Source organism: Artemia sp. Qi Xiang Cuo, chromosome 9, assembly GCF_049724085.1.
Source record: "Artemia sp. Qi Xiang Cuo chromosome 9, ASM4972408v1, whole genome shotgun sequence".
NCBI lineage: Eukaryota > Metazoa > Arthropoda > Branchiopoda > Anostraca > Artemiidae > Artemia > Artemia sp. Qi Xiang Cuo.
This window is the reverse complement of record NC_142802.1, coordinates 75648666-75717056: the sequence shown is the minus strand read 5'-3', so window position 1 is coordinate 75717056 and position 68391 is coordinate 75648666. Positions and strand designations below refer to the sequence as shown.

General features: G+C 32.8%; 2 protein-coding genes and 1 long non-coding RNA gene across 6 annotated transcripts in view; 2 read left to right on the top strand and 1 right to left on the bottom strand.

Moving 5' to 3' along the window:
* The first annotated feature begins 11318 nt into the window (after positions 1–11318).
* LOC148949029 (adenylate kinase isoenzyme 1-like) lies at positions 11319–28489 on the top strand. Its single transcript, XM_089095091.1, has 3 exons — positions 11319–11351; positions 24103–24288; positions 28097–28489. The coding sequence occupies exons 1-3, from the start codon at positions 11319–11321 to the stop codon at positions 28169–28171; spliced, it is 294 nt and encodes a 97-aa protein (XP_088951217.1). The 3' UTR covers positions 28172–28489.
* Positions 28490–29943: 1454 nt separating this feature from the next.
* LOC148949028 (uncharacterized) lies at positions 29944–45166 on the bottom strand. The gene is made up of 2 exons (XR_016142252.1): positions 44915–45166; positions 29944–29981 (listed from the first exon to the last, which is right to left on the bottom strand). It is a non-coding gene; the product is annotated as an uncharacterized LOC148949028 (long non-coding RNA).
* Positions 45167–49140: 3974 nt separating this feature from the next.
* Positions 49141–68391, top strand: part of gb (solute carrier family 7 member genderblind) — a 197498-nt gene continuing 178247 nt past the window's right edge. For 3 of the 4 annotated variants that reach the window (XM_089094183.1, XM_089094184.1, XM_089094181.1), the window contains exons 1-3: positions 49141–49236; positions 61172–61426; positions 66265–66487. In XM_089094183.1, coding sequence (XP_088950309.1) covers positions 61234–61426; positions 66265–66487 — 416 coding nt within the window. In that variant the 5' untranslated portion in view covers positions 49141–49236; positions 61172–61233. Of the gene's footprint in view, positions 49237–56164; positions 56241–61171; positions 61427–66264; positions 66488–68391 lie in introns of those variants that run through there. The other variant, XM_089094182.1, reaches the window with a different exon arrangement.

The following is a 68391-nucleotide window of genomic DNA, read 5'->3' as shown; positions in this document are numbered from 1 at the left end:
ATTCAGCGTGTTCCTTTGTTATTGGCATCTCTGTGCTAACGCATTTCAAATTAATAGGAAACCTTCTCGCGCGCTAAAACAATTCATCGCTAAGATGTTTCTTGCCTAATTGTTTCCATAGCCTTTGGTTATTAATATCTTTTGGAGTTCGACCAAAAGAGTTGTTTCCGAGACAAAGACATTAATGACTTGGATCTATTCCTGGAGAAATGTTTCTAGGCGGAAATTTTTAAAGTCTGATAGATGGTGTCATTGATTGATTGATCTGTCAAGAAAGGGAAATTAATTTGTTGTTTCTAAGGGGAATTATTGATTCACGATAGGTGAATTGAGGTCGACAGCACAGGTGTTCCAAATTCCGGGTTTTTGTTGTTGTAAGTGCACGCTCTCAGCGAATGTCAAGGTCGATGTTGTTGTTGTGAAATTTAGGTCATTGACCCTATTAATCACGTGTTCTCCCTAATGAGTCCATGCCCATATTTGGTGCCCCTTCTGTATTCTATGCCCATATATGGACAATAAACCACGTGGTTCGTACCGGTGTTGTACGTGCACGCTCTCGGTGACTGTCAAGGTCGATGTTGTTGTTGTTGACACACTTTGATTATGCAAATCAATTTCTCGGAAATTCACTTCCCCCTCGAGTCCTAGATCAATAACATTGTTCCCGTTAGAATTCAATGCGCATGTGCAACCTTCGTCCCGGAGTTATACATAGAAACAACAAATAAATCGATCTTGGAAAAAGAGGTCATTGACCCCATTACGTAATCTTTCTCCCTAATGACTCTATGCCCATATAAGGAGTTCGTTCCGTATTCTATGCCCATATTTGGTGTTCGTTCCGGAGTAACACCCCCCATTCTACTAATGATCTAGTGTCACTCCTACGAGGTAGATGTCTGAAAATCCTGTTTGAATTTGGGCAGCTTGGAGTTATGAATAAAGAGCAGGGAGGTTTTAGAAAAGGTTATAGTACTACGGATAAAGTGTTTATTTTAAGTGGATTAGTTGAAAAGGATCAGGAAAAAATAAGTTATTTTGTTTCTCTAAGGTTTGACTCTTTCTCACAACTCTACTTAAAAAAAAAACTTTAGCGTAAAGAGCGGGGCGTTGAGGAGGGGACAGCCCCATTCATATACGGAATAATTTCTGTTCATTTTAAGTTTTAATTTCGGTCCTTACTTGCAGTTAAAAAAAACTTGTTTTTTTTAATTTAATCTATATAAGGCTGTATTTCGATCATTACTGTTGTATTGTGTTTTTGTCTGGGTCAACTTCACTAAAGTTTAGCCACATATGAGCCTTTTGAGAAGTCTACAAAAGCTTGCCTGCCTAGTGATCACTTCAGCGTACTATGGAACTGCCACGGCGTTCATGGAGCTATGTGTAGGACCTTAAACCAAGGGGGAATTTAACAAAGAAAGAGGAAGTTAAAAGTGCTGTCAGACTGGAAATTGATCACCAATGGACTCAAAGAAATAATAGTTTTGAGAGAGAAAACGAAAAGCCATGTGGGCGCTTGCAACACTATTGTTTTAACGCAAAATTTACTCATTGTTTACACTTAATATTTTTCAGCGACGATGGAATTGTCCAGAGGGAATTTTACTGGGGGGGGGGGGCATTTTTCGTGAGTGCAACTTTCCACGGATTATTTTTCATTGAGGGGAGGCAATTCTTCATGAACGGGGAGTCTGATTTTCCGGTATTTTTTGAAAAACGATCAGAAACTAAATAAAAAACAAGTTTTTTAAACTGAAATTAAGGAGCACACATTAATACTCAAAACGAATAGAAATTATTCCTTATGCCTTAGCTGCCTGGAAAACGCTTCCTTTTAAAATAATTGGTTGTTAATAGCGAAAAAAAAAATGCAGAACACATTTTTAGTTTTCCCAATCGTCTGTAAAATTTACGTTGTGCAAAATGATGGCTTTCGAGGACAGCAATGGACTATCTTTAAGGAAAGTTTTATTTGCAATGGGTTTCCCTCACATGGCCAGCGAACCGCGATTCCCATCTTGTCATCCTCCTAACATGAATGACCATAGTTGCAATTTTTAACACTTTCTGATCAGAAGAGTGAAAAATTATAGTTGATTCTCACTACCACCTATTGTTTGCATCCTTGAGTTAGGCATGTGTTTAATTTTAAGGATGACAGACTTCCTCACTGACCGCAAAAACCTCGAAAGTGTCTACAAACTTTGAAAACAAGACTTGGTAATTGAACGAAAATAATTTTGGTCAGTTATGGTTTTCCTGTTACCACTGAAACTCTTTCGTAATTCCTCTATCCATCCGGCGGGGAGTTTCTCATACAAATGATAGCTTATGATTGTTGAAATTGGATATTTAGCCCGAAATTGGTCGATTGTTTTTCAAGTTTTAATTCGTAATTAGATATAAAGATTTCCAAATATAAATTTACGTCCTACCCAAGGGGATGCCTACTTTTTTAATGTTTCTTGACGCTTGACGGAGGATGCCACACATGGTACAGAGTGTGCAATCATTGTGTGGCGTGAAGAGCCATGGTATGTTGGAAGTTTGATGATTGCATATTATAAGTATATATGAGTACTTATATATACTTATACATGCTTTCATATATACTTATACTGTGGCCGATTGGAACTAGTGATTCTTCAAGATGTACATCAAGTGGCGGAAATCGGGTAGCCGCACTTTAGGCAAAACTTAACAGAGTTGGCATTAGTAGCTTAATGTATAGATGTGGGTGTAGCTCCGTGGATGGGGACTTCTTATCTTTGATTTTTTAAATCCTCTTAGCGCTAATTATTGGCAAATAGAGCCTCATATATACTGAAAATATAAATGATCATGACACAATTTTAAAACGCATTCCTTTGGAGACCAAAAACGTAATTTTGAGCAGTTTTGGTCTTAGTGCCACTGAAAACAAATCTTTGTGATCCCTTTCAATGGTGTAATCTCGGGAGGTGGTGGGCCTGTGACCCCCTAGTTTTTTAAAGACATTATTTTGGGAGTATTTTCGCTGAAAATTGTTTTTTTCCGTATTTTCATTGAAAAAACGGAAAAATCAACAGTTTTGCCCCTCCCCTGGATATTGAAAAATAAATCTGCCACCCCCCCCCTAATTTTTCGGGAATTGATCCCTTTATCAATCTGAGAGGATTTTTTCTAATGTAAATGATAGATTTTTAACTATTGGAATGCGATCTTTAGAAATAAGTTGTTTGATTCTAATTTATTTTATTTATTTTTAATGTCGTAGTTAGTTATTAAGATTTCTAAAAGTAAATTTTTGTGCTTCTGACTGTTTTTGAAAAAATTCAACAGCAACATTATTATACCCGAGCCCCTTTATGGTTACACTTATGGATAAAAGTTGCACATAACAACAGTACCAATAACAAATCCAGTTCGTAATTTGTTGAGCTGAGCAATGTTCAATTTTCGAGCGTAAGCTTTACGATTAACCAGTCAAAATGAAGAAATAAGGCATGTTGTTTTGCAATTAGGGAAGATGAAAGCTTGAAACAGCAGTTTTTTTCTGTCCGTATAATAACTCTAGGGTTACCATTACAGGGAAATTTATGGGGGGGGGGCAATTTTTAAAAATGAAGATAAAAGAGTATTGAAAAATCTATAGTATTTGGAAAACAATACAAAAGATAATTTCCTTATTTTTTCTCTGGCTTTTCAATCCAATTTCTTGTTATTTCATTTTTTATTTCTATAGTATAATTGTGATGTCAAAATTAAGGACAAACGCATTGGCCATCATTCATAAATCTTAACTTTTCTTCATCAACTGGTAGGCCTATGGTGTGAATCGGGCATTTGAAGATTGGTATGCTTTTGTGGGAGGTAACAACCTCGTTGTACAAGGGCGTCGGCAGAAAATATTCCAGGGGAGGGGGCAGACGCCAAAATAGCAGTGGTGGTTGGGTGAAAGTTTAGGTGGTTAAGGGCACCAAACTACGACTTTACCCCGAAGAGGACGCATTTTCAATCAATTTAAAATCCTGAGAAGCTTATTGATTTAAAAGTATCAATAACTAGATTTTAGGCTTCCTCGCCATGAAATTTGTATGGGGTGGCAAATACTGCTAGGAACTTAGTTTTCAGCAATTTTTAATGGTAATATTTTTCTTTTTCTATTTATATGAAGTACTTCAATGTATCTAAAAATATGTAATGTATTTATCCATAAGAAAATCCTATTGTAGAGGTTGTGATGGCTTCAGTTATGTAGAAGATCAAGAATCTCACAGAATTTCCATCCATACAATAAAAAACGGAATTTTGATGCCAATAGACATATCAAAGGAATTGGCTGATAATGCTGATTCCTAATATATAAGTTTCATTAAGTTTAGTCTTACCCATCAAAAGCTACGAGCCTGAGAAAATTTGTTTGATTTTCGGATAACGGGGTAAAGACCCCCTTGAAGTCATATAATTTTAATCAAAATCACACCATCAGATTCAAGGTAACAAAGAACCCTGGTCTAGATGTTTCAAGCTCATATCTGCAAAAATGTGGAATTTTGAAATTTTTACCAAAAGAAAAATTACGGATGCGTGACCAAAAAAATTGAAGGGCAACTAGGCCCCCTCCCACGTCACTTTTTTCCCAAAACCGTTCGATCAAAATTTTGAGATAGTTTCTTTCTTCAGCGCAGTTGAAAGGCCCAACAACTATGTCTTTGGAGGTAAAATGACCCCGTGCAGCCCCTGGGGAAAGGTTTTAAAGTTATGAAAATCACCCTTTGTTTTATTTGTTATTGGGAAGTATGAATACATTTTTCGGGTAGGGAGGGGAGGACGAATTTTCTAGTGGGAGAATTTTAAATGGAGAGGATGGTTTCCTGTGAGTAAAAATTTTCAGATGAAATTTTATACGGGGGGAATTTCGGAGAATTCCTACACAAAATTCGTTTAGATGTCTTGCTTCCTCTTTATAGACTTTATCTTACATGCGGAGATGCTGAGAATAATTGTCCGGGATAAACTTTCGTCGTGGCCGAACTGCCCAAATAGCTATTTCATGGGGAGGGGGATTTTTCCGTGGAGGTGGAGCCAGGTATCCTGTTGTTATTTAAAGCGCGATCGGAAATTTAAAAAAACAAGTTTTTTCAACTGAAAGTAAGGAGCAACATTAAAACTTAAAACGAACAGATATTATTACGTATATGAGGGGGGTTGCCCCCTCTTCAACATCTCGCTATTTGCGCTTAATTTTAAATTTTATCCCAATTCTTTAAAAATGATTCCTAAAACACAAGGGTCTTTTAATGAGAACAATAACCTAACTTTTTTTTAAGTGCCGAAAAACTGTAGCTTGACGAGCGAGGTGTTGAGGAGGGGGAAATCCCCCTCATATATGTAATAATTTCTGTTTGTTTTAAGTTTTAATGTTGCTCCTTACTTTCAGTTGAAAAACTTGTTTTATTTGCTTCATTTAATGAAGCTTTGAGACGAAGAATTTCATAAAAGCAATTGAAGAAGTATGTCGAATAAAGTAAAAGTATTCAAAAGTGAAAAAAAAGTAAGTAGCTAAAAAACACACAAAACAATAGTCTATTAAAAAAATTAGGATATAAAATCTTAGCATTAAGTTACAAATAGATAAATACAATCACTCCTAGAAGCAAAAAAAAATTGAGAATAAAACACAATAAACGTATTCGTTCAGGGGGAGAATACAGAATTTCTTAGCATTCCGTTCAGGGGAAACATTTCTGATTATAGTGGCTTCATATATCAGCTCATGCAATGAGCTGGGTGTTCTTGCAATGCAAGCACAAGTTGATGGCGTATTCTTGCCAAAATTGCCCCTTCTTAGGTTGTTTTCCTTGTGGTTTTTATAATTATACGAATTTTCTTGTGTTCTAATAGCTGCACTAATTACAAATAAACAAATACATATTTAAGATCACCATAAAAATCTGATTCTTTGACTGAATGTTATCAATAGTCAGGCTTTTATACTTCAGTTATTGAAAAGGGTCGTTATTTACTTACCACTCTTTACTATGAAGAATTAGTTTTTTTGTTTTGTTTTGCTCCAACCAAATCACATAGAATTTTTTTTTTGTGGAAACTGGTTAGAGATTACTCAGTCACAAATTAGAACTTATATTTTCCTTATTATGGGTCAAAAACTATTGGCATGTAGCCAACAATGGGGCAACGAACATATTTCCATGGTTTTTCCCTATTCTGCTCTCTTTCCTTTGGTTTCCTTATAACTACTTTATAGTCCCAAATTTCCAGGGGACCATGGCCCCCGGCCCCCCCCCCCCTTGCCGGCGCCCATGTCGTTGTAGGTAACAAACCTTCATGTTGCCACTGAAAACTCTTCCTGTCAATTTTTGTTTCAATTCTTAGGAGAAATTTCACAATAAAATTGTCTTGTGAACAGCGTCTAGTTTCTGAAATCGGATATTTTGGAAAAACCTGGTGAAACATTTTCCTCTTTTGAATTCTAATTATTCGCATATATGTCCAATAAAAGATTGTGGTTAGTTTGGAAAGAATTATGCAGTTTCCATACGATGGGTATGGAAGTTGCAGTTACAAATCATATCAGGAAAGGCCCAAATTGGCGAAAATTGATTTTAAATATCATGAAAAGGGAACAAACACATTTAAAATTAAGCTCTAGCTAAGAAAATTAAGCTTCATTTAAAAGTGTTCAGTCCTCCAAAACTTTAAGAGAAATAGGCAAAGCTTTAAAATTTAAAAACGAAAGTGGAGGGGGTATTTGCACGAATTACTATGTCTCGATGCATACAAGATCTTGCTTCATGTAATTAGCAAGTGTCTGTAACTACTGGCCAGTCATTAATTTATAAACATTTAAGGTATCATATAAAACGGATGCCTGAAGCCACTATTCCTGAGGAGCACCTTTACAATCAGAATTAGTAGGTTCCCGATTCTCACAAGAGAATATTGTTTTTTTTTTTAATTGCTGAAGACAAGCGTCTATTTCTTATTATAGTATGTGCAAACAGTCAGCAGATTCACAGGCAGCGCGATCGCGCTGCCTAAGTAAAGAATGATGTTGGCACAATGTATTATTTTTTGTTTTCCACATCCGGGCACTTCTTATCGAAGGAGTTGTCGTAGAAACTTCGAAAAGGGCTCATCCAATTGGAAATTGGAGTGGCTAGTGCCCTTTTTAATATTCGAAAGTGATTGGAGGGCAGCTAGCCCCCCCCCCCCCTACCTCCATCATTCCCCCAAACACATCCAATCAAAATTTTGAGATAGCCATTTTGTTCAGAGTAGTCTATTTCCAGATAGAAAATATGTTTTAGAGGAGGACACTCCCCCACAGCCCTCGGGGCAAGGGTTTTAAGTTATGCCCTGAGACTAGAAAAGAGCTCATTATATTGGAAATTGGAGTGGCTTGTGTCCTTTTTAATAGTCGAAAGTGATTGGAAGGCAACTAACACCCCTTCCACGTCCACCATTTCCCGAAACACATCCAATCAAAATTTTGAGATAGCCATTTTGTTAAGCATAGATGATTTCCAGATAGAAATCATGTTTTTGAGGAGGACACTCCCCCACAGCCTTCAGGGCAAGGGTTGTAAGTTATGCCCTGGGGGCATATAAGGTTTTTACAGAAGGTGTTGTCGTAGAAACTTAAAAAAGGCTCGTTCGATTGGAAGTTCAAAGAGCTAGTGCCCTTTTTAATAGTCGAAAGTGATTGGAGGGCAACTAGACCCCCCCCTCACGCCCATCATTCCCTGAAACACATCAAATCAAAATTTTGAGATAGCATTTTGTTCAGTGTAGTTGATTTCCAGGTAGAAAATATTTTTTTGAGGAGGGCACTCCCCCACAACCCTCAGGGCAAGGGTTTTAAGTTATGCCCTGAGGGTATATAAGAAGGATGTTGGCACAATGTATTATTTTTTTTTTCCTTTAGAGCAGTGCACTTCGTATCGAAGAAGTTGTCGTAGAAATTTGGAAAAAGGCACATTAAATTAGAAATTGGAAGGGCTTTTGCCCTTTTTAACAGTCGAAAGTGATTGGAAGGCAACTAACACCCGTTCCACGCCCACCATTTACCCAAAAACATCCAATCCATATTTTGAGATAGCCATTTTTTTTCAGCGTAGTTGATTCCCAGCTAGAAATTAGGTTTTTGAGGAGGACACTCCCCCACAGCCATCAGGGCAAGGTTGTAAGTTATACCCTGGGGGCATATAAGGTTTTTATAGAAGGCGTTGTCGTAGAAACTTCAAAAATAGCTCATTCGATTGGAAATTGATATGACTAGTGCCTTTTTTAATAGTCGAAAGTGATTGGAGGGTAACTAACCCCCCTCTCACGCCCACCTTTTCCCCAAACACATCTAATCAAAAATTTGAGATAGCCATTTTATTCAAAGTAGTTTTAAGTTCTATAAATTAGGTTTTTGAGGATGACAACCCCCTCGCAGCCCTCAGGGCAAGGGTTGTAAGTTATGCCCTGGGGGTATATAAGGTTTTTGTAGAACGCGTTGTCGTTGAAACTTCAAAAAGGGCTCATTCAATTAGAAATTGAAATAGCTAGTGCCCTTTTTAATTGTCGAAAGTAATTGGAAGGCAACTAACTCTCTTTCCACGCCCACCATTTCCACAAAAACATACACTAAAATTTTTTAGATATCCATTTAGTCCAACGCGGTTCAAAGTTCAGGAAATTGTACCTTTAAGTAGAACAATCCCTTCACAGTCTTCAGGTCAAGCATTATAAATTATACCCGAGGGGCAAACAAGTTTTTATTGAAAGCTTTGCCGTAAGAATTTGAAAAAAGGGCTCATTTAATTACAAATTCAAAGGGCTAGTGCCATTTTTAATAGTCGAAAGTGATTTGAGGGCAACTAACTCTCTCGCCCTCCTTTTATGTCGTCTCTCTCGCCCACCTATTCCCCAAACACATCCAATCAAAATTTTTAGATAGCCATTTTGTTCCGCCTTGTTGATTTCCAGATAGAAATTAAGTTTTTGAGGAGGACACTCCCCCCACAGCCCTCAGGGCGAAGGTTGTGAGTTATTCCCTGGGGGTATATAAGGTTTTTATAGAAAGTGTTGTCTTAGAAACTTCAAAAAGGGCTCATTCGATTGGAAATTGAAATGGCTAGTGTCATTTTTAATATTCTAAAGTGATTGGAAGGCAACTAACACCCTTTCAACGCCTACCATTTCCCCAAACATATTCAATCAAAATTTTGAGTTAGCTATTTTGTTCCACGCAGTTTAAAGCAGCTTCACTTACCTTGGTAGTATTATTAGTAAAGATGGTTGGAGCAGTGAAGATGTCAAAAGTAGAATAGCCAAGGCCGTTGGTGTTTTTTTCACAGTTAAAAAAAGTTTGGAAGAATAGGAAGACAGGTCTGCAATCCAAGATTACAATATTAGAAGCTACAGTGATGACAGTGGTCAAATAGGGCTCTGAAGCATGGGCGCTCCGAAAAGCGGATGAAGATTTGCTAGATGTTTTCCAGAGAAATGGATGACTGACCGTATTTCAAGCAATAGGCTATACGAAAAATCTGGTTCAATACCGCTCTCTAAGGCTATAACGAAGGAGAGGTTGAGGTGGCTAGGGCACGTTGTGCGGATGAAGGATGACAGATTGCCGAAGATTGTTCTTTTCGGCCAACCGTCTAGGGCTGAACGAAAAGCAGGACGTCCTCGTCTGGGGTGGGAGGACGTCATAAAGAATGATTTAAAGGAAATGGGAGCTTCGTGGACGGGCGTAAAGAAGGAGGCTTTGAATAGATTGGGATGGATGAGGAGTGTGCGTAGCTGTGTTGGCCTCAGGCGGCTTGGTGGTCCAGTGAGTTGTTAGTAGTAGTAGTAGTAGTAAATTATACATTTGAGCAGGAAACACCCCCCAGAATCTTCAGGGCAACGGTTATAAGTTATGCCCTGGGGGCATATAAGGTTTGTTATTGAAATCTTTGTCGTAGAAACTTGGAAAAAGACTCATTCGATTGGAAATTTTAAAGGGCTAGTGCCCTTTTTAATAGTCGAAAGTGATTTGAGGGCAACTAACCCCCCTCTCACGCCCACCGTTTCCCCAAACACAGCCAATCAAAATTTTTAGATAGCCATTTTATTCAACGTTGTTGAAAGTTTTGGAAATTCGGTCTTTAAGGATGACAATCCTCCCCCACAACCCTCAGGGCAAGGGTTGTAAGTTATGCCCTGGGAGCTTGTAAGGTTTTTAAAGAAAGCGATGTTGTAAAAACATCAAAAAGGACTCTTTCAATTGAGAATTGAAAGGGCTAGTGCCCTTTTAATAGTCAAAAGTGATTGAAGGGCAACTAAACCCCCTGTCACACCCACTATTTCCCCAAACACATCTAATCAAAATTTGGAGATAGACATTTTGTTCAGAGTAGTCGAAAGGTTTGGAAATTGGGTATTTTAGGATTATAACCCCCTCAGAGCCCTCAGTGCAAGGGCTATAAGATATCCCTTGGGGGCATTCAATATTTTTGTAGAAAATTGTTTCAGAAGTTTCTATAAGGGCTCATTTGATTGGAAACTGAAATAACCCTTTCTAATTGTCAAAAGTGAGTGGAGTGTAATTGACCCCCCTCTCACGCCCACGATTCCCCCAAACACATTCAATCAAAGTTTAAAGATAGCCATTTTGTTCAACGTAGTTGAAAGTTCTGGAAATTATGTATTTAAGGATGACAAACCCCCCAGAGTCCCCAGGGCATAGGTTGTAAGTTAAGATTAAAACAAAATGCACTGTGTTAATGCTAACTCTCAATATGGTATCTCAGCAGGCCAAATTATAAAGTCTTAAAAAAAAGAAAAATTTAAACTATTATTTTTTTTCCCTAAAAAAACTATGTCAATATAAAACGAACAGAAATTAATTAAAAAAAGCTTTTTCCACAAAATAAGTTTTTCAAAGAAAAGTAAAGAACTCCATTAAACCAAAAATGAGTAAAAATAAAATCAAATAATCTACCAAGCGTGAAACTACCACAAATCAGCATCGATAAATAAATGAAACCCAAAACAAACAGAAATTGCAATAAATAACAGAGTCAAACTCAGCAGAAATTAACATGAGTAGGGCTCAAAACCCCTATTCCTTCCCAAGGCCAGAAAATAATGCTTTACTGAAAAAAAAAACAAATGGAATGTGCATTGTCAGTTTAAAATACATATACTGATCTTTTTTAATCAAAATGTTAATGTTATTTGATTTATTAAAGTTATAAAAGTAAAAACATTAAAAAGTAAAAAGTAAAGTAATTTAAAGTAAAAGGCCAAATCTTCACTCATATCAGTTCACCATGTTTTTTGGTAAACCGTTACCACCTCTTACGGTATAAAACAGTAAAAAATTACAGTAAAGTTTTTATGATTCAAACCATACTATTAGCCATTGCAAGTGTGTTACCCCCAGATATTAGCTATTTCAATTTTTTCTTGAGTCAAAGTTAGCTATTCTTATATTACTATCAGCTTGAAAACTTCCTTAGGCAAGTGTCTGCCTCTTGCCATTGAATTGAATCTTTTGATATGCTTAGAGTGCCTAGGACAGTGAAAATGCAACCTGATTGTTCGTACTGGTCGAGTCGAAACTTACACACCAATTTATTTCCTTAAAAATTCAGATAAATCGGAAATTCAATTTTTAATGAGGAGACTTCCATAATCAGTTCGCAATTTTGATAGTAGAGGGTGCCAAATAAAAAAAAACGAAGAACGCTGGTAAAAAAAAATCAACAAAAACAAGCTAAAAACGTATGGTCCTAAAACGTTTAAAAAGGTGTAACTTTTTTTTGAAGATGCAGTTATCTTTGCAGACACCACTGTATATTTTTAAAACTTCGGAAAAATCAGATATTCAATTTTTAATGATGAGACCTCCATAATTAGTTTTGCAATTTTGATGTAGAGGGCAAAAAAAAAACAAAAAAAAACGAATAACGCTGGTAAAAAAAATCAGCAAAAACAAGCTTATATATAGCCCTAAAACGCTTAAGAAGGTGTAACTTTTCTTTGAAGATGCAGATATCTTTGCAGACACCACTATATATCTTTAAAAATTGGAAAAATCAGAAATTCAAATTTTAATGATGAGACCTCATATCGGTTTTGCAATTTTGACGTAGAGGACACCAAATAAAAAAAAACGAAGAACAAGAAACGGAAGATCACTGGTAAAAAAAAGAAAAAAAAATCAGCAAAAACAAGCTAAAAACGTATGGCCCTAAAACGCTTAAGAAGTTGTAACTTTTATTTGAAGATGCAGTTGTCTCTGCAGACACCAACTGCATATATCTTTAAAAACTCGGCAAAACAGAAATTCAATTTTTAATGATGAGACCTCCTTAATCAGTTTTGCAATTTTGATGTAGGGGCACCAAATAAAAAAAAAACAATAACGCTGGTAAAAAAAATCAACAAAAACAAGCAAAAAGCGTATGGCCCTAAAACGCTTAAGAAGGTGTAATTTTTTTTTTGAAGATGCAGTTATCTTTGCAGACACCACTATATATCTTTAAAAATCGGAAAAATCAGAAATTCAATTTTTAATGATGAGAACTCCATAATCAGTTTTGCAATTTTGATGTAGAGGGCACTAAATAAAAAAAAAGAAGAACGCTGAAAAAAAAAATCAGCAGAAATAAGCTAAAAACGTATGGTGCTAAAACGCTTAAGAAGGTGTAACTTTTCTTTGAAGATGCAGTTGTCTTTGCAGACACCGCTATATATCTGTAAAATTCAGAAAAATCAGATATAAAATTTTTAATGATGAGAACTCCATAATCAGTTTTGCAATTTTGATAGTAGAGGGTGCCAAATTAAAGAAAAACAAAAAGCAAGTTGGTAAAAAAATCAGTAAAAATAAGCAAAAAAACGTATGGCCCCTAAAAACGTATGGCCCTAAAGCCGCAGTTGTCTTTGCAGACACCACTGTATATCTTTAAAATTCGGAAAAATCAGATATTCAATTTTTAATGATGAGACCTCCATAATCAGTTTTGCAATTTTGATAGTAGAGGGTGCCAAATTAAAGAAAAACAAAAACAAAAAACGTTGGTAAAAAAAATCAGTAAAAATAAGCTAAAAATGTATGGCCCTAAAACGCTTAAGAAAGTGTAACTTTTCTTTGAAGATGCAGTTGTCTTTGCTTACACCACTGTATATCTTTAAAAACTCGGAAAAATCAGATATTCAATTTTTAATGATGAGACCTCCATAATCAGTTTTTCAATTTTGATAGTAGAGGATGCCAAATTAAAGAAAAACAAAACAAAGACCGTTGGGAAAAAATCAGTAAAATAAGCTAAAAACGTATGGGTGCCCAATTAAAGAAAAAACAAAGAACGTTGGTAAAAAAAAATCAGTAAATATAAGCTAAAAACGAATGGCCCTAAAACGCTTAAGAAGGTGTAACTTTTCTTTGAAGATGCAGTTGTCTTTGCTGACACCACTGTATATCTTTAAAAACTCGGAAAAATCAGAAATTCAATTTTTAATGATGAGAACTCCATAATTAGTTTTGCAATTTTGATGTAGAGGGCACCAAAAAAAAAAGAAGAACGCATAAAAAAAAAATCAGCAGAAACAAGTTAAAAACGTATGGTGCTAAAACGCTTAAGAAGGTGTAACTTTTCTTTGAAGATGCAGTTGTCTTTGCAGACACCGCTATATATCTTTAAAATTCAGAAAAATCAAATATAAAATTTTTAATGATGAGAGCTCCATAATCAGTTTTAGAATTTTGATAGTAGAGGGTGCCAAATAAAGAAAAACAAAAACCAAGCTGGTAAAAAAAATCAGTAAAAATAAGCAAAAAAACGTATGGCCCCTAAAAACATATGGCCCTAAAGCTGCAGTTGTCTTTGCAGACACCACTGTATATCTTTAAAGTTCGGAAAAATCAGATATTCAATTTTTAATGATGAGACCTCCATAATCAGTTTTGCAATTTTGATAGTAGAGGGTGCCAAATTAAAGAAAAAAAACGTTGGTAAAAAAAAAATCAATAAAAATAAGCTAAAAATGTATGGCCCTAAAACGCTTAAGAAAGTGTAACTTTTATTTGAAGATGCAGTTGTCTTTGCTGACACCACTGTATATCTTTAAAAACTCGGAAAAATCAGATATTCAATTTTTATTGATGAGACCTCCATAATCAGTTTTTCAATTTTGATAGTAGAGGGTGCCAAATTAAAGAAAAACAAAACAAAGAACGTTGGGAAAAAATCTTTAAAATAAGCTAAAAACGTATGGGTGCCCAATTAAAGAAAAAACAAAGAACGTTGGTTAAAAAAAATCAGTAAATATAAGTTAAAAACGTATGGTCCTAAAACGCTTAAGAAGGTGTAACTTTTCTTTGAAGAGGCAGTTGTCTTCGCAGACATTACTATATAACTTTAAAAATTTTGAAAAATCAGATATTCAATTTTTAATGATGAGACCTCCATAATCGTTTTTGAAATTTCGATAGTAGAGGGTGCCAAATTAAAGAAAAAACAAAAAACTTTGGTAAAAAAAATATAAGTAAAAATAAGCTAAAAATGTATGGCCCTAAAACGCTTAAGAAAGTGTAACTTTTCTTTGAAGAGGCAGTTGTCTTCGCAGACATTACTATATAACTGTAAAATTTTGATAAATCAGATATTCAATTTTTAATGATGAGACCTCCATAATCCGTTTTGCAATTTTGATAGTGGAGGGTGACAAATTAAAGAAAAACAAAACAAAGAACGTTGGGAAAAAATCAGTAAAATAAGCTAAAAACGTATGGGTGCCCAATTAAAGAAAAAACAAAGAACGTTGGTTAAAAAAAATCAGTAAATATAAGCTAAAAAAGTATGGTCCTAAAACGCTTAAGAAGGTGTAACTTTTCTTTGAAGAGGCAGTTGTCTTCGCAGACATTACTATATAACTTTAAAAATTTTGAAAAATCAGATATTCAATTTTTAATGATGAGACCTCCATAATCAGTTTTGCAATTTTGATAGTAGAGGGTGCCAAATTAAAGAAAAACAAAAAAAAGAACGTTGGGAAAAAATCAGTAAAATAAGCTAAAAACGTATGGGTGCCCAATTAAAGAAAAAACAAAGAACGTTGGTTAAAAAAAATCAGTAAATATAAGCTAAAAACGTATGGTCCTAAAATGCTTAAGAAGGTGTAACTTTTCTTTGAAGAGGCAGTTGTCTTCGCAGACATTACTATATAACTTTAAAAATTTTGAAAAATCAGATATTCAATTTTTAATGATGAGACCTCCATAATCAGTTTTGCAATTTTGATAGTAGAGGGTGCCAAATTAAAGAAAAACAAAAAAAAGAACGTTGGGAAAAAATCAGTCAAATAAGCTAAAAACGTATGGGTGCCCAATTAAAGAAAAAACAAAGAACATTGGTTAAACAAAATCAGTAAATATAAGCTAAAAACATATGGTCCTAAAACGCTTAATAAGGTGTAACTTTTTTTTGAAGAGGCAGTTGTCTTCGCAGACATTACTATATAACTTTAAAAATTTTGAAAAATCAGATATTCAATTTTTAATGTAGAGACCTCCATAATCAGTTTTTCAATTTTGATAGTAGAGGGTGCCAAATTAAAGAAAAACAAAACAAAGAACGTTGGAAAAAAATCAGTAAAATAAGCTATAAATAAAAGTTCAAATAGGGATAAAATCCTTTTAATAGACAGTGATGATAGAAATTCACAAAAATACCAGATATTTCGGTCACATATACAGTGACCGTCATCAGTAGTAAAACTAAAATAAAACAATTTAAAACAAAAGTTTATATACTAAATCAAATAACACTACATATTGTTTGAATCTCTAATTCTTTTCCAAGCAAAGGCGGAAGCTATTCTCTTTGACCTTCTTGGATTCGGTTCATTAGCGTTCAATGATATAACATTTGGACAAAGGTCAACTACATTGGGTAAATTGAACTTTACTCTCTCAGATTTTAATAAATTATCATAGATAGAGTCCAGCCCATATTCACCTGTATCACGATTCAAAGCAATATTCTTGAATAAGATTTTCTTTATTTCAAGAATTTCACGAAAATTTTGCTTTAAACCCCGATCCCTAGAAATCAAAGAGACATTCTCGAACAAAATAAAATGGTCTGGAAAATTAAAAATATGTTCTGAAAGGGCTGAAGTGAAATCTTCAGACTTAGAAACTTGCTTTAAAGCCGAAGAAATAGAATCTTTGTGTTGTAATAATCTCATTTCCAAACTCTGGTTAGTACGTCCCACATATGAGCTTCCACAAGTACATGGGATCTGATAAACCCCACTTTGTTGCCCCAATGATTTTGATCCTTCCCAGAATTTAGAAAACTACCCAAAGTATTATTACTCTTTAAAGCTACCCTTAGACCATTGCTTTGTGAAATTCTTTTAAGTTTTTCACTTAACCCGGGTACATATGGTAAGGAACTAAAAACATCCTTCTCCCAAGTTGTCTCAAAGACTTCCTTAGAAATCTCTAGAAACTTTTTTCTTCTTTTTGAAAAAGTCTGGTTAATTAACCATTCTGGATACATGTTACTTATTAGTAATTTTCTTAGAAAATACAACTCCTCCTCAAAAAATTTTGGAGAGCAAATACTAAAGATCCGATCAGTTAAAGAAATAATCAAACCAATTTTTACTTGGCGAGCATGACCGGAACTATAAGACAAAAATCTATTGTTATTTGTCGGTTTTCTGTATATTTTAAAATCCAGACTATTTTGATTTTTCAAAAGAAGAACATCAAGGAAAGGAAGTTTCCCATCCTCTTCCAATTCAACGGTAAACTTTAAATTGTTTGGGAGGGGATTTAAAGTTTACCGTTGAATTGGAAGAGAATGGGAAACTTCCTTTCCTTGATGTTCTTCTTTTGAAAAATCAAAATAGTCTGGATTTTAAAATTTACAGAAAACCGACAAATAACAATAGATTTTTGTCTTATAGTTCCGGTCACGCTCGCCAAGTAAAAATTGGTTTGATCATTTCTTTAACTGATCGGATCTTTAGTATTTGCTCTCCAAAATTTCTTGAGGAGGAGTTGTCTTTTCTAAGAAAAATACTAATAAGTAACATGTATCCAGAATGGTTAATTAACCAGACTTTTTCAAAAAGAGGAAAAAAGTTTCTAGAGATTTCTAAGGAAGTCTTTGAGACAACTTGGGAGAATGATGTTTTTAGTTCCTTACCATATGTACCCGGGCTAAGTGAAAAACTTAAAAGAATTTTACAAAGCAATGGTCTAAGGGTAGCTTTAAAGAGTAATAATACTTTGGGTAGTTTTCTAAATTCTGGGAAGGATCTACCTTCATTGGGGCAACAAAGTGGGGTTTATCAGATCCCATGTACTTGTGGAAGCTCATATGTGGGACGTACTAACCAGAGTTTGGAAATGAGATTATTACAACACAAAGATTCTATTTCTTCGGCTTTAAAGCAAGTTTCTAAGTCTGAAGATTTCACTTCAGCCCTTTCTGAACATATTTTTAATTGTCCAGACCATTTTATTTTGTTCGAGAATGTCTCTTTGATTTCTAGGGATCGGGGTTTAAAGCAAAATTTTCGTGAAATTCTTGAAATAAAGAAAATCTTATTCAAGAATATTGCTTTGAATCGTGATACAGGTGAATATGGGCTGGACTCTATCTATGATAATTTATTAAAATCTGAGAGAGTAAAGTTCAATTCACCCAATGTAGTTGACCTTTGTCCAAATGTTATATCATTGAACGCTAATGAACCGAATCCAAGAAGGTCAAAGAGAATAGCTTCCGCCTTTGCTTTGAAAAGAATTAGAGATTCAAATAATATGTAGTGTTATTTGATTTAGTATATAAACTTTTGTTTTAAATTGTTTTATTTTAGTTTTACTACTGATGACGGTCACTGTATATGTGACCAAAATATCTGGTATTTTTGTGAATTTCTATCATCACTGTCTATTAAAAGGATTTTATCCCTATTTGAACTTTTATTTATCGTCATGGAAAGGCAGTGTGGTCTCCGAAATTATCTACGTAAAATAAGCTAAAAACGTATGGGTGCCCAATTAAAGAAAAAACAAAGAACGTTGGTTAAAAAAAATTAGTAAATATAAGCTAAAAACGTATGGTCCTAAAACGCTTAAGAAGGTGTAACTTTTCCTTGAAGAGGCGGTTTTCTTCGCAGACATTACTATATAGCTTTAAAAATTTTGAAAAATCAGATATTCAATTTTTAATGATGAGACCTCCATAATCGTTTTTGCAATTTCGATAGTAGAGGGTGCCAAATTAAAGAAAAAACAAAAAACATTGGTAAAAACAAAAATCAGTAAAAATAAGCTAAAAATGTATGGCCCTAAATTGCTTAAGAAAGTATAACTTTTCTTTGAAGAGGCAGTTGTCTTCGCAGACATTACTATATAACTGTAAAATTTTGAAAAATCAGATATTCAATTTTTAATGATGAGACCTCCATAATCCGTTTTGCAATTTTGATAGTGGAGGGTGACAAATTAAAGAAAAACAAAACAAAGAACGTTGGGAAAAAATCAGTAAAATAAGCTAAAAACGTATGGGTGCCCAATTAAAGAAAAAACAAAGAACGTTGGTTAAAAAAAATCAGTAAATATAAGCTAAAAACGTATGGTCCTAAAACGCTTAAGAAGGTGTAACTTTTCTTTGAAGAGGCAGTTGTCTTCGCAGACATTACTATATAACTTTAAAAATTTAGAAAAATCAGATATTCAATTTTTAATGATGAGACCTCCATAATCGTTTTTGCAATTTCGATAGTAGAGGGTGCCAAATTAAAGAAAAAACAAAAAACGTTGGTAAAAACAAAAATCAGTAAAAATAAGCTAAAAATGTATGGCCCTAAAACGCTTAAGAAAGTATATCTTTTCTTTAAAGAGGCAGTTGTCTTCGCAGACATTACTATATAACTTTAAAAATTTTGAAAAATCAGATATTCAATTTTTAATGATGAGACCTCCATAATCAGTTTTGCAATTTTGATAGTAGAGGGTGCCAAATTAAAGAAAAACAAAACAAAGAACGTTGGGAAAAAATCTTTAAAATAAGCTAAAAACGTATGGGTGCCCAATTAAAGAAAAAACAAAGAACGTTGGTTAAAAAAACTCAGTAAATATAAGTTAAAAACGTATGGTCCTAAAACGCTTAAGAAGGTGTAACTTTTCTTTGAAGAGGCAGTTGTCTTCGCAGACATTACTATATAACTTTAAAAATTTTGAAAAATCAGATATTCAATTTTTAATGATGAGACCTCCATAATCGTTTTTGCAATTTCGATAGTAGAGGGTGCCAAATTAAAGAAAAAACAAAAAACTTTGGTAAAAAAATATAAGTAAAAATAAGCTAAAAATGTATGGCCCTAAAACGCTTAAGAAAGTGTAACTTTTCTTTGAAGAGGCAGTTGTCTTCGCAGACATTACTATATAACTGTAAAATTTTGATAAATCAGATATTCAATTTTTAATGATGAGACCTCCATAATCCGTTTTGCAATTTTGATAGTGGAGGGTGACAAATTAAAGAAAAAAAAACAAAGAACGTTGGGAAAAAATCAGTAAAATAAGCTAAAAACGTATGGGTGCCCAATTAAAGAAAAAACAAAGAACGTTGGTTAAAAAAAATCAGTAAATATAAGCTAAAAACGTATGGTCCTAAAATGCTTAAGAAGGTGTAACTTTTCTTTGAAGAGGCAGTTGTCTTCGCAGACATTACTATATAACTTTAAAAATTTTGAAAAATCAGATATTCAATTTTTAATGATGAGACCTCCATAATCAGTTTTGCAATTTTGATAGTAGAGGGTGCCAAATTAAAGAAAAACAAAAAAAAGAACGTTGGGAAAAAATCAGTAAAATAAGCTAAAAACGTATGGGTGCCCAATTAAAGAAAAAACAAAGAACGTTGGTTAAAAAAAATCAGTAAATATAAGCTAAAAACGTATGGTCCTAAAATGCTTAAGAAGGTGTAACTTTTCTTTGAAGAGGCAGTTGTCTTCGCAGACATTACTATATAACTTTAAAAATTTTGAAAAATCAGATATTCAATTTTTAATGATGAGACCTCCATAATCAGTTTTGCAATTTTGATAGTAGAGGGTGCCAAATTAAAGAAAAACAAAACAAAGAACGTTGGGAAAAAATCAGTAAAATAAGCTAAAAACGTATGGGTGCCCAATTAAAGAAAAAACAAAGAACATTGGTTAAACAAAATCAGTAAATATAAGCTAAAAACATATGGTCCTAAAACGCTTAAGAAGGTGTAACTTTTTTTTGAAGAGGCAGTTGTCTTCGCAGACATTACTATATAACTTTAAAAATTTTGAAAAATCAGATATTCAATTTTTAATGATGAGACCTCCATAATCAGTTTTTCAATTTTGATAGTAGAGGGTGCCAAATTAAAGAAAAACAAAACAAAGAACGTTGGAAAAAAATCAGTAAAATAAGCTAAAAACGTATGGGTGCCCAATTAAAGAAAAAACAAAGAACGTTGGTTAAAAAAAATTAGTAAATATAAGCTAAAAACGTATGGTCCTAAAACGCTTAAGAAGGTGTAACTTTTCCTTGAAGAGGCGGTTTTCTTCGCAGACATTACTATATAGCTTTAAAAACTTTGAAAAATCAGATATTCAATTTTTAATGATGAGACCTCCATAATCGTTTTTGCAATTTCGATAGTAGAGGGTGCCAAATTAAAGAAAAAACAAAAAACGTTGGTAAAAACAAAAATCAGTAAAAATAAGCTAAAAATGTATGGCCCTAAAACACTTAAGAAAGTATAACTTTTCTTTAAAGAGGCAGTTGTCTTCGCAGACATTACTATATAACTTTAAAAATTTTGAAGAATCAGATATTCAATTTTTAATGATGAGACCACCATAATCAGTTTTTCAATTTTGATAGTAGAGGGTGCCAAATTAAAGAAAAAATAAAGAACGTTGGTTAAAAAAAATCAGTAAATATAAGCTAAAAACGTATGGTCCTAAAACGCTTAAGAAGGTGTAACTTTTCTTTGAAGAGGCAGTTGTCTTCGCAGACAATACTATATAATTTTAAAAATTTTGAAAAATCAGATATTCAATTTTTAATGATGAGACCTCCATAATCGTTTTTGCAATTTCGATAGTAGAGGGTGCCAAATTAAAGAAAAAACAAAAACGTTGTAAAAAAAAAATCAGTAAAAATAGGCTAAAAATATGGCCCTAAAACGATTAAGAAAGTGTAACTTTTCTTTGAAGAGGCAGTTGTCTTCGCAGACATTACTATATAACTTTAAAATTTTGAAAAATCAGATATTCAATTTTTAATGATGAGACCTCCATAATCCGTTTTGCAATTTTGATAGTAGAGGGTGCCAAATTAAAGAAAAACAAAACAAAGAACGTTGGGAAAAAATCAGTAAAATAAGCTAAAAACGTATGGGTACCCAATTAAAGAAAAAACAAAGAACGTTGGTTAAAAAAAATCAGTAAATATAAGCTAAAAACGTATGGTCCTAAAACGCTTAAGAAGGTGTAACTTTTCTTTGAAGAGGCAGTTGTCTTCGCAGACATTACTATATAATTTTAAAAATTTTGAAAAATCAGATATTCAATTTTTAATGATGAGACCTCCATAATCAGTTTTGCAATTTTGATAGTAGAGGGTGCCAAATTAAAGAAAAACAAAACAAAGAACGTTGGGAAAAAAATCAAGTAAAATAAGCTAAAAACGTATGGGTGCCCAATTAAAGAAAAAACAAAGAAAGTTGGTTAAATAAAATCAGTAAATATAAGCTAAAAACGTATGGTCCTAAAACGCTTAAGAAGGTGTAACTTTTCTTTGAAGAGGCAATTGTCTTCGCAGACATTACTATATAACTTTAAAAATTTTGAAAAATCAGATATTCAATTTTTAATGATGAGACCTCCATAATCGTTTTTGCAATTTCGATAGTAGAGGGTGCCAAATTAAAGAATAAACAATGAACGTTGGTAAAAAAAAATCAGTAAATATAAGCTAAAAACGTATGGCCTTAAAACGCTCAAGAAGGTATAACTGTTCTTTGAAGAGGCAGTTGTCTTTGCAGACACCACTATAAATCTATAAAAATTTGGAAAAATCGGAAATTCAATTTCTAATGAAGAGACCTCCACAATCAGTTTGGCAATTTTGAAAGCAGATGGTGCCAAATTAAAAAAAAGAAACGAAGAACGTCGGTGAAAAATCAGCAAAAAAATAAGCTTAAAACATATGGCCCCAAATGTTCTTTGGAATTTTGTGGGTGAAAAGTGTTGTCGAGTTAAACTAATTATGCTTGTTTATTTATTCTCACGGTTCAACGTTGCAACGCTGCAAAATTTCGTTAAATTGTAAAAATTATTATAAATTATTGTGTGATTGATCCAAATTTCAAACGCAAGGTAGTAAAACTGGGAAATCTCAATATTTTAGTATTTTTCAAAGCTAACGTTACAAATCTACTAATTTCTTTAAAAATTACGAAAAAAGCTAGCAACTTCACCAAAACTTATCTTTTTTACTACAATCATTAGTACAATTCAGAAATCCACTTTAAGGGGATGTGGTACCTAAAACTTATTGCTCGATTTTACTGATTTTTCTAAACCAACGTTCTTTGTTTTTTCTTTAATTTGGCTCCCATACGTTACACCTTCTTAAGCGTTACACCTTCTTAAGAAATTAAAGAAAAACAAAGAAAAGTTACACCTTCTTAAGCGTTTTAGGGCCATACGTTTTTAGCTTATATTTACTGATTTTTTTAACCAACGTTCTTTGTTTTTTCTTTAATTTGGCACCCATACGTTTTTAGCTTATTTTACTGATTTTTTTCGTTCTTTGTTTTGTTTTTCTTTAATTTGGCACCCTCTACTATCAAAATTGAAAAACTTATTATGGAGGTCTCATCATTAAAAGTTGAATATCTGATTTTTCCGAGTTTTTAAAGATATACAGTGGTGTCAGCAAAGACAACTGCATCTTCAAAGAAAAGTTACACTTTCTTAAGCGTTTTAGGGCCATACGTTTTTAGCTTATATTTACTGATTTTTTTAACCAACGTTCTTTGTTTTTTCTTTAATTTGGCACCCATACGTTTTTAGCTTATTTTACTGATTTTTTTCCCAACGTTCTTTGTTTTGTTTTTCTTTAATTTGGCACCCTCTACTATCAAAATTGAAAAACTTATTATGGAGGTCTCATCATTAAAAGTTGAATATCTGATTTTTCCGAGTTTTTAAAGATATACAGTGGTGTCAGCAAAGACAACTGCATCTTCAAAGAAAAGTTACACTATCTTAAGCGTTTTAGGGCCATACATTTTTAGCTTATTTTTACTGATTTTTTCTTTTTTTACCAACGTTTTTTGTTTTTGTTTTTCTTTTCTGTTGCCAGGAATTTTTTGTCGGGGTTGATTTTTTCCACATCGATATATTCTTTGCCGAAGTAAACAACGAAGATTCCTAGGCCGAGGTCACAAAACTTCAGCCGCATCAGAACTAGATAAAATAATTATGGTTCCTCTTTAAATTGACGCTGTTTTTAATATTAAGGATAATACGTTAAGCTTTATTAAGCCTTTATTTCTCTTTTTTGGGTTCGGCGAGGACAATCTTTCTAAGATATAGAATATGTTTGAAAAAATTTGCGGGAGGGGGGAGGGGTTGAAGTAGCCGAGAACTATGAATACATAAACAATTATCTTAAAAAGAAATTTCTCGAAAATTTGGAAGGAAACCTTACCAGGGTTTTAACCTAAACTAAATAGAAAAAGCTCAATGATAAGGACCGCAAGAAACGTCGATACACTACACAGTAAAAACATATATAAGTATAAATTCACGAATTTTTAGTATTTTTTTATACGTGCAGTATATAAAAACTAATGCCGGAATACATTTTCTTTGAAGCAATGCGTGTGGTTTCATCTACTCCTCGACTTGCCTAGAAATGGCTAGAAATCGCCATATTACGTGGTTATATAACTGCGGGTGCCATATAACTGCTAAATAATATTTTCCTAATGTTTTGACTCCAATAAATCTATATTAATTTTTTTTCAGATTGCCCCATGTTCAACTATCATATACTTTGAAGCTTCAGACGAGACAATGACCAAACGGCTGCTTGGAAGATCCTTGTCTTCAGGCAGAGTTGATGACAATGAGGGAACAATCAAGAAACGTCTTGCTACGTTTCACACTCATAGTAAACCAGTCATTGATTATTACGGTGCGAAAGTAAAAACTGTAAGTTTTTTTTTTATATTTAGAAACATATCTGAGATAAATCCATGGTTGGGGTACAATCACCCATATTTTTTCTTTGGTGTTTACTGTTTTTCATATCAGAATTCCCGTGAAACAAGACATTATCCCTTGAATCTAAAGTTATTATAATACACAATGTAATTTATACAAAAAGTCTTAACGATTTTTGAGCCGAACACTTAATATTTTATAAAATTTTGCCACATAAGAATTAACTGTCTCTGGCTCCGTGAAGCTGCCCACCGAAAAATTTAATTATTTAATATTAGTTTAATTAATTTAATAAGTATAAATATTCCAATATTCCTGGAATAATAAATTGAAGGTTCTACTAAACATACCTATAGTCGGAAAAATTTAACCACAGCCTTGAATGAAATATTACAACATGACGAAATAATATCATTCATTCTACTAGAAACAAAAGAATGATGCATCAATAATTACAAAGTGCATGCACACAGGGACAGTGGTTTTTTTCTCCAATTTTTCAAATACTTTTCCCTTAAAAAAAGTCGTGATTCAAAATGCACTTTCTGTGCCTTTGAATACTGCTACTGTCTTACCACCCATATTGCACGTTTGGTCAGATATAATTTTCCATGCCCACCATTTTCTCCACCCACCATTTTGATTTGAATGACACCTCGTCGAAAGAGGAAGTTTTTGACCCATAAACACATATTTCTTGACTTCCCCTTTCCCACGAAAAGTGAAGTCCGGTCAATTTGTCTAATTTTTGAGGAAGTAGGTATTTTTCAAACATATTTTAATTTTGGGAGATGCCCCCTTGCCCCGTGCCTATGGAAGTAAACATAAAAATGTTGTGATTACATGCTTGTTGCGTTGCGTGCTCCAAAATCGTAAATTTCTCCGTATTTCTGGGCACCTCTTGTTCAAATTATCTCCCCAAAAAAAAAACATCCAGCCTACCTGCCTGAGGCTGGGTTTCGTTTTTGGTTATTCATTCTCCCTGCTCTTCCGCTTCCAACCAATGATCATTAAACCAACCACTTGTATGAAACAAAACTAAACCCTCCCTTGTGTGAATTTGATTGAAATTCACAATTCAATTGAAGATGACAGTTTGATTTGAAGACACACCAGTTTGATTTGAAGACAGTTTGATTGATGACGATTGATTTAAATCCACTAACTGCTTGGCATATCGTCTTGAATACGCTGCCTTAGTGATCTTGTGATCTTGTGATCTTAGTGATCTTGAGAATTCCATTCGTTTAGTGCCTTAAAAAGAATTATTTTCTTTTAAATGTGTAGGTGAATTGTGTTTAAAGTACATTTTCATAAAATGGGATGGACGTCAATTATATCAATGTAAACAAGTCATGTTATTACAATATTTTTAGCTCACTAATAATTTGACCAATAAATAATAAAGTGCTTGTAGTTTGATTCATATTGCCTACAATTTATTTGTAGGCAATACGCCTTAGTTGCCTGATTCTCGACTAATTTTGGCGAGTACGTCCATGATAATAATGCACAATTGGTTACATGACTTGGCATAATATGACCTACTGAGCACAAATTTATATCTAGTTTTCATTTACCCCCTCAGTCTTTCCAATGTATTAAATGTTCAAAATATGTCTTAAAATCTTTTAAATACAACATTTTTGATGAAAAAAGCTGCAAGTTTAACCCAGGAAAGAAGTACATTAAAACTCTTACAAAGTATATCAGTACCAAGACCACAATAAATCGAAAGCTTTTTTTATATATGTCGTACACTCATTAACCCCAACCTCAGAATATGGTTTCTAAAATCTAACATTTTATTTGTAACTGTTGTGTTTGCTAATAGTTTTTTTTTCCATAAAACACAAAAAAAGAGTTGTAGAAATTCTGGACGATTTTTATCCTTTATCAAACCGCTTTTAGCATAAAAGGGAAGAATTTTCTTATCCTAGCAAGTTTTTCTATTTTTAGGCATTTATATCAAAGGGCAATTAGGTAAATTCTATTTTTAACACTTGGAGGCTCCCTATCCCCGAGCAGTTCAAGAGGATAGATATTCTTTGTAGGAGCGACTATATCGGACCAGGGGTCATAGAAAATAGACATGGCTCATTCTAACGAGTCTTTTCATTTTAGAGTTTTTTTAAGCTAAATACATAATTGCTCTTTAACCTGCTCGTCTTTACCTTTTTGTGCCGCAGGGTGGCAATTTTGGTCCGAATAGGGTAAAAATGCTGAAAATTCCAAAATTATGTGATTGTCTTCAGGTTCTAGGCTTCAATACGCCTTGTAATAAGAACTGACCAGTCTCCAGAGGCCTAATCCTAAGGGGCGGTAATTTTCCTTTCTGTATTATACAAACACAATTGTTCTAAAGCGCAATGTAGCCGTTAATTTCAGCCGTTAATTTATGTTGCCTTTAATTTTATGAAAACAGAGATAAATTAAATGATAAACAGGTTTTTCAGGTCAAAGTGAAAAGCCAAACTAAAATTTAAATCGAACAGAAACTGCTTAATTCTTTGAGGGTTGCCATTCCTCACCTCAATCTTCAAACTCGCTTTAGTGGCTTTAGTGGCTTTTAAATCTTGCTTTTGTGGACGTATATTAATATTTGATGAATACAGACAGTTAATAACCACAAGTATTATATTTATCTATTACATTTCAAAGCATATAAAAAAGGCAAAAAATCTATGAAACAAATACACATAAATGATCAAATTCATTCTTGAAGTATAGTGATGAAAAGAAGTTATTCCTAAACGTCAATAATGTGATTCAGGGTATGAGAACTTCCTAATAATTTGAATAATTTCTGTTTGTTTCAAATTTTAACGTTGCTTTTTCCTTGCAGATCCAATTCTTGTCTCCTTTCTAAGGTTCAAACTGGATCTTTTATTTAACTGAAAGTAAACTCAGGCCAAACATCACACTCAATAAAACCGAAGACTTTCGATAGATTTAACATCGTCGCTTTCGTGTTTGGCAACAAAGCTTGCATTTCTTGACTTGGACGAGGGTTTACCATACCGCTGACTTTCTTTTTAAGTTTTTTCTTTTGAAATTATGGCTAGTCAATTCCTTGTTTTTAGGGTCTGTAGAAAGCCACCATAAGAGAAAAATTTCATTAGGATCCTGCTGCCACTGATTCTTTAAGTCAGTGTAGCATCAGGGTATTTTTTATGCTTCTGAGCGCTTGGTTATGGTTGCGGTGATCACTGCAATCTAGTAAAGAAAGAAGTTCAGCTTATATTGGTTAACGGCAAATTTTGTTTAGCAAGTGCCACGAACTGTGCCACAAACAGTTAGATCTATGGAGTTTAGTTCAGGTAATGTTCCCAAGATCTAATGCTGAATCAACAATAACTAGTGCTTGAAGTATAGTCCGAAAAATAAAGAACGTTCTGTAGTAGTGAGTGTAGTGAGGCAGTGAGGTAATGAGTGCGGTAGTAAATTCATCCACCATTAGCTTGAATGTGAAGAAAATAGTAAATTGAATCTTGACGGGTTCAGCACGAAAGAAGAAAAAAAAAGAAAAAGCAAAGAAAATCAGGAGTTATGGTAAAAGAAGAAAGAAAATAAAATGGACCAGTTTTCTAACATAGCCTATGAAACCAAAAGTTATTCACAAAAAGAAGCTATTGTCTATATCCAAATGAATGAAATAAAACATTAATTTGATTTTGTTTCTTTGTCACTATTTTTTATCTAAGTTTCTGTGGTTTATGGGTTCTTTTAATAATTAAAATATTTATGAGATTTTTTCCCATGCTGGTTTTTTTATTTTAGTTTTATGATTTTTCAGATTGATGCAGAGAGAGATCGTGAAGTCGTTTTTGCTGATGTAACAGCATTCTTAGACGCTATGCTGACTGTCTAAATAATAATTTACGTCCTCCTCGGATATTCAACAGGAATGCAAACAATAATTTATTTGTTTGAAAGCTTTTTATAGACTATAAATACTTAAAGAAGAAAACAAATTACATCGCAAAAAAATGTTATACAGAAAATACAGTTTATTGAAATAGATGGCACTGTTAATTTAAATTTTTTTGTCAAAAGTGTTATGGTTTCATTTGTTGTTGCCTGGTGTCGGCTGAGTAAATAAAAAGTGTTTTCAAGAAAACGACACTGAAATTCACTCATATTGTGAGATATTCTATTGTCATTTTTTTGATAAATACATAGCCTTTGGACCTTAGTTCAGGTTTACTATAGTCTATTATTTTCAATAATTCTACGAAGATGGGTAAAAAGAGATGAGAAGGGCATCGGAGAGCTCTTTGTCTAGGTGAAAAAAACTTTAACAATAGAACTGCAATCTAAATTAAAGCCTAGAAAGGTTTGCTCAAGTACCCGACTCCAAGCCTTCTACCCTCCAGGAAGTTAACTTCAATGAAATTTGAAACTACTAGTGCTAGACGGATGGTGCTTTGGATATTAATTCCAAGTTAAGGCATGGAAAATTTTTTTATGTTCTTACTATCTACTTCCTTTCTTCTTCTTCTTTGATTTATTTCTTTTTTTCTTCTTCCTTTCTACTTCCTTTTCTACTTCCTTTCTTCTTCTTCTTTGATTTATTGGCAGCACAAATTAGTAACATGTGAATGCATAAATGATTCTTGACATCAATTCCAAGTGATTACAATAGCTTGAACAATACCTTACAATAGCTTGGTACAGGATCTTGAAGAATCTGTGAATCTATTTATTAGGACTCCATACTTTTTTTGTTTTCCGGTTAGAAGAAGATTACAATTTTACCGTGCCTATAGTTAAGGAATCACTCATTTTTATCAACACTTCTCCTAATTCTATTTTCTTTAGGCCCTATTCTGTCGTTTTACGTACTCAATGTGCGCCAATAGTACAGTCACAGACAATTCCTAACTTTCATTGAAATTGGTCCTAATTTGGCGCAAAAAAGTCAAGGTTGGCTCAGAGTATGCAGCAGCTTAAATCTTCAGGACTTTCAGTCAGAGTAAGGCAGAATAAATCAAATAATAAACGAAGGAAAATGAAGAGAATAATAAAAAAAAATGTAAGATAGGTAGGTCGTTATTCTACAACATGTAGACCGGTACTTTGGCTTGGTTTTCACAAAATATCTAAAGCTTTACAATTAGGGAAGGGTTGGGGTTATCATTTTAGAAGGACCTCACGTTACCAAGCCTTAAATTGGACCGTAAATTCAGCTTTTAAAGCTTTATTCGCCTAAATTAACAGCTTTCTAAGTAAGAAAAAATTCAGATTTCCTCGTCTTTCATCTGATAATGAAAGTGTCGGTCATTATCAGATGATTACGTTGATGAGACATAGGTTAATTTTATCCTTTTTATAAGTCCATACCAGAACTGGTCTTTTTTATTTTTGATCCCACTGTAATATACGTTGTCTCTACCTAAATAAGCTCCACCTTAAAGTTGCTTAGCTCTCATAATAAAAGACACATGGATATGGGAATGAATGTCTTCAGCACTTATGGCATTTGTATTTATGGCATTAACACTTTTACAACCTAACAAAAATTATTCCTGATAATGCATAGCTGAAAATGTTACGTTTTATTCCAATTTTCGTAATCATTCAAGGTTGTTTTTATTAGTTTTGCAATATCTTCCACCAGTCATAAACGTTGAGCTCTAGATATCAGACAGAAATTCCGGAATCCAAACCAAATGTGTCATCTGCCAAATATAGAAAAATAGGGGTAGTCTTACAAACGAAAGTGAACTTAGGCCTGGAAAAAAAATACTAATTTTCTATTGGAAATACCAATTCACAAAATTTCAGAGGTAAAAAAAAACCTAAGATGAGTTGAGATACGAGATCAAGTTAACGCAAAGGACACTCTGTTAGATCTAACCCAGGGTTGCCACCCTGACCTGGAAGAATTTACTAGATTGGAGAGGAAAAATTTACTAGATTGCATCTGTTTTTACTAAATGCTCCCAAAAAATTTTTGCATTATCAAGCATCAATTTTTACTGTAGTAGGATAATCAATACGATTTTCACAATCTTTTTTCCTTTTTTCTTTTGTTTCATAATATGATTGAAAAATTCCGGAAACCTACAAGTTCAAAAACCCTTTTTTTTACATTTGTACTTACTTTTAATTTCTCTCAGCAGGCTCCTTTTTCCTCAATAAATATTTTCAAACAGAGGAGATTCACCTAATCACCTTGGGTGGTTGGCTTTTGTTTTCATTCCAATAGATTCCCAATCATCACAAATCCAAGTGTCAGTATAGCTTCATTTTTAGTTGGTAAGATATGATACACAGAAAGCTGATTTTGTCAACCTTTAGACGCCGGAAGTGAAGTGTCTGTTTATGAAAATAGGTGACTGCTTGTCTGTCTCTGAGACAGACAAGCAAAACTGTAAAACAGACAAGCAAAATTGTAACACAAAAAACCAAAAATTGTAAATTGTCATGTATTTGCATTGTTTTTTTCTCCTCAAATTGCTGAAAATAAAAAAAAAGTTTTTTTCACTATGAGTCGTTATTTTTTACAAGTTTTTACTAGAATTCGGATAATTTACTACATATTCTAAATTTACTAGATTTTTGTTTGTTAGATCTAGTAGAATCTTAATGATAGGGGCAACCCTGATCTAGCCCTAAGTCTTTCTCAGGATGTTGCGCGAGTAGTCAGCGTGATTAAAGTCAAATAGTCGGGATGAATAATTCGGAGACGAGTTAAGTTTCTCTTTAAGGAGAGTTAAGGGATATTTTCTTAGAACAAATCTCAAGACTTCAAAAATAGAATCTAGACCTTCTAGGTAGAGCAAGCTTAGGTTTGAGCTTGTCTATCATTGAATCTTGAACACATTTCCACCACTATGAACAATGAAACCACTGATTCTTCATTTTAATATCTGCCTAGTTTTATTGAAATATTGGCGTTCCTTTCTTCTGCAACTTCTGGTGTAAAGCAACAGGTGACTTAATCCGCAATGAAGCAGACTTCTTACTATACTAGACTCCGGCAAAAACGAATCGAAACTGTATGTATGCTGGAGGAGTGGCTCCCAGCCCCTGGATTTGGGAAATAACTGATACCTATGTAAGAAAGGCTAGAGATTTGAAAGAGTAAATATCTCCTGTTAATTGTATTAATCTGTATTTTACAAATATTTTCCGTGTAGTGTTTTAGGAAAAAAAAATTCTTGTTTAATTCAAGAATGATCATTTATAGTCAATTTTTAATCTATTGCTCTTTAATTTTACAATTCTGGGAAAGGTTTCCAGCACAACTGCCTAATAAATAACCTTCAAGTGTTTCCACACGTAGCTTACGGTGTTACAATGAGTAGCTTCAACAGTAAATATTTAAATTTTAAAATGTAAAACTATAATTTTGAGTTAAGAAGCACCCTTAGAATACAGTAGAGCAAGCTACAATTGTAACTGGATTAGCTCAAAATGCCTCATGACAGAGTCTTACTTCGGGAGTTTGCAATGTGGCTAAAATGGAAGAGCTTATGTATCTATTCGTTGCCTAGAGTAGAACTATTTTGCTCTTGTTTGCCAATTTATGAGGTTCGGCTCTAATATAGCTGAGCTAGCAATCCAGTTTGCTTGGAAATTCTGCTGTAAAAGTACCCAAGTTAAAGGATGACTGAAACTCTAAATGGCTGCCAACTTTGATTCGCTCTGGGCTGCAAGAGGAGGCCGGGAGGATGTTCCGGGTAAAATGCACTTATTAAAACTTGTATATGTGCAGCTACTGCCCCGTTTTAAACTCACTTGCCACCTGCGCTGAGTTTCCAGCCACTAATCCACCAAGAGTTCAAAATCTATTCCAAATTTTTCAATTTTTGACCTCAAAGGAAAGGCATTCTTTTTAGATTTTTAGGCAACCATCAAATCCAGCATTCACAGAAGCATGTCGCAGAGGTTTGAAGCCCCTATCTACAAAAACGTGATTTTTATAAATTTTTACGAGAAGAATGATCACTGATACGTATTTATTCATTTATTATGTTATTATTGTTCTTCTTAGGGGTCTAACCAATGGTCTTATGATTTTGGGATGAGAATCATTGGAATGGAAATTGAAAGTTCTAGTGCCTTTCTTTAAGTTGCAAAAAAAGATTATGCCAATGCAAAGTGGGGTTTCCTACCATTTTTTGGTGCAAACAACAATTCCAGGAACGCAAAAAGTCATCGAGCGAAAATTTAGAGACAATAAATCAATTTCAGACCTTCGAGACATGTATATTCTGCTTTCAAGTTTCAGAGGCAGTATTGCCACGCGGTAGAGCACTCATCTTTAAGGATACACGCATTCCATACAGAATAGACAGTTAATATATACACTTCTTTTAAAGTAGAGTAGAATATTTTTATTTGTAACACATCTACTCTACTCTACTCAACTCTAAAATTAATAAGAAAAAGAGTGTTTTTGACAAAGACTATCTTCCAAATTATATAACGGAGATATTTGAAATTGCTGCAGTTAAACAGACAACTCCTATTACGTATGAATTATCCGATAAATTGGTGAGCTTATTATTGGTGCTTTTTAAGAAAAAGAGTATCAAGAGTTATTGTATAATAATAATTTTTGATTGAGGAACAGGGAAAAGCTAAGACAAAAGGTTAGACAGAAAGCATTAATACAAGAAGGATTTCATGAATATGCTGAAGAGTTAAGTGCTCCAGTTGTTGAAAAATTAAAAGAAAATGATAATAATTTGACACGACTATTTGGAAGACTAGATACAAAGTTAAAAGCACTTTACCAGCACCATCACACAACTTCAAGGTTTTGAACCATCACAGCTTCAAGGTATTCAACCACTAGAATTGCCAGAAATAAAGACTCCTGGTAAATCACCAAAAGTATCTGATATTACTAAGAAATTAAACACTGAAATTTTGAAACAAATTAATGAAGACGATAAAGAATATAATCCTACTGAACCAACATGCTTTGAATTACCTAAGTTTTACCTAGAACATCGTGAATTACTTCAAGACACTCTAAAGAAATTAGGTGACTTAAATAAAAAGTTGGTCCTAAAAAGGACATGGAATATCTGGATATAATGAAAAGGTTGATTTTGTTAAAGAGTAATGGTCCAGATTGATTCATGTTGCTACAACACTTAAAATGGATATAGGAATACCACGAGGAGGAACTGCATTGTTTTTAATTGCAAAGAATATGATTGAATGATCATACAGTCTAATAAGTACCACAAGAAGGAACTGGATTGTTTTAATTGCAAATAATATGATTCAACGATTATACAGTCTAATAAGAACCACAAGGAGTAACTGGATTGTTTTAATTGCAAATAATATGATTTAATGATAATATATTCTAATACTTACCAAAAGAATGAAATGGATTGTTTTAATTGCACAGATAATGATTGAACGATCATACGTTCAAATAATAACCACAAGAATTACATTTATTGTCTTAATTGTACGTATCATGATTTAAAGATTATACATTCTAATTAGTACAACAATTGAACACCAAAAGTAGATACTGGAGTGTTTTTAATTGAATAAACAATGATTTAACGATAATACAGTATAATAATAACCACAAGATAATACAACAAGGAGGACCTGGATTATTATTAATTGCACAGAAAATGATTGAACGATTATACAGTCTAATAAGAACCACAAGGGAGTACCAAAAGAAGTAACTGTATTGTTTTTAATTGTAAATAATATGATTTAACTATTATACAGTATAATAAGAACCACAAGGAAATACCAAACGGAGGACCAGGTTTGTTTTTAATTGAAAAGTTTAATTTTTAAAGATTATGTATTATAGGTAGAACCACAAGGAAATAACAAAAGGATTTACGTGATTGTTTTAATTGCAAAGAAAATTATTTAACGATTATACATTATATTTCGTAAACAAAGAGGATACCACAAGTAGGACAATTAGGGTTTTTAATTGAACAGAAAAATATTGAAAGATTATGCAGTCTAATAAGAACCACAAGGAAATAACACAAGGAGAAACTGTATTGTTTTTAATTGCATATAATATGATTGAACGATTATACAGTCTAATAAGAACCACAAGGGAATACCACAAGGATGAACTGGATTGTTTTTAATTGCAAATAAACTGATTGAAAGATAATACAGTCAAATAAGTACCAAACAACTTAAGCTTTGGGTTTTAATTGTAAGATATTAGATTGAAATATTATGTATAATAGGTCTTAAATTACTAGATTACACAACTTAGGTCCAGTATAGTTTTAATTGAACATAAAATTACTGAAAGATTATACATTCTAATAATTACCACAAGTAAATAACACACGAAGTAACATTATTGTCTTAATTGCAAATATTATGATTGAACGATTATATAGTCTAGTTAGTACCATAATAAAATAACACAATGAGGACCTGGATTGTTTTAAACTTAAAAGAATATGATTTAATGATCATATAGTCTAATAAGTACCACAAGGTAATAAAACAAGGAGGAACTGGATTGTTTTAATTGCAAAGAAAATGATTGAATGATCATACAGTCAAATAAGTACCAAAAGGAAATAACACAATGATGAAATGGTTTTTTTTTTATTTCAAATAAAATTATTGAACGATCATATAGTCTAAGAAGTAAAACACGAATGTACTTTTTTGTTTTAATTGAAATTAAAAGTAAATAATTATCATGCAGTAAAATAATAACCACATGAAGTAAAAGGAGGGTCTTAATTGAAAAGATTATGATTGAACGATCATGTAGTCAAGTTAGTAACACAAGAAACAACCACACGGAGGAACTGGAGTGTTTTAATTGAAAATAATATGATTGAACGATTATTCAGTCTAGTAAGAACCACAAGTAAACACCACACGGATGAACTGGATTGTTTTTAATTGCAAATAAAATGATTGAACGATTATGTAGTCTAATAAGAACCACAAGGGAATACCACAAGGAGAACGTGGACTGTTTTAATTGAACATAATAGGATTGAACGATTATATAGTCAAGTAAGAACCAAAAGTAAATAACACAAGGAGGAACTGGATTGTTTTTAATGAAAAAGGATATGACTAAACGATTTTACAGTCTAATTAGTACCAAACAGAGGAACTGGATTGTTTTAACTGTAAATAATATGATTGAACGATTATACAGTCTAAGAAGAACCACAAGGAAATAACACAAGAATTAACTTTATTGTTTTAATTGAAAATATAAGTATTTAATTCTCATACGGTCAATTAATAAACACCAGGATTAACTGGATCGTCTTAATTGCACAGATTATTATTGAACGGTCATGTAGTCAAGTTAGTACCACAAGAGAACACCACACGGAGGACCAGGATTGTTTTAATTGAAAATAAAATGATTGAACGATCATACAGTCTAATACGAACCACAAGTAAATACCACAAGAAGTAACAGTATTTTCTTATTTTAAAATTTTTTTATTTAACTATTATATATTATAGTTATTACAATAAGAAAATAACACAAGGAGGAACTTGATTGTTTTTAACTGCATAGAAAATGATTTAATGATCATACAGTCTAATAAGAACCACAAGGGAATACCACAAGGAGGAACTGGATTGTTTTTAATTGCAAAGAAAATGATTGAACGATTATGCAGTAAAATTAGAACCACAAGGTAATACCACAAGGAGGAAATGGATTGTCTTAATTGCAAAGAATATTATTTAAAGATCATAAAGTCTAAGTAGTACCACAAGGAATTAACAAACGGAGGAACTGGATTGTCTTAATTGCAAATAATATGATTGAACGATTATACAGTCTAATAAGAACCATAAGAAAATAACACAAGGAGGAACTGGATTGTTTTTAACTGAAAAGAATATGATTGAATGATAATACAGTCTAATAAGTACCACAAGAAAATAACACAAGGAGTAACTTAATTGTTTTAATTGCAAAAAAAATGATTGAACGATCATATATTATAATAAGTAAAACAAGAAGGACCGGGATTGTTTTAATTGCAAATAAAAGTAGATAATGATCATGAGGTCAAATCATAACAACATGAATTTCATTTAGTGTCTTAATTGCAAAGATTATTATTTAACGGTCATGTAGTCAAGTTAGTAACACAAGAGAATACCAAAAGTAGTACCATGATTGTTTTAATTGAACCGAAAATTATTTAACGATCATATATTATAATTATTACCACAATGAATTAACACAAGGAGGAACAGGATTGTTTTAATTGAAAATAATATGATTTAACGATTATACAGTCTAATAAGAACCATAAGAAAATACCACAAGGAAGCACTGGATTGCTTTAATCGCAAATAATATGATTTAACTATTATACAGTCTAATAAGTACGACAAGGAGGAACTGGATTGTTTTAATTGAAAATAATATGATTGAACGATTATACAGTCAAATAAGAACCACAACAAGTAACTTGATTGTTTTAATTGAAAATATCATGATTGAACGATTATATAGTATAGTAAGTACAACAAGTAAATAACACAATGAGTACCTGGACGTTTTTTATTTTAAAATTAAATGAATAAAAGATATTAAAGAATAATTAGGACCACAAAGAGTAAATTTATTTTATTAACTTTTAATAAGATTATTGAACTATTATGCAGTCTAATTAGAACCACAATAAAATAACACAAGGAGGACCTGGATTGTTTTTAATTGAAATGAAAATTATTGAAAGATAATAAAGTATAATAAGTACCAAAAGTAGGAACTGGATTGTTTTAATTGCACAGAATATGATTGAACGATTATACAGTCTAATAAGCCACAAGGAAATACCACAAGGAGGAACTGGATTGTTTTTAATTGCTCAGAAAATGAGTTAATGATCATATAGTCTAATAAGCACGAAAAGGATGATCTTTATTGTTTTTAATTGCTCAGATTATTACTAAACGATTATAAAGTCAAATTATAACCACAACTAGTACATTGATTGTTTTAATTGCAAAATACGTAATTTAAAGATTATGTAGTATAGGTAGAAACACAATAGCATACCAAACGTAGTAACTGGATTTTTTTTAATTGCACACAAAATGATTGAATGATTATAAAGTCAAATAAGTACCATAAGGAAGTACTACAAGGAGGAACTGGATTGTTTCTAATTGTAAATAATATGATTGAAGGATTATAAAGTCTAATAAGTACCATAAGGAAGTACTACAAGGAGGAACTGGACTGTTTTTATTGAAAATAATGTGATTGAACGATTATACAGTCTAATAAGAACCACAAGGAAATAACAAAAGGATGAACTGGATTGTTTTTAATTGCAAAGAATATGACTGAACGATTATAAAGTCTAATAATTACCACAAGGAGGAACTGGATTGTTTTAATTACAAATAATATGATCGAACGATTATAAAGTTTAATAAGTACCACAGGGAGAAACTGGATTGTTTTTAATTTCAAATGATATGATTGAACGATTATACAGTCTAATAAGTACCACAAGGAAATACCACAAGGGGGAACTGGACTGTTTTTAATTGCAAATAATATGATTGAACGATTATACAGTCTAATAAGAACCGCAGGTAAATACCACAAGGAGGAACTGGATTGTTTTTAATTGCACGGAATATGATTGAACGATTATACAGTCTAATAAGTACCAAAAGGAGGAACTGGATTGTTTTTAATTGCAAATAATATGATTGAACGAGTATATAGTCTAACAAGAACCAAAAGGGAATAACACAAGGAAGAACTGGATTGCTTTAATTGCAAATAATATTATTGAACGATTATATAGTCTAATAAGTACCACAAGGAGGAACTGGATTGTCTTAATTGCAAATAATGTGATTGAACGGTTATACAGTCTAATAAGAACCACAAGGAAATAACACAAGGAGGAAATGGATTCTTTTTAATTGCAAACAATATGATTGAACGATTATACAGTCTAATAAGTACCATAAGGAAGTACCACAAGGAGGAACTGGATTTTTTTTAATTGCAAATAATATGATTGAACGATTATAAAGTCTAATAAGTACCATAAGGAAGTACTACAAGGAGGAACTGGACTGTTTTTATTGAAAATAATGTGATTGAACGATTATACAGTCTAATAAGAACCACAAGGAAATAACAAAAGGATGAACTGGATTGTTTTTAATTGCAAAGAATATGACTGAACGATTATACAGTCTATTAAGTACCACAAGGCGGAACTGGATTGTTTTAATATTGCAAATAATATGATTGAACGATTGTACAGTCTAATAAGTACCACAAGGGAATACCAAAAGGAGGAACTGGATTGTTTTTAATTGCACAGAATATGATTGAACGATTATACGGTCTAATAAGTACCAAAAGGAGGAACTGGATTGTCTTAATTGAAAATAATATGATTGAACGATTATACAGTCTAATAAGAACCACAAGGAAATAACACAAGGAGGAACTGGATTTTTTTTAATTGCAAATAATATGATTGAACGATTATACAGTCTAATAAGAACCACAAGGATATACCACAAGGAGGAACTGGATTGTTTTTAATTTCACAGAAAATGATTGAACGATTATACAGTCAAATAATTACCAAAAGGAGGAACTGGATTGTTTTAATTGCAAATAATATGAATGAACGAATATATTGTCTAATAAGTACCACAAGGAGAAACTGGATTGTTTTTCACTTTAAACCATGTGATTGAACGATTATACAGTATAATAAGTAACACAAGGAAATACTACAAGGAGGAACTGGATTGTTTTTATTGAAAATAGTATGATTGAACGATTATACAGTCTAATAAGAAACACAAGGAAATAACACAAGGAGGAACTGGATTATTCCTAACTACAAAGAATATGATTCAACGATTATACAGTCTAATAAGTACCACAAGGAGGAACTAGATTCTTTTAATTCTAAATAATATGATTGAACAATTATACAGTCTAATAAGTACCACAAGGAAATAACACAAGGAGGAGCTAGATTCTTTTTAATTGCAAAGAATATGATTGAACGATTATACGGTCTAATAAGTACCATAAGGAAATACTACAAGGAGAAAATGGATTGTGTTTATTGAAAATAATATTATTGAACGATTATACAGTCTAATAAGTACCAGAATGAAATACTACAAGGAGGGACTGGATTGTTTTTATTAAAAATAGTATGATTGAACGATTATACAGTCTAATAAGAACCACAAGGAAACAACACAAGGAGCAACTGAATAATTTTAATTGCAAATAATATGATTCAAAGATTATACAGTCTAGTAAGAACCATAAGAGAATACCACAAGGAGAAACTGGATTGTTTTCAATTTCAAATAAAACGATTGGATGATCATATAGTCAAATAAGTACCAAAAGGAGAAACTGGATTGTTTTAATTGCACAGAATATGATTGAACGGATGTGCATTCTAAGAAGAACCCAAATAGAATACCACCAGGAGGAACTGAATTCTTTTTAATTGCACGTAATATGATTGAATGATAATACAGTCAAATAAGTACCAAAAGGAGTAACTGGATTGTCTTAATAACAAATAATATGATTGAATGATCATACAGTCTAGTAAGAACCACAAGGAAATTTTACAAGGAGGAACTGGATTCTTTTAATTGCAAAGAATATGATCGAACGATTATACAGTCTAATAAGTACCACAAGGAGGAACCGGATTGTTTTTAATTTCAAATAATATGATTGAACGAGTATACAGTCTAATAAGAACCAAAAGGGAATAACACAAGGAGGAACTGGATTGTTTTAATTGCAAATAATATGATTGAACGATTATACAGTCTAATAAGAACCACAAGGAAATAACACAAGGAGGAACTGGATTGTTTTTAATTGCAAATAATATGATTGAACGATCATACAGTCTAATAAGTACCACAAGAAGGAACTGGATTGCTTTAATTGCACAGAATATGATTGAACGATTATACAGTCTAATAAGTACCAAAAGGAAATACTACAAGGAGGAACTGGATTGTTTTTATTGAAAATAATGTGATTGAACGATTATACAGTCTAATAAGAACCACAAGGAAATAACACAAGGATGAACTGGATTTTTTTTAATTGCAAAGAATATGACTGAACGATTATACAGTCTAATAATTACCACAAGGAGGAACTGGATTGTTTTAATTCCAAATAATATGATCGAACGATTATAAAGTTTAATAAGTAACACAGGGAGAAACCGGATTGTTTTTAATTGCATATAATATGATTGAACGAGTATACAGTCTAATAAGTACCACAAGGGAATAACACAAGGGGGCACTGGACTGTTTTAATTGCACATAAAATTATTGAACGATAATACAGTCTAATAAGTACCACAAGGAAATACCACAAGGAGGAACTGGATTCTTTTTAATTGCACAGAATATGATTGAACGATTATACAGTCTAATAAGTACCAAAAGGAGGAACCGGATTGTTTTTAATTGCAAATAATATGATTGAACGATTATACAGTCTGACAAGAACCACAAGGAAATACCACAAGGAGGAACTGGATTGTTTTTAATTGCAAACAATATGATTGAACGATTATACAGTCTAATAAGTACCATAAGGAAGTACCACAAGGAGGAACTGGATTTTTTTTAATTGCACACAATATGATTGAACGATTATACAGTCTAATAAGTACCATAAGGAAGTACTACAAGGAGGAACTGGACTGTTTTTATTGAAAATAATGTGATTGAACGATTATACAGTCTAAGAAGAACCACAAGGGAATACCACAAGGAGGAACTGGATTGTTTTTAATTGCACGTGAAATGATTGAATGATTATACAGTCAAATAATTACCACAAGGAGTAACTGGATTGTCTTAATTGCAAAGAATATGATTGAAAGATTATAAAATTTAATAAGTACCACAAGGATGAACTGGATTGTTTTTAATTTCAAATGATATGATTGAACGATTATACAGTCTAATAAGTACCACAAGGAAATACCACAAGGGGGAACTGCACTGTTTTTAATTGCAAATAATATGATTGAACGATTATACAGTCTAATAAGAACCGCAGGTAAATAACACAAGGAGGAAATGGATTGTTTTTATTGGAAATAATATGATTGAACCATTATACAAGGAAATTCTACAAGGAGGAACTGGATTGTTTTAACTGAAAAAAAAATGATTGAAATAGTTTACATTATAAGAAGAACCACAAGAGAATACCACAAGGAGGAACTGGATTATTTTTAATCGAACGTAAAATTATTAAATGATCATACAGTCAAATAAAAACAATAAAGAGTAACTGGACTGTTTTAATTGCAAATAATATGATTGAACGATTATGCAGTCTAATAAGTACAACAAGGAAATAACACAAGGAGGAACTGGATTCTTTTGAATTGCAAAGAATATGATTGAACTACTATACAGTCTAATAAGTACCACAAGGAAATACTACAAGGAGGAACTGGATTGTTTTTAATTGCAAATAATATTATTTAACGATTATACAGTCTAATAAGAACCACAAGGAAATAACACAAGGAGGAACTGGATTGTTTTAATTGCAAATAATATGATTGAACGATTATACAGTCTAATAAGAACCACAAGGAAATAGCACAAGGAGGAACTAGATTGTTTTTAATTGCAAATAATGTGATTGAACGATTGAATGGTTGAACGTTGATCAATCTTGTACAAGCTGTCCAGTTAGATCGTAGATCGTAAGAGATCGTAGATCGTAAGCTGTCCGGTTAGATCGTAATTATGATTCTGAAATCACCTTTACGCAGTGTACATTGTGGTAATTATGGCATAATATTAGTGATAAATTTAAAAATAATACATTTGAGTCTAGAAAAACTAAAGATGAATCATTTATAAGGGTTATGATGCCCAATGGTATGTATAATGACGAGTGTTTCAATTATTTTCTAAGTCATTACTTTAATGCTTCTAGAGAAAATTATCCAATAGCTGTTTTATCTAGTCCTGAAACAACGGGATTTTCTTATATTATCCAAAGATAATTATAAATTTAAATTTAATAATGATTTAAGTATTATCAAACAGTTCATGGTAACGATTTGTAAGTAAGGAGCGACCCGGCGCAATAGTAACCGAAACTTTAAAAACGAATTTTGCTACCAATGATGCATCAAAAGATTCAAATTTTTTTACTGATTTCAAATATATCAGTTTTATCAAGTTTAGCATTACCCTGAAAAGTTAGGCGCATGAGAAAATTTGCCTTGTTTTTAAAAAAAGGGGAAACACTCCGTAAAAGGTACAGAAAATTAAGGAAAATCACGCCATCAGATTCAGCGTATCAGAGAACCCTACGATATAAGTTTCAAACTCCTATTTGCAAAAGTGTGGAATTTTGTATTTTTTGCCAGAAGAAAGATCACGGATGTGTGTTTATTTTTTTTCCCAGGGGTGATCGTATCGATCCAATGGTCCTAGAATATCACGGGACGACTGATTCGAACAAAAATTAAAAGTTCTAGTGCTCTTTTTAAGTAACCAAAAAATGGAGGGCAACTAGGCCCCCTCACACGCTCATTTTTTACCCAAAGTCACCCGATCAAAATTTTGAGATAACCATTTTGTTCAGCATGGTCGAAAAATACAATAACTATTTCTTTGAGGATGACTTAATCTCCCACAGTCCCCGGCGAATGTCTGCAAGTTATGAAGTTTGCCCAATGTTTACATATAGCATTGGTTATTGGGAAGTATACAGAAGTTTTCAGGGGTGATTTTTCTGGTAGCTGGGGAGAAGGGACACTGCTATGAAGGGGGCACCGGATTTCCCAGCATTATTTAAAAACACACGATCAGAAGTTAACTAAATAAAATTCAACTGAAAGTAAAGAGCAACATCAAAACTTAAAACAAACAGAAATTATTACGCATATGATGGGTTTCGTACAAACAAGCTTAATGGTTAGTAAATTACTTTTAACTCGTTCTTTCTCTTATAAGTGATTGTGTAAAAATGTTTACTAAATTTTTTACTATAATAAATCACGATGAATAAAAAAAAAACAATTTCTATACACCAGACAATACGGTAGTGGTATTGGTAGTTTCTTTAAGAATATAGCTAACTAGGAATTATTCAAGACTTCCCTGAAAAATATAAAAGATGGAGCATTATCAGTGTATACTTATATGATTAAACCTCTATGGGAAAGAATTCATCGATTTAAATAGAAAAGAACTAGATGATGTATTTAAAAATAAAAAAATCGATGAAAGATACTATCGGAACTAATAAGAAATATATAAATAGAAGAGGTCGAGATTTGATAAATACGGTGATTACAGGTCAGGGATTAAAAACTTTAAAATGAACTATTATTTTAATAAATTTCTTCTTTATATAAATAGAGGCTAAAGTTAATGCTCCTTAGCTTTTTTTCTCTCTTGCCCTTCCACTGAAAAATTTCCAGCCAAATCCATTTCTGACAGACATTTAAGTATAGCACTGGTAAACAAGCCAAACGAACCCCACCCCTCCTGAGATCTCCATCTTAATTACCAGCTTTTTTTAAAGTTAAACTGAGTGCGATGATATAAAAATACGATGAATAGAAATTTTCTGAGCGTAATGAAGTGAGAACTTTGTCATTATAGCATTTAGTGCAAAGTAGCACCTACTTTCAACTATTACCAGACTTTAAGATTCGCTAGCGTTCTCTTTGGATAGGGGCCCTTTCCTATAGCCCTCTTAAAGAAAAACAGCCGATAAACCAGTCAGGGTAAAGCCGACAGGTGGTGTAATATAATCGCTCAAAAGTGGAAAAATGGGCTTACAGTTCTTAAAGGTAGGCCTTTAAGAATTGTAGAAGAAGATCACAGAGAGGTAGAAGAAGAAAGGTAGACCACATACCAGACTCATTTCGCCACACAAAACTGCTGAACTGCAGCAAAGCTCCGAAATATGAGCTCTTTGGAACTGCTGCTTTCTGAAAAATTGCTGCAGAGGTTCCACGAACTATATTTTATTTTATATTGTTTTATGAATGTTTTTAAAGACCAAAAGACTAGTTCAAATTTATAAATTAATTGACAACAACAAACGATTACGAACGAGTATCATATAAGTTGACTAAAAAATTCCTAAGATTCCTCTCTCTGCATATTTCTTTTTTGCTATAACGGCTTTTTCAACTATATTTTAGTGTTTTTATATTGTTTTATGAATGTTTTTAAAGACCAAAAGAATAATTCAAGTTATAAATTAATTGACAACAACAAAATATTATATTTCCGAACGAGTATTTGCCAAGAATTTTCATTCCTAAGCATTCCTTTTTTTCATTCCTAAAAATTCCTAAGCTTCCTCCCTCTGCATATTTCTTTTTTGCTATAAAGGCTTTTTCTTTAATTTTTATGAAAAATGGGTATTACGGGTAAAATTTACCAATGAAAACATCATAAACTGCGTGTTTTGCGAAGTTACTGTGTTCCAGAATAATTCGAAAAAAGGAGGATGGAGAATTTCTCTATTAATCGTAATATTTTTTAATTTTTATATTAATATAACTAAAATGTGATCAATATCTGAGTGCAATTATTCACTTACCCGACCCCATGATAATACCAAGGATAATTGCAGTCCCTTCCATTAGGCCCAACTCTTTTTTCTTCAGTTTCACTTGGTCCCCAGATTCATTGGAATGCAGAAGAAAATCCCTGGGACCAGGTTCTGGATTGCTGTTTTCATTAATTTCAGCTTGGTCAGATCTTCCAATCACTTGAATGCAGTTTGGGTCAGCCATTGTTCAAGTTGATTCTCTCCTTGTAGCAAATGAACTGTTACTGACTACACTTTGCTGTCGATCTACCAATATCAAAAGAAAATGAAAAGTGTCTTGAATTGGCATGATAGGCTTGAAAGGCAGGTAAAGGAGGTGAGACCTTCAGGCTCTGCCTAATTCATGGGAGCTTCGTTTGGGGAGGGGTAAAGAGTGAAACTTTGAATACGTTGGACTGAAGGAGGACCTTGCGCAGACATGGAAAGCAGTAGTTCCTCCCACTTCCCGAGACATTCAGGTTTTACCTATAATTTACTATGTTTTCCTTCTAATTCGTATATATTTACTTTTTTCATCCCCCTTCCCAAAACAATAGATTCAAAAGAAATAATTTTTATGTTTGCTTATTCTTTAAATTTTATATAGATTTTTAACTTTTGCTGCCCTCGAAACAACCTTTTGACGCGAAATTTTTTTAAATAGTGACTAATAAGACCGTCATTCTTTGCTGAATTTTATAGCTAAGATTACCCCGATAAACAGTTCGACACAAGAAAGAAAAAAGGAATACAGTGCGATTGCTTAGAAATTCCTAGACAACTAAGAAAAAACTCGCTGTGGCACTATACGCTATAATTTTTGCTGGTAGTATTATAATAACTATTTCTTTTTTTATTTATTTATTTTATAACCCATCAAAAATACAAAGCACGACGATGGAGGATAACAAAAAGGAAGAAAATGAAAAAAAAATCACATACAAAAACAGGAACATATACGTGCAAATTATAACTCAATAGGATTTTTTCAGGATTCAACAACTTTACTAAAAATGATTCATGCCGTCTTGACGACCGGTTACAAATAAAGCCCTTATGTGCTTGAAAAACGCAACCAGTACACATTTACTAAATTATAAAACTAACCAAATCATCACTGAGATAAACACAAATTATGAACAATAAAAAAAGAGATAATAATAATAATAACTAGATAATAAATTATGAAAAAAATGAAAAATAAATAAATAGATAATAAAAAAATAATATAATAAAACAAATATACTAATAACAGAACAAAAAACAAAAATACTTAATTTGTCCTCTCTCGTCTTCCAGCCCCACACTCACCAACCGTCGGCAAGGAGATGCTTCTTTAACCGGTTTTTAAATTTCGGGACACTTTCCGCTTCCCGAATTGAGTCTGGAAAAGTATTCCAGACCACCGGACCCGAATGCCTTGCCACATGGCTAGAACGAACCGTACTTTTTGCTCACTTACCAGGTCTCCAGCATTTCTCGTAGCGTATCCATGATAAAACGAGTTAAAACGAAAAAAATTACTAAAAACATCAGGCGCTAAACCATTCAAACTCTCAAACACAAAAATACCAATCTGAATATCTCTTATTTGACCTACATTCAAAAGGTCGATTAAAGAATCGACTTGATTAAAAAATTAAGTCGATGCATTGGTTTGTTCATTTTTTAACATAACAGAGGAAAGAGAGATTGTTGTATCTATTTGCCTTCTAAATTTTCTGAAATGAGATCCTTTTTATTGCTAAATCTATTTCCATTCAAAGAGCAGAATGGTTGAAGAAACGCTATAAATGTTTTTGCAATTCATATAATACTCCCTTTTTATCAAAGTCTCTATAGTGAACTACATTTAAAACACTATTTTGATCTTCCTATGTAAGATGATATTATTACCATTTGCTACTACAGTGTTGAACAAAATTGGAGTTTTTTTTGTAAGAAATGGATTCTATTTACAAATTATTTTTGACAATTAAAAAAAGTTTTTTAAATAAATCGATTTTCTTTCAAATGAGCCATTAAACAGCCTTAGTTCTATGGGGATCTACCTTAGTTCCACATCTTTTTTTCTTTTCTCTCGCAGCTAGTGGGGCACTGCAACATCATAGAGAGCTGTTTAAGGGTTCATTTGAAAGGAAATCTATTTATTTAAAAAGTTTTTTAAGTGAAAAAGATAGTTTTTAAAATACAATCAACTGTTCTAATTTTTTATCACTGTTATTATCACTTTTATAAATGTAACACGCTTCCCATCTTAATTCAAAAGAACTATTTTTAACTACTTTCATTTTTAACTGGTTTCATACTCATTTCTAATGTATAAATTAGGATTTAATACTGGTATATTGCATGATAAATACATTATATCTAGTTTAAAATTTTTAGAACTTTTTTTTATAATCATATTATTGTTACTATTCCTTTTCAACGCAATTTTATGTATTACACTTCTAAATACACGATTAATGTTTTGACAAAATCCAAATAATCTTGATAATGGTAATTACATGCTAACTACAGGACGTTATTTTGATTTATTACATCTTTTAATAGACCACTATTAAATTCATCATTTTTTTGTTTTAATTGTTGGATTTTCACCTGTTTTTGCAGCAGCTTTATAAGTACTTACAAACTCACTTTCTTGTGTAAATGAACCAATCGTTCGCGTTTTATCTTTATTCCGAAACATATTTGTGGCTCCACTTCTTGAATAATTATAAGACAATTCTAATAGATTTTTAACAGTTGTTGATATACCAACATAATCAATAGATTTAATTGCCTTACCATTAATGATATATTCAGCATTTCTAAACAAATTAGGCCCATTATTTGTTAAGGTAGCTATTTCTTCAGGACTCCTATTCTTCCCATCAGCTGATGTTATTTTCATTTTTGCGTGAATATAGCTGTCACCGGAAAGGATCCAAGATTCGAATTCTTTTATTATAAAATTAAAAGTAGATAGTTCAGAAACATTAACTTTTGTTTTTCTAATTTTTATAAGTACATATATTGTCTTCGAATCATCAACAATAGGTTTTTCAAATATTTGCCAAAAAGGAGCATTAACTTTAACCTCCATTTATATAAAGAAGAAATTTATTAAAATAATAGATCATTTTGATGGGTAGAATTTATTAAAATAATAGTTCTTTTGATGGGTAGAACTAAACTTTGTGAAACTTATATATTTGAAATCAGCATTAAAATCTAATTCTATTGATGTATCTATTGGTATCAAAATCCCGTTTTTTAGAGTTTCGGCTACTATTGAGCCGGGTCGTTCTTTACTTACAATTCGTTACCACGAACTGTTTGAAAAGACGAAACAGCCACTTTGACTGTAAATTAAAGAAATCAGTGGTGTTATTCAGGGCATATGGTGTGAAGGTAAAGGCTTTCTTCCCATGACGTTTGCTGTTGAATCTTGGAATTAGAAGCCTTGGCCAACAAAGAGTGATGCGGGGCCATTATCTTGAGAATAATGCTGCGCTGTCAAGGTAGTACCTTAATGATCTTGGGCCAAAAGCGCCTAGAAGTCGCCATGGGGTGGCATCGCCATTGTCTTATGTACCACCTGGTATGGAAAGACCTAATTCTAAAATGCTTTTTTGTTGGAGAGGGGTGGAGTGACTGCAAAGGATTTATACCAAATTGCTGATCAGTTGTACGTACTGCTCTTCATCAGTATAGCCTACAATACTAACAAAAAACATTTAATTAATTTTCTCTTTTTTTACCTTCGCAACTTATATTTCAGGTTTTCCCTATGCATATTACTTATTTACCACAATTGTTTCATGACAAAAATGGTAATATTACATAATGTGTGTGATGAACCGTCTAACGCGTCACGTGTAAATTTGCAGATCCAAAAGAAGGAAAAGAAAAGAAAAAGAACCAGGAGCGAAAAGAAAATTCACTGAAAAAGTGGCATTAATGAAAAAAGAAGTAAAAGAGAAGAAGAATACAGAAGAAAACAGTAAAACAGAATATAAAATAGAGTAAAAAATAAGAAAATGAGAAGAGCTTCTGAAAATTTAAGGGACCTATTCATACATTCAACATCAAATAGTCTCCCTGCAATGTTGATTTTTCGCCAATATCAGAAAGAAAAACTATGTCTGAAAACACTGTCTCTGGATCAAAGAAATGTGAAACTATATATAAACGTAGATGGCAAGAATGTTGAAGTTTTTTTGAGAAACGTTCTCCAGTCTGGAAAGCTTTTGAAAGAGAGAGGCATGGATGGAAAAAGTTTTCCTCTGCATGTGGTTTGAATTTGTAAAAAAAATTTCTAAGGATTTTGCCTTTCTTTGAAAGTATGTAATATAGGGATAGGGGCAAAATGTGATATTTTTCTATTAAGAGTGTGTTTTATGAAACTAAACCCAGCCCATCTGGGGCATTTTTATATTTTTTCGTATATTTGGATATTCAAATAGGCATGGGTTCATTATTAATTCCCTTATTTTGAATGTTTTTACAGGAACAGCCGGAGTCCTTATAAAACGTTATTAGGGTTCTGTTTTTGTTGTAACCTTTTTTTTAATCGAGAAGAAACTCATTGTTAAAAACATGTAATTTTTGCCAAAAACACATTGCCTTATGCGAAAGAACGTGTGCCAATTTGATTTCCACAGTGTATATTGTAAGATTTATTTGGTGTACTTACTTATTTATAGGTAATACTACCCATCACCTAAAACTATTGAGCTTTGTTCAAAACGGAAGAGTGCATCTACAGTTTTCATAATTTTGACAAAAAGCAAAAGTAACGTCTTTTATATTAGGTATCCTTTCAGATAGTAAGCACATAAATAGTTTTTTTTCCAGGGTAGGGCGAGCTAATTTGGGCCCCTATCCTGAAATAAAAGTGACAAATTAGATGAAAAATAAAGAAACTTATGGGACCAATAACACAAATCTCTATGTTTTTAACGCGAATTATCCCGATGCTTACTACGTCGATCATGGCTCGAATTAATAAAAAAAAATTAAGTTTTTCTGAAGGAATTCAAGCGTGAAGAGCGACGTTGAAACTTACAACGAAACAAATTGTTGCTTCATAGTCTATCTAACATATATCGATAAAACTAGTGCAAATAAATCAACTGATGGTATTCCTCTATTTATGTAGGATTATAGAAAACTAGTGTTTTGCTGAAAATACAAAACAATATAGGAATCTTGGTACAGTAAAAGCAAACCGATTAAGGACACTTTTCAAAAAAAAAAAAATAAAGTATTTTAGGATTGTTGCTTAATTTTTTTTTTCGTTTAATTTGGTATCACTTCTGCCCAATGAGCTCAGTCCACTGATTGGACCTCGTTTTGGTTCAGAAAAGGACATTTCATGCTTAGTTTGTGGACAATTCCGAAGTGAAGTCGTCTTAATAATAATAATAGGACTATATACTAGCTTTAGAATTAGCATTAAACTTGAAATTCTTCGTTGTAAAGGGAAATAACTCGATCTCCGGAGTTCGTATTATGGTTTCTTTGTTGTTCATTTCGAATTATACTAAAGTGTGAATTTTCACAATTTAAAATTGTATGTTACTCACTATTAGGTATTACAGCTGATGAGACCAAGATTTTACACGATAAATGAATACATTTTTTTTGCAGGCTGTTCAATAACTTCCTGGCTATGAAAATAAAATTCATTTTTATGCTTAAGTTCTAAGATAATTTTAATTGTACACTGAAAGTTACTAATATCACAGCTGGTGTAAGACTATGAAAAGCGTTAAAGATTAGTTTGTTGGAGTCAGGCTACGTACTCTCTTTTGACTCCTAAATCAATTAATTAAAAAAAAACAAGTTTTTTTAACTGAAAGTAAGGAGCAACGTTAAAACTTAAAGCGAACATAAATTATTCCGCATAAGAAAGGGGCTATCCACTCCTCAACGCATCGCTCTTTACGCTAAAGTTTGACTCTTCGTCACTACTCTATTTTTTAAAACAATAAGAAAACTTTAGCGTAAACAGCGAGGCGTTGAGAAGGGAACAGCCCCTTTCATATACGGAATAATTCCTGTTCGTTATAAGTTTTTTAAAGTTGCTCCTTACTTTCAGTTAAAAAACCGTTTTTTTTAAATCAAATTCTGAACGGTTTTGAGCTAATGCAGGCTTTGATTTTGGCTCACCGTAAATGAATAATCAAAACGAAATTTGCATATTAATTTTACTTTTTTTGGGTTAAATGGCTTTCTGAAAGTTTCTTTAATCTTATTTACGAACATTTTTATTAGGTATAAATATAAGTAACTTACGAATTAACTTCCGTAACGGACTTCTATCTAAAATCTATCTATCTATCTATATATTTTTATTATGTATATGAAGGGGTTCGCCCCCTTGTCAATACTTCGCTCTTCACGCTAAAGTTCGAATTTTGTTCCAATTATTTAAAAATGGTTCCTTAATCACGAAGGCCGTTAATTAGAATCAGTAGCTCTTATGAAAGTACTAAAAAACTTTAGTGTAAAGAGCGAGGTATTGACTAGGGGGCGAACCCAATCATATACGTAATGATTTCTGGTCGTTTTCAGTTTTGATGTTGCTCCTTACTTTCAGTTGAAAAACTTGTTTTTTTTAAATTTAATTTCTGATTGTTATTTTAAATGATGCTGGGAAATCCGGCGCCCCCTTCATAGCAATGCCCCTTCCCCCATGAACACTTCCTCCCTGAAAAGATCCTCCCACGTAACCACCGCCCCACCCACCCCCTACCAGCAAACATTCCCCCTGAAAACATCTGTATGCTTTCCAATAACCAATACTATATGTATACATTGGGCAAAGTTCATATCTTGCAGCCCTTCCCCGGGGACCCTGGGGATTAAGACCTAGTTATTATATTTTTCGACCATGTTGAACAAAATGAATATCTCAAAATTTTGTTTGGTTGACTTTGGGAAAAAATGAGAGTGGGCTGCCTAGTTGCCCTTCATTTTCTTGGGTCTCTTAAAAAGGGCACTAGAACTTTTAATACCCATTCGAATGAGCCCTTCCATGATATTCTAGGACCATTAGGTCGATAAGATCACCCCTGGGGAAAAGAAAAAAAAATAAATAAACAGGCATCCGTGATCTTTCTTTTGGCAAAAAATATAAAATTCCACATTTTTTTTTTTCAGATAGGAGCTTGAAACCTCTACAGTAGCGTTCTTTGATGCGCTGAATCTGATGGCGTGATTTTCATTAAGGTTCTATGCCGTTTAGGGGGTCTTTTCCCCTTTTTTGAAAATCAGGCAAATTTTCTCAGGCGCGTAACTTTTGATGAGTATTAATAAACTTGATGAAACTTATATATTTGAAATGAACACAAAAATTCAATTCTTATGATGTATCCATTGGTATCAAAATTTTGTTTTTTAGAGTTTCGGTTACTATTGAGCCGGGTCACCCCTTTCTTACAGTTCGTTACCACGAACTGTTTGATATTCTGTTTTATTGTACTTGGCTTTTGTGTTTTCAGTAAAGCGCTAGTTTTCTAAAAGAATACAAACATAGGGAAATGTCATCAGTTGGTTAATTTGCACTAGTTTTACCGATATATGTCAGATAGACTGTGAAACAATATTTTTTTAAAGTTTCAACTTTGCTCTTTACTTCCCTCAGTAAAACTTTGTTTTTTAAAATTGATCTTTGCCCGTTTTTAATTTATATTTAATGTAGAAGCAACACTGCCGGGATCTTTTTGGTTACTATGGGCTGGTTACTTTTGGTTGCTATGGGTTGTGGTTCGGTCTTTGCTCTAATGCCCTTTTTAAGATTCAAAGTCATCGGAGGACAGCTACCAACCAGCCCGCCTCCAAACGTCGTATTTTCCCGAAATGCATCCAATAGAAATAATTATTTTATTCAAAATAGTCCAAAGATCATATAACAAGGCTTTTGGGGTTTATAAAACCACCAGAGTTTGGGGGCAATGGCTGTAAGCTATGGCCCGGGGGCATTTAAGGTTTTATGGAAGGGATGGTTGTATAAACTTTAGAGGTGGCTCAATTGCTTAAAAATTGGAAGTTCTAGTTCCCCTTTAAGAGCCAAAAGACCCCCCTCCTCGAACTACAACTTTTTTCACCAAACGCATCTGAATGAAATTGTGAGATAGTTATTTTCTTCAAAATCGTTCAAAAAAACATATAGCAATTCCCCCTAAGGTTTGTATGGAATGGGTGGTAGTATAAACTTTACATGTGGCTCATTTGATTTTAAATTGGAAGTTATAGTGCCCTTTTTAAAAGGCAAAGTGATTTGAGAGCAACCAACCCCCTCATGTTCATCGTTTTCCCAAAAAAACATCCAAAAAAGTTTTGAGACATCTACTTTCTCAGCATTGTTGAAAGGTTCAGTAACTCTGTATTTGGGGATGTCAACCCCCCCCCCCAATGCTTTAGGGCAAGGGCTGTAAGTTAGGCAATTTGTTCATTGTTTACATATGATATACGTTATTGAGAAGAGGTTAAGCATGTTTGACTTCTACTTTGCCAAAACACGAAGGGCATTGAGGCGAGTCTTTCAGGCAATGTTGAGGGGAGTGTTGAAATAAATCTAAACATATTATGTGTATATTGGTTGTCAAAAGAGCATAACTCAGATATGACTGAGTGTATTAATTTGGCACTTCCAGGAAATGATAAGTGGGGTGATAAATTGACCAAAAAGGTAGTGTTTGCACGCTACTACTACTACAGCCTCCGCTGCTTCTGCTGCAACCACAACAACAACTACTACTACCACTGCTATCACTAAAACTACTATTTCTGTAGCGAGTACTAATAAGGCTGAGGATATAGAAACAAATATCATCGGGAATGTTGAAGGGTAATTTGAACTACATCAAAGCACATGAAGTATATGAATATGCAGGTTATCAAAAGTATATACCGACAATGTCACAGCAATGGCTAATTGCATTAAGTTAAGTACCGTACTAATGCTACTGCTGTGACTACTATTACAAATATACCTAAGGGTATGAAGGTGAAACTTTCAGAGAATTTCTAGGCGGAACGAAAACTGAATCAAAACTGAAGTTGTCAAAACGGCATATCAGCAATATCTTATAACAGTTTTGTGTGTGAAATTAAAACTTACAAGGTTTGTTGTGGGTGATGTTGAACTAACCAAAAGACATTATTTACATCATAATACTACTGCTTCTACTCCTACAGCTACTAAGACTGCTACTATTATTATTAATGCTACTAATACTACTGCTACTATAGCTAAGACTCCTACTATTAACTTACTATAACTACTGGTGCTACTACTATAACTACTGGTGCTACTACTATAACTACTGGTGCTACTATTACTCCTACTAAAGATAAGGGTATTAAGGCGAAAATTTTGGGCAATATTGAAACTGTTTTGAAAGTAATCAAAACACACTATGCCCATATAGATTGTCAACAGGATACATCAGCAATGCTTCAGAAACGGTTATTGGTATTAAGTTGAAGCTTTCATTGGGTGTTAAAGGGAATGTTGAAAAACAACCAAAGGTGCTATCCAGATACTGCTACTACTGCTAGTACTGCTACTACAACTATTGCTACTACAAAAGATAAGGGTATTACGGTAAATCTTTCAAGGAATATTTAGGCGGACTGAATTAAAACGAATTATAATTAAGTAGATTGTCAAAAGGGTCTAGTGCCCTTTTTAAGAGTCAAAATTGATTGGAGACCAATCAGCCCTTATCTTTAGCTCATAATTTTTCAAGAACTTCCAAACAAAATATTAAGACAGCCATTTTGTTCAACATAGCGTAACGTTCTAGTAACTATGTCTCTAGGGTTATCGGGTAGATCAATCCCCCACAATTTTGCAATTTGCCCCTTATTCTTAAAAATTAAATTTTGCTTTAAATTAAATCAAAACGCCCTGTATGTATCCTAGTTGCCAATAATACACCTCAGCAATATCCATAGAATACCTGAGAGCATTAAGCTCAAACTTTTATACTTTCATTAATACTTCTGCTCTTGAAATTTAACTAAATCAAAAGAGTGTAAGTTTACCCAAGCTGTCAAAGAGCATAGATAGAATGTTTTAGACATGGTATTAAGTTTTGTTTTTCAGGTCAACTAAGGGAGATATAACTAAATTAAATACTACTATTTGTGTTAAGATTTACAAAAGGGTGTGTGCTGCTAAAAATTGCTGAAAAACATTCTCCGACCTACAACAAGGAGGTTAAACTATAAATTCTTAAAGAAAAAACAGAGACGATTAAAACTTTTATTTCCTTTCTTCCTGAAAATGACTATGTCAATATAAAACGAACAGAAATTAACTAAAAAAAAACTTTTTCCACAAATTGAGTTTTTCAAAGAAAAGTAAAGAACTCCATTCAACCAAAAATGAGCAAAAAAAGAATCAAATAATTTACCAAAAGATATAAAAAAAACCAAAAACGAACAGAAATTACAATAAATAACCGATCAAACTCAAAACGATTAGAAATTAACATGAGTGGGGCTCACAATCCCTATGCCTTCTCAAAGAAAGAAAATAATTTGTACTTTTACTGAAAAAAATGAATTATACATGTTTTCACTTTTATAGCTTTATTAAATAAAAAATTAATAAGATTTTAAAGAATAAACATCAGCATATTTATATTAAACTGACAAAGCACATTCATTTGTTGTTGTTTTTTATTTTAGTTTTACACGAAACAGGTTTTTTTTTAAATGTAGTTGTCTTTGGTAATCAACAGAATGTTGAAGTTTGAGTTTTTGTGAAAGAAAAGTGTTTTCAAATTTGACTAATTAGTTTTGCTTATTTATTTTCACTGTTAAACGTAACAACCGTGGAAAAACACGGTACCGTTCTAAGAACTTCATAATTTTGAAGCAACCAAAGAAAATTTTAGAAAATAATAGCCTTCAGGTTGGAATTGTACTAGGATGATTCCAGGGAAATGCGTCAAAAGAAATGTATTATGGTGTCCTTGGGATTTTAAATAAACGTCATAAACTTTATTTAATAATCAATGGAAGGTAAAGACCTACATTTTGAAGTGGTAATTATTATGATTATAAATTTGACAAACTAATAATTGTCAAATTATTTGCAGTTATTGACATAATACTTGAAGTAAAGGCCTCCAACACTTCGACAGAATCTTTTTGACGTCTGATACTTTTTTCTTATTTAATAAAATTGGTTTGTGTCCAAGTAGGTAATAGATTTTGGAGCATTTCTAGTTCAATAGCGTACTGACACAGCTATGTTTAGTTTGTGCCTGTTGGTTGTATTTCCAAGAAGATATTGCTTTTTAGTTTGTTTGGCAAAAATTCATTGGTTAGTTTTAACATATGCAACTATTAATTAACTTATTAACTCTTATAATAAGCATTATTAACTTTATTAATAGGCTTTATTAACTTTATAACTTTATTAATTAACTGTACCAATAAGCACGTTTCTGAAGCTTCGAGAGGTTTGGACGAATAAATTCAGGTTACTAGATTTAGGCGGAACAATTTTAATTTTTAAGTAGTAACAAATTATTTAGTATAGCTAAGAAAAGCTACTGAACACCTCTAGTCAGCAGAACTGGAAACCAAGTTGTTCCAAACCCGAGTATGGCACCTTAGCGACTTCATCGTCTCATAATGATTAAAGATAAAATTTGATCCCTGGTCAGACACTCAAACTTTAAAAATGAGAGAAAAAAGATTTAAATCATAAACTTAATTGAGATTATGATTGAAATCATAGTCTCAAGTGTTATTATTTAATTTTAACCGTTCTGAAACCCCTGATAGAGTAAATCTGGATGATTCTGATGTTGAATCACGGGAGGAGCTTTTGTGCCTTGGTTTACCTATTGGTACATCCCTAAAGTCAACTCGAAAATTACTTATTGCCCGAACCGTACGTAAAGATCCGTAATGCATATGCTGATGCAAAAACAAGGGGGTCTAGGTGTTTTGATTAAAAATTGCATACCAGCACGTATAAGGATTGATTTTTTGCCAATGAATATTGAAATGATTTTTGAATCTTGTGTAGTTGAATGCTCTTTTCCAAATAATCGGAAGGTTTTAATTGCAGTTATTTACCGTACTCCGTCATCCAGCCAGATAGAATTTAAAAATCATTTTGAAAGTATGTTGGATAAATTAGCTAGTCTTAATACTCCTTATTTAGTTATGGGTGATTTTAATATTGATTTAATGAAACTCCTATCTGCAGATCAGAATAGAATAGATAGAAATATTTTGCAGTTTTTGGAGGGCCCACTATCTTATGGACTAAACCCCGTATGTTTTGTGCCCTCTAGAATAGCTGATACATCATTTTCACTTATTGATAATATTTTTTCACCTTATAGTGCTGTTAATACATTTATTATTCCTGATGATTCATCTGACCACTGTATAATTATGTCTGATTTTCTTATAAATTTTCCGCATAATAAAAAAAAATCAAACCAAGCGTAGAGATTTTTCACATAAAAATGTGTTAAGGTTAAAAGAAGGGCTTGGTGATGTTGATTGGAGTCCTGTGATTGATGAGAAGGATCCGAACCAATCATTAGATACATTTTATTATATTATGAATGAAAAGCTTGATCTTTTTTGCCCATATAAGAGCCCGAGAGGAAAGAAACTTACCCCAAAAAAACCTTGGATAAATGAATCACTTTTGAGATCTATTACTGAGAAAAATCGTTTATATAAAATTAGAATAAAATATCCCACGGAAATAAATATAACGCGTTTTAAAAATTATAAGAATATGCTGGTAAGGATCCTTAGAGTAAGTTAAAGACTTTATTATGAAAAATCTTTTCGAAATTCAGATTCCCTTAGAAAAACTTGGAGTTTTATTAATGATAAAATTGGAAGAAATAAAAAGTTGTTACACCCTGAAGTGTTATTTGATATTAATGGTAAAGAATTTAGAGGACCACAAGCTGTTGCTAAGAAGTTTAGTGAATATTTTGCTAGTATTGGATCATCTGTTGTTTCAGGAGAAGTTGACCTTTCTTCCCCAAGGTCGCATAAAAAATATCTACCGCCCACTGAAGATACGAGCATATTTATGGCCCCGGTTACTTTTGCAGAATTTCAAAAGGTCATTAAGAATTTAAAAAATGGTAATTCATTGGGATATGATGAACTTTCAACTAATTTGCTAAAAAATATTGCAGGTGTAATTTTTGAACCATTGCTTCATATTTTAAATTTATGCATTTTCTCAGGTACATTTCCTAAAAGATGGAAAATTGCACATGTAATACCATTGCATAAAAAAGGAGATAAATCTGATACAAATAATTATCGTCCTATTGCAATTTTATCACCATTGTCTAAAGTATTGGAAAAAATTTTAAAAGGAAGGATTACTAATTATCTAGGTAAAATAAATTTTTTTACCAAATATCATTTTGGATTTAGGGCAGGCCATTCGACGGAACAAGCAGTTGCAGCTCTTGTATTAGAAATAAATGACTGCTTAGATAGTAATTATCATGTATCTACTGTTTTTTATGATGTTAAAAAAGCATTTGACACTTTAAACCATGAAATTCTTTTTGATAAAATGGAAAATTTCGGTATAAGAGGGAAAGGACTAGAAATAATAAGATCATACCTTTATGGACGTAAAATCGTGGTAGATGTTGATGGACATTTGTCTAGTTTAAATGATCTTGAAGATATTGGTGTCCCACAAGGATCGGTATTAGGTCCGCTTTTATTTTTGATGTATATTAATGATCTTACACGATGTTTGCAGGGAAATAATGGTCTTGCAATTTTATTTGCAGATGACACAGCTGTTTCTGTTAAAGCGAAGGATTCATCTACATTAATTCAAAATTTGTTTAACACTGTTAGTTCAGTTAATCGATGGTTTGTTTCTAATTGGCTTAATAAAACGTCATACGTTCTTACCATCTCTACGTTTGTTGATAATGTTATTAAAAAAATGTGTTGTAAGTGCCAGTTACGTATGATGTATTATTAGTTGAAAATAAAAGTCAAGTCAAGTCAAGTCAAGTCAAAATTATTTAGTACCGAATTTTAAGAAGACTGAATTTATGGTTTTTGGTCATTCAAAACGTGCTACTAAAAAAATTTCATGTCAGGAGCTTCAAGTTGGTGAGCATAAAATACGTAGAGTTCAATCGTATCGTTATTTAGGAGTTTTTATTGATCCCCTTTTGTCATTTCAAACTCATATTGATCATTTACGGGTGAAACTTTCGCAAAATATTGGGTCTATGTATCGTTTGCAACATGTTTTTCCATTTTCAATTTAAAAAATAATTTATCATTCTTTGAATGCTCCTTATTTAAATTATTGCACAATTATTTATTTAAATACTTTTTGGACGCATATAAAACCCCTACAGATCCTTCAAAATAAAGCAGTGAGAATACTTGGAAATTTTTTACATCGTCCATCAAAACTTAGAGATGCATTGGAAAATGAAACATTATTTCTTTTCTTGAATTTATTAGATCTGAAACATATAAGAGAACTTAATATATCAATATGGCATTTTAAAATACATGATCCTAGTAGTTATTTTTATGAAAAATCTCTGTTGATTCTGCCCCCTCCTTCGGCTCTTAGGTGTTCTGGGACATATCGAATTCCCTTTGTTAATTGTGAAAGATCTAGATTTTCAATTAGATACCAAATACCATTTATTTCAAATAAATATAGGCTGAAAGATAGAATTCAAATTGAGGCATCATTTCGGCAAATATCAGTTCTAAGGAAGAAAATATTAAAATTATGTATTGACCTGTGATGGTGGAATAGAGATTTTTTTATTATTATTATTACTTTTTTTGTTTATATTTGTTACCCATGTTGGGATAGCCTTCCGTGCCTCACTTGTCCAGCGTTTGTTTTCTTTATGTTTGTTATGTTTTTTGTTTTTTTCTTTAACCAGGTTTTTTTTTTTTTTTCTTTTATTTATATATTTTTTTATGATTATAAAATTTTTTTTTTTTTTTTTTTTTTTTTTTTTACCCAATTTTACGAGCTTTGCTCTCTGTTGGGGGTATATGTTTTTTGTTATGTTGAATTAATCAAATAAACAGTAAACAGTTAACAGTAATGCAGATGGATCGCAGCTGAATCTTGGTAAACGCCGCCTTGTGAAAGTTTATAATGCTGTTTCCCTCCCTCATATTCTATACCTGATTCTTTTCTGGGACATTTTTAACCAATCGGATAAAATAGAAATCAGGAGGGCCTATTTTAAATATTTAAAGTTCCTTATCTGGGTTCATGGACTAGGAATGGTGGACCCATACAGCTTGCCAGATCCTCTTGATGCTGCAGATAAGCTTTTTTCCAAGCTTACAGGTTATCCGTCGAACCACCCTTGGAATCATGTTTTGTATTAATGCTAGTTTCCTTTTTATTTATTTGTTTATTTACTTTTTTCCTGGGTTACTATTATTTTTTTATATTGTATTATTTATTTATATGATACATTTAAAGAGGTTTACAACCCGTAGAGTGGCTTAATTTTCTGAATTGTTAGGTTTATTGAGTTTTAATTTGCACGTATTTGCTCCTGTTTGTGTGTGTGTTTTTTTCCATTTTCTTTCTTTTTGTTATACTCCTTCTTCATGCTTTGTATTTTTAATGGGTTATAAAATAAATAAATAAATAAAAAAAGAAATAGTTATTATAATACTACCAGCCAAAATTATAGCTTATAGTGCCACTGCGAGTTTTTTCTTAGTTGTCTAGGAATTTCTAAGCAATCGCACTGTATTCTTTTTTCTTTCTTATGTCGAACTGTTTATTAGGGTAATCTTAGCTATAAAATTCAGCAAAAAATGACGGTCTTATTAGTCACTATTTAAAAAAATTTTGCGTCAAAAAGTTATTTCGAGGGCAGCAAAAGTTAAAAATCTATGTAAAATTTAAAGAATAAGCAAACAAAAAAAATGTTAAAGTTGAATTTATTGTTTTGGGAAGGGGGATGAAAAAGGTAAAATTATACGAATTAGAAGGAAAACATAGTAAATTATGGGTAAAACCTGAATCTCTCGGGAAGTGGGAGGAACTACTGCTTTCCATGTCTGTGCACGGTCCTTTTTCACTCCAACCTATTCAAAGTTTCACTCTTTATCCCTCCCCCAAACGAAGCTCCCATGAATTATGCAGAAACTGAAGGTCTCACCTCCTTTACTTGTCTTTGAAGCCTATCATGCCAATTCAAGATACTTTTCATTTTCTTTTGATATTGGTAGGTCGATAGCAAAGTGTATTCAGCAACAGTTCATTTGCTACAAGGAGAGAATCAACTTGAACAATGGCTGACCCAAACTGCATTCAAGTGAATGGAAGATATGGCCTAGCTGAAATTAATGAAAACAGCAATCCAGAACCTGGTCCCAGGGATTTTCTTCTGCATTCCAATGAATCTGGCGACCAAGTGAAACTGAAGAAAGAGTTGGGCTTGATGGAAGGGACTGCAATTATCCTTGGTATTATCATGGGGTCGGGTAAGTGAATAATTGCACTCAGACATTGGTCACATATTATTTATATTAATATTAAAAGTAAAGAAATATTACGATGAATAGAGAAAATCTCCATTCTTCTTTTTTCGAATTGTTCTGGAAAACAGTAAACTTCACAAAATACGCAATTTATGATGCTTTCATGGGTGAATTTTACCCATAATATCCATTTTTCATAGAAATTATTGGAAAAGCCGTTATAGAAAAAAAGAATTATACAGAGGGAGGAAGCTTAGGAATTTTTTAGTCAACTTATATGAAAATTCTTGGCAAATTCTCGTTCGTAAATATAATATTTTGTTGTTGTCAATTAATTTATAAATTTGAATTATTCTTTTGGTCTTTAAAAACATTCATAAAACAATATAAAAACACTAAAATATAGTTCGTGGAACCTTTGCAGCAATTTTTCAGAAAGCAGCAGTTCCAAAGAGCACATATTTCGGAGCTTTGCTGCAGTTCAGTTGTTTTGTGTGGCGAAAGGAGTCTGGTCTGCGGTCTACCTTCTTCTACCTCTTTCTTCTTCTACCTCTCCCCGGTCTTTTTCTACAGTTCTTAAAGGTCTACCTTTAAGAACTGTAAGCCCATTTTTCCACTTTTGAGCGATTATATTACACCACCTGTCGGCTCTACCTTGACTGGTTTATCGGCTGTTTCTACTAAAAACTGTACCGGAAAAAAACATTACCCAAAGCTTTTTCTTTAAGAGGGCTAGAGGAAAGGGCCCCTATCCAAAGGGGACACTAGCGACTCTTAAAATCTGGCAACAGTTGAAAGTAGGTGCTACTTTGCACTAAATGCTATAATGACAAAGTTCTCACTTCATTACGCTCAGAAAATTTCTATTCATCGTACTTTTATATCATCGCACTCAGTTTAACTTTAAAAAAGCTGGTCATTAAGAGGGAGAACTCAGGAGGGGTGGGGCTCGTTTGGCTTGTTTACCAGCGGTATACATAAATCTCTGTCAGAAATGGATTTGGCTGGAATTTTTTCAGTGGAAGGGCAAGAGAGAAAAAAAAGCTTCTTCTATCGTACCAAAGTTAAAAAACAGTTATCATGTTCATAAACTGAGTTTGTACATTTTTAGGTCTTAGAAGGAGAGCCTGTTTTCTAAAAAAAAAACTGTCAAAGTAGTTGACCTTCTATTATAGATTCTATCGATAATTTACCATAAAACGATCGTGCAGTCTACATTTTATTTTCGTGGGAAAGAATATTAAATGAAATTACAAGAAGCTTACATGGGTCGGATGAGTACATCAGTCTACCAGTTGCCACCCTCTCAACGCCTTTGTGAAAGTGGCATATAGGCATAGGGGAATTCCTGGGTAAGACTTGTCTTAATGAACTAGTTTTAATTAATTTTAATTTAATTTAGGGCAATTAGCTTTAAAAACTCTTTTAGGTGTTTTTAAACCATACTTGTACCATATTTACAGTATAGCTGAGGGGTCAAGGGATAAAACGGCATATTTTCAAAACAATATCCAGCTTATTTAGATCCAAACCAAATGACGAAAGAAAGACTGCTAAAATTAATGTTTGAATGCTGTAATATTATATAAGGTTAGAAGAAAATCTGGTACTTGTTAATTATTCTGAACCCACTCAAGAATTTTGCTCTGTAAGATCTGACAAAAACCAGTTTGCCTCTTTGCAACCGGTTATGATTTGCATATACTGAGTAAGAAAAAATACGCTGTCAGTATATTTTAATTAAATGTTTAATATGTTGAAATGGTTAGGGGTTAGGTTAGGCTATGTATTTAATACAATGCGTTCTTGGCGGCCTGCTTTCCATAATTTTCTGTTGTAGTTCCCATAATTTTGTTAATAAAGTATTATATGTTTCATGAAATTTTGGTATACTTCATTAAGATTAACCTAACTTAACTTCTTGGATGTGTTCTGAATAATTAAGAAGTACCGAAAATTTTATATAATGTAGTGAAATAAGGCCTAAGAATTTGCTTTGGGGAGAAATCTTTACCTAAGAAGACACAAGAAAAACTATGTTTCTTTCTTGTAATGTGATTTATTGTTACAAGGATATCATGATACAAGGATACTAATGATACAAGGATATCAAAAATATCTTCGCCATAGTGGAAATTTTCTTTTCGTGCCCATGTCCCAAAAATTGGTTCAAAGGTTAGAATAATGTTCGAAGTATTGGTGATATAACATATATGTAAGTATATGACTGTTTTTTTTGCGTGTGTTTTGGTTGCCTTGTGGAGGAGTTTCATAATTATGTTACCCGCACTGGCTCCCAATAGCAGCTTTAATTGCTAACCATTTTAAGTGTTTTTTCCTTGTGTTTCTTCTAATAAATTAGTCCTCTTTTTAAGCAAAAGTCCATCATTCTATCTAAGAAATCGTCCATCTTCCGCCCTCACCCCCTGAAAAATGGCCAAGTCTGCCGACTTCCCAGCCTCTCAACAACAGTAATGAAACTATGGTATTAACTTACCTCATCAAATTGGTGTGGTATTCATGAAACATGAATACTCTAACAAAAAGTTTGAAAGAATAAACCATTTGATACCTGACCATGGTCTTAACGTACCACATCTTCATAGAAATAGTGAAGGTCCAATAGTTATTAAATTGGCCCGTATGGCATTAATGAAATAAATAAATATACCGGTGCATGCATATAATAATGATGGCATACTTTTTTTTAACTTAAATACCTCTCCAACCAAATATTTGAAAGAATAAATCATTTGATACCTGACTGGTTGTTGTTTTGCGAAAAGAAAAGAAAAAAACAGGTGAAAGCAAATAACATCATTAAAACGTAAAAAACATAAAATATGCTGAATGTAGGGGGATAATGGATGTATCAAACCCTCGCTCTTTGCGCTGACCTGCAAAGTTTATGCTTTATATTATTTTAAACTGAAATCTAAATTAAAGTATCTATACTATCTAATATAATTGTAAAACTGCTTATCTTCTTACTATTCCTGTGTTTAGTTTAGCAAAAGTTCCAGAGAGGTTTCGCTCCTTTGCATTTCTGTTTAGAATAAATCCGAACACATTTTTCTACAGGGGGTTTCAGACGTGTTCTGAAAGTAAAATAGAGTATTTTTTCATCGGCTTCGTGCGTACTGCGCCATTGTGTCACAGTTTTGGCACAATTGCGACCCTTTTGAAATTTAGTACGTGAGATTCTTCAACAATACACAAAAACAATAATTAAATCGTCGCATTTCAACATAACAAGGACAATAGTAAATTTTCTTTTTTGTTAATGTTTTAATTTTACCTATTTTATTGGGAAAACTATTTTTTTGAAAGGAATAATATGGATCAGGGCTACAATTTGGGCTAGTTGAGTGATTTGAATGTCGATATTTATGGGTAGATAAATATCGGTAGACCTTTGACCATGAAATTTCCCACAAAATTGTAAGAACTCGTGCTCATCAATACCTCCCTCACTTGTTGATCTTGCCACTCAGCTGGAGTGTTCCAGCTATCATGCCAAGAGTGCTTTCTTTGCTATAATTGGTACTTGCTCAGATGACTAGGGGCCTTTTCCACTGAGAAACAGAGTTGTCAGCTTTTTGATCCATGAAAGTGTCCCCCAAGAATACAATGTTGTGCATCTAGCTAAAATGTGTCCATCTTGAAGTATGAAAAACCAACGGTTATTTTTTTTTTTTTATCAGGTGTATTATTCACAAAAGACGCTTTGTAAACCTCATTCAAAGCGGCCAGTTAGTATCAAATATAATGAAAATATAAACATTCATATAAAATATTCAGGCAAAATTACTTATTCGGGGCTCCCACGGCGTCATCAAAGTTAATAAAGTTTTTCATGAAATTGCGCGCACAGAAGAAGATTTTAGCTTACAGAAGATTTTAACCTTTTTGACTTTATAGCATTTTTCATAGCAAGAATTAATCAGGCATGGAGGTGAGAAAACCATCTTCTTATGCATTTTCCCCATTTAATATTTAAGGCTACCCTTATTCTTTTACCAAGACAAATATTTAAACAATTATGTACTATTTATATATGTACTGTTTATAGATACAGACACTTATTTGTTTCTGCTTCAAAATTTGTCCCAAGTTTTTTCCGACAGCAATAAAGTCGACAAAGTTATGCGAGGAAAACGGTTTATTAATTTTGTGGACAGCTTTTTTAACTTATTGTCACCGTGGGAGCCTGCATTATTATGAAAGCAGGAAACTCGTATAAACTTATAAATCCCTTGATTTGAAGAAAATACTTTGAAGAAAGGCCTTACATCAATTCTGATGCGTTCATAATTTACATTTATCGTAAATGATTCAAATTTTTGGATTAACAATTTACAATTCAAGTATCGATAGTAAATTTTATTTGTTAAATCAGTACGTACGGAGCTTCAGAGCTGAACTTGGATAAAATCTATTTTTGGGGAGGAACGCACAACCCCCAGGTTGTCCATCCTCTAAAGCTGGAAAGCTATGCATATAGTTTTTAACAGCTGTAATTCTATTGGCTGTATTGGAGCTTTTACCTAACAGATTTTACATAGATAGAATTTAGTCCAAAAGTGATTTCATAAGATAGGTCTAAAATAGCTTTTTAACTCCATATTTAAGAACAAACCTTGAGTATCCGGATGAAGCTTTATTGTCCATTCTACAAAACAAACAATGAAAACGATTCCAGGCGGGGCTATGTCGATTCTGCTGTTATATTTTGCGCAAACAATATTTGTCTCACTTTTCGCAATTCGACAGTCCTAAAACTAAGAATCCTTCTAGGATTATTTATTTCACCCAAAGGAGTGAATAAATTTTTATTTCAGGAATATTTATTTCGCCCAAAGGAGTGCTCAAGGAAGCAGGGTCTGTTGGTTTCTCAATTGTGGTATGGATACTCTGTGGTTTTCTATCTACAATTGGTGCTCTCTGTTATGCTGAACTAGGTACCTCCATACCCAAGTCTGGGGGTGATTATGCCTATATTAAAGAAGCTCTTGGACCCTTGCCAGCTTTCCTCTATTTGTGGGATGCAAACTTGATTTTTGTGTAGGTATTTTCTTTCATTTTGTTAATTTTTTCATTTCTTACTAATAGCCGTTGCAAAATTAAAACTGAGGCTCATAACAAGGTTGCTACTGAGAATTTTAAAATATTTCAACACTTACCTGCATGTAACTCAATTTCAAGACTTGAAAAAAAAGGGTAATAAGTAACAATAAAATACAGACTTAATTTACTTTTTGAGGATTATGTTTAATATTCATCCTCTTCCGTAATTCCAAGCTCATGACTGAGAGAGAGAAATTTATTCAAAAAACAAATGACAACTATAGTTTAACAGTTACCAGGGGCGCACTTTGCTGTGGGGCAGGGGGCAACTGCCCCTCCTAGACCATGGTTGCCCCCCCACCCAGACACTGTTGGTTAAAACTAAGATAAGCCTGCATGATTCAAGCATCCAGAGGAACGGGTCAGTTTTTTTTAGTATATCTTTACCTTTATGGTAATATTTGGTATATTTTTTCCTCATTTTCACTTGATTTGGGAAATGGTCCCCGACCCCCCCCCCCTGTATTTTGCCGAAATTACGACACTGACGGTCACCCCAAGATTTAAAAACTTGTCGAAGGGCGCCGGGAAACATACAGTAAAAAACAATAAAAGCAAGGTATAAACTAGCAGCCAGTTTAAAACACAATTCCTATTCGTTATCACATACCTTATAACTAGCAAATTCATCAAATATGCAATTCCATTCTCACCCCTTGATGCCATAGTTACTAATTTATTGATTTATTTATTTGCCCAACCCCTTTAAAACAAACTGAAATTGATACTTACGAAAAAGTGCTTCTTCAATTACACTCTTAAACGAATAAATATGACTAATAATACTATTTTTTATATTTTGATCAAGTTGTTTGAAGCAGAGACAACGTTGATGACAATGAAACCACCTACGGGGCATCAATATCTGTAGAAGATCGAGTGCCATAATCGTGAACCGAGGACCTTAAATTTACTAAATTATCAAAACACTAAAGATTTGTAAAGATATAAAGGTTGTAGCCTAAAAATAAACAAAAGTTTGTTTAAAAAAAACAAACAAAACTCTTCATCCAGAGGCGGGAATATCCTTCCACGATCATAAAAACAACCGAACAACCGAACCAACAACCGAACACCATTGTTTTGAACTCGTACAGACTGAACACTGGATGAAAAAGCACCAAGCCAAACTCTACTAGAGTTTGATTATGAAACGAAATTTTGTGAAGAGCCTGTACATGGTACTGGAAATAATTAAGGCTTGTTAATACGAATCCCCAAGTGCCCTCTACATGGAAGGGTGAAGGAAAAACAAAGAAGGCGAAGGACAAAAAGAGGGAAAACAATGGTTAAGTTTTCTCACTATGCTTTGGTTACGAGATACAGTTTCATCAACACGAATCCCCAAGTATTTATTTGGTGAAACACACCTTAAAATACTGCACTGTATTAAAATTTCCTGAATCTAAAAATAAAAACAGGAAAACGAGAAATTTAATAAAATTTGACTTATCCAATTAAAATTATGCCTATTTACCCTCAACCAAGAATATAACACATCAATATTGTCATTCGCCGATGCCAGGAGTAACTCATCGGTCTTTGCAGTGCTGATAGCTACAATTTCTAGCAGTGCTGATAGCTAAATGCATCGCTAAGAGATAGCTAAATGCAGTGCTGATAGCACCAGTAAATAACGACACTATTCAACGACACAACGACATAACGACACAATCCAAGAATTATCAGTCATATAACTAAGAATCATATAAAAAAGCGTATCAGTCATGAACAACAGGAAAATTATAAAAAATCCTTTAACTCAAAAGAATCTCATTCGATTTCAATTCAAATCCTCAGTTTTAAGAGAGGCAAAACTTGAAGCATAAGAGGCAGAGTGG

Excerpts from the sequence above, each read along its gene's own strand:
- LOC148949029 (XM_089095091.1), top strand. The coding sequence starts at position 11,319 with ATGTTTTTTGGTAAACCGTTACCACCTCTTACG. Across the intron at positions 11,352-24,102 it reads AACCGTTACCACCTCTTACG|ATTGCCCCATGTTCAACTAT; the intron begins GTATAAAACAGT and ends ATTTTTTTTCAG. Across the intron at positions 24,289-28,096 it reads ACGGTGCGAAAGTAAAAACT|ATTGATGCAGAGAGAGATCG; the intron begins GTAAGTTTTTTT and ends ATGATTTTTCAG.